This window comes from Aegilops tauschii, chromosome 6 (genome assembly GCF_002575655.3).
Source record: "Aegilops tauschii subsp. strangulata cultivar AL8/78 chromosome 6, Aet v6.0, whole genome shotgun sequence".
NCBI classification, from domain to species: domain Eukaryota; kingdom Viridiplantae; phylum Streptophyta; class Magnoliopsida; order Poales; family Poaceae; genus Aegilops; species Aegilops tauschii.
In genome coordinates, this window is record NC_053040.3 from 486,650,813 (window position 1) to 486,722,368 (window position 71,556).

The 71,556-nt window shown below is 47.9% G+C and overlaps 2 protein-coding genes, 4 non-coding genes and 1 pseudogene across 6 annotated transcripts; 6 read left to right on the forward strand and 1 right to left on the reverse strand.

Annotated features, from left to right (window-relative positions):
- The first annotated feature begins 15,284 nt into the window (after positions 1-15,284).
- LOC109761907 (protein DETOXIFICATION 35-like) lies at positions 15,285-17,291 on the forward strand. The gene is made up of 4 exons (XM_040391493.3): positions 15,285-15,590; positions 15,704-16,744; positions 16,848-16,934; positions 17,021-17,291. The coding sequence occupies exons 1-4, from the start codon at positions 15,285-15,287 to the stop codon at positions 17,102-17,104; spliced, it is 1,518 nt and encodes a 505-aa protein (XP_040247427.1). The 3' UTR covers positions 17,105-17,291.
- Positions 17,292-26,155: 8,864 nt separating this feature from the next.
- TRNAL-CAA (transfer RNA leucine (anticodon CAA)) lies at positions 26,156-26,238 on the reverse strand. The gene has a single exon. It is a non-coding gene; the product is annotated as a tRNA-Leu (tRNA).
- A 185-nt stretch (positions 26,239-26,423) lies between these two features.
- On the forward strand, positions 26,424-29,758 carry LOC109761904 (rRNA 2'-O-methyltransferase fibrillarin 1). The gene is made up of 6 exons (XM_020320714.4): positions 26,424-26,821; positions 27,260-27,355; positions 27,472-27,549; positions 27,633-27,809; positions 29,250-29,318; positions 29,422-29,758. Exons 1-6 carry the CDS (start codon positions 26,480-26,482, stop codon positions 29,587-29,589), a joined length of 930 nt encoding a protein of 309 aa, XP_020176303.1. The 5' UTR covers positions 26,424-26,479; the 3' UTR covers positions 29,590-29,758.
- LOC120967657 (small nucleolar RNA snoR60) lies at positions 27,941-28,015 on the forward strand. The gene has a single exon (XR_005761383.1). It is a non-coding gene; the product is annotated as a small nucleolar RNA snoR60 (small nucleolar RNA).
- LOC120967655 (small nucleolar RNA snoR60) lies at positions 28,216-28,290 on the forward strand. Its single transcript, XR_005761380.1, has one exon. It is a non-coding gene; the product is annotated as a small nucleolar RNA snoR60 (small nucleolar RNA).
- Positions 28,696-28,791, forward strand: LOC120967535 (small nucleolar RNA SNORD25; annotated as a pseudogene).
- On the forward strand, positions 28,863-29,008 carry LOC120967726 (small nucleolar RNA snoR136). The gene has a single exon (XR_005761447.1). It is a non-coding gene; the product is annotated as a small nucleolar RNA snoR136 (small nucleolar RNA).
- Positions 29,759-71,556: the final 41,798 nt, after the last annotated feature.

The window sequence follows — 71,556 nt, forward strand, 5'->3', positions numbered from 1 at the left end:
GCATTTTCCTCTCGAGGAGTCATTCAGACACTCGCTTGGCCCTCCGTATTTTACTTTGGGATTTCGGGAGGACTACCGCCTGACTTCTCTTTTGTTTCCCATGCATCATTATCTTTATGTCTGATTGCACTTGTTAATCTGTTCTCATGCATCGTGTTTACATTTTTTATATCTTATGTTCGAACTATCTTGCGAGTACTTTCATAGTACTCACCCACGTACTGCATGTTCATATTATCTCTGCATGCGAGCAACGCAGACTTTCGTGGCAGACGTTGTGATCATAATTATTTCGGAGCAGGATTGTCCCTCATTATATTATACCCGTGTTCTTAATGTTTGCGAGTACATTCAAACGTACTCACTGGCTTGTCCCTGGCTATTGTCTTGGCCAGATTTTTGCGCATGGAGATAAGCATCGCGGTGACAACCTCGGAGCCTACGTGTTGACGATAGCAGCCTCGCGAAGATAGGAGTTATCCTGGTCAGCTGTTCTTGTGGGAAATGGAGTCCCATAGACGCAGATGTACCCAACCGCTTCCGCCCTCAACCATTAGAAACCAAGTGTTGTACTCCTAGGCCTCAATGGTCTTGTACTACATATTTTTGTACCTTGCTTGGAATTCTTGTATCAAGTTGGTGCCTCATCAGCTAACAGTAATCCTGGGGCTGGTGAGCACAAAGGCCGTTTTTCTGGGAAATTATTATCCCAAAAATCCGGTCGTGACACAGTTTGATTGTCGCAGTTCATAAGGATACCCGGTACAGGTTTCTCAACAACCGGCAAGTCATTCAAGAGCCGACGAAGCCAATCTGCTTCGACCGTAGCTGTATCTAGTGCTATGAGTTCTGCTTCCATTGTTGACTTCGTTAAGATGGTCTGCTTGCAAGACTTCCAAGAAACAGCGCCACCTCCATGAGTGAATACATAACCGCTCGTGGCCTTTATCTCATCAGCATCTGAGATCCCGTTTGAGTCACTATACCCTTCAAGCACCTTTGGGTGCCCGGTGTAGTGAATTCCATAATTCGCAGTGCCTTTCCCAAAACTTTCTCTAGAGCTTTCCAATGCACATCTCCTGGTTTGAGACAAACCGACTCAGATTGCTAACATCAAAAGAGATGTCAGGTCTTGTAGCACTGGCTAAGTACATAAGCGAGCCAATAATCTGAGAATATTTCAATTGATCTCTAGCAATTCTTCGATTCCTTCGAAGTAACACACTCACATCATATGGTGTTGGAGAGGGCTTGCAGTCACTATAGCCAAAGCGACTCAAGATCTTTTCCACATAGTGAGATTGAAGCAATGTAATCCCACCATCATCGTCTCTCAACAACTTGATGTTCAGAATGACATCAGCCACTCCTAAATCCTTCATCTCAAAACAACGAGATAGGAAATCCTTGACCTCCTTAACAACATTCAGATTTGTTCCGAAAATCAGTATGTCGTCAACATACAAGCAAAGGATATATAACTCCCTCGCCCCCACCATGGCGATAGTACACACATTTGTCAGCTTCGTTTACAAAAAAGCCTGCAGTTGTTAAAGTTCTTTCAAACTTCTCATGCCACTGTTTGGGTGCTTGCTTGAGTCCATACAACGACTTCAGCAACTTGCACACTTTTCCTTCCTGGCCGTCTAGTACAAATCCATCTGGTTGTTCCATATAAATTTCCTCGTCTAACTCTTCATTTAGGAAAGCAGACTTAACATTCATTTGATGAACGAGAATACCATGTGAGGCAGCTAGTGAAAGTAGAACTCGAATAGTGGTCAGTCGAGCCACAGGTGAGTAAGTATCAAAGAAGTCTTCACCTTCCTTTTGGGTATAACCCTTAGCCACGAGCCGAGTCTTGTACTTTTCAATAGTATCATCAGGCCTAAGCTTCTTCTTGAATACCCATTTGCATCCTATAGGTTTGCACCCATAAGGACGATCAGTTATCTCCCAAGTTTCATTCGCCAAGATAGAATCCATCTCGCTACGAACCGCTTCCTTCCAGTAGTCAGCATCTTCAGATGCATAGGCTTCTGAAATAGAACTGGGAGTGTCATCTATGAGATATACAAGAAAATGATCACCAAAGGACTTTGCAGTCCTCTGTCTCTTGCTCCTCGTAGGAATTTCATTGTTCTCCTCCACAGGATTTTCAAAGTGTTCCATCGAAATGGCAGGTTCGGTAATTATAACTGGTTCCTGATTCAATGAACTAGGCATCTCCTGATTAGATGAGGTAGTCATATCCTTCATGGGAAAGATATCTTCAAAGAAAGTCACATCATTCGACTCCATGATCGTACCGACATGCATGTCAGGTACCTCAGATTTTACAACCAAGAATCTATAACCAATGCTATGAAAAGCATATCCCAGGAAAACACAATCCACGGTCTTTGGTCCAAGCTTGCGCTTCTTTGGAATTGGCACATTGACTTTCGCCAAACAACCCCAGGTTCGCAGATAAGAGAACTTTACTCTTTTCTTCTCCCATTCCTCGAATGGAGTTATCTCTTTATTCTTTGTGGGAACTCGGTTTAGGACATGACATGCAGTCAATATCGCCTCCCCTCACCATGCCTTGGAGAGACCCGATGTGTCTAACATGGCGTTAACCAAATCAGTTAGAGTATGGTTCTTTCTTTCGGCTACCCCATTTGACTGAGGTGAATAGGGAGGCGTCCTCTCATGGATTATACCATGTTCCGCACAAAAAGCATCAAATTCATTGGAAAAATACTCTCCACCACGGTCGGACCTAAGCCTCTTGATTTTCCGATCAAGTTGGTTTTCCACTTCAGCTTTATAGATTTTGAAAAAGTTCAAAGCCTCATCCTTAGATTTCAGAAGATACACACGGCAATATCTAGTGGAGTCGTCAATTAACGTCATGAAATATTTCTTTCCACTTTTGTTAAAACACCATTCATTTCACATAGATCTGAATGTATGAGCTCTAGTGGTGCAAGATTTCTCGTTTCCGTAGTCGTGTGAGACTTACGAGGTTGCTTAGCTTGCACACAAACTTGACACTTAGATCCCTTGACAGTGGTGAAACTAGGGATTAAGTTCAACTTCGCTAGTTGCGACATGCAACGAAAGTTAACATGACAAAGACGTGAATGCCACACATTTGATTCACTATTGTTGCAAACATGATTAACAACTTTATTCCAAAAGTCTGATAAGGATAAACGAAACAGGCCTCCTGACTCATAGCCTTTACCAACAAAGTTTCCATACTTGGATATTACAAATTTATTCGACTCAAAGACAAGCTTATAGCCATCTCTATACAGAAGAGATCCGCTAACAAGATTTTTATTAACGGAGGGGACATAATGCACGTTTTTCAGCCGCACGATCTTCCCTGAAGTAAACTTCAGATCGATCGTGCCAACACCACGAACAGAAGCACTTGAACCGTTGCCCATCAGCACGGTTGAAGTCCCTGCGGTCTGATAAGACGAAAACATGGAAATATCACCGCATACATGCACATTAGCACCCGTGTCAATCAACCAATCAGGAGAATGGCATACTGAAAGAAGTGAGAAATATACCATACCCAGCATCCTTCATGTCAGTATCTCCAATGACAACATTAGCGGTCTTGCCGCCTTTCCCAGGATGACGCTTGTCATAGCGATTAGGGCAACTAGGAGCCCAATGATCAGGATCCCCACACACATGACAAACACCTTTCTTTTTGTCATTCTTCTTCTTGAAGTTCTTGTGCTGCACATGTTGGGGATCGTAGCAGAAATTTAAAATTTTCTACGCATCACCAAGATCAATCTATGGAGTAATCTAGCACCGAGGGGAAGGGGAGTGCATCTACATACCATTGTAGATCGCTAAGCGGAAGCGTTGCAAGAACGCGGATGAAGGAGTCGTACTCGTAGCGATTCAGATCGCGGTTGATTCCGATCTAAGCGCCGAACCACGGCGCCTCCGCGTTCAACACACGTGCAGCCCGGTGACGTCTCCCACGCCTTGATCCAGCAAGGGGAGAAGGAGAAGTTGGGGAAGACTCCGTCCAGCAGCAGCACGACGGCGTGGTGGTGGTGGAGGAGCGCGGAACTCCAGCAGGGCTTCGCCAAGCACTACGAGAGACGAGGAGGGAGAGAGGTATGGCTGCGCCTGGGAGAGAATAACTCGTGTATTGGGCAGCCCCTAGACCTCAACTATATATAGGGGGAGGGGAGGGGGCTGCGCCCCCTCTAGGTTCCCACCCCAAGGGGTGCGGCAGCCCCAGATCCCATCTAGGGTGGCGGCCAAAGGGGGGAGAGGGGGAGGCACACCTGGGGTGGGCCTTAGGGCCCATCTGCCCTAGGGTTTGCCCCCATCTTCTCTTGAGGCGCCTTGGGCCTTGGTGGGGGGCGCCCCAGCCCACCTAGGGGCTGGTCCCTTCCCACTATTGGCCCACGCAAGCCTCTGGGGCTGGTGGCCCCTCCCGGTGGACCCGCAGGCCCTTCCGGTGGTCCCGGTACATTACCGGTGATGCCCGGAACACTTCCGGTGGCCAAATCCTCACTTCCTATATATCAATCTTTACCTCCGGACCATTCCGGAACTCCTCGTGACGTCCGGGATCTCATCCGGGACTCCGAACAACATTCGGTAACCGCGTACATACTTTCCCTATAACCCTAGCGTCATCGAACCTTAAGTGTGTAGACCCTACGGGCTCGGGAACCATGCAGTCATGACCGAGACATATCTCCGGCCAATAACCAACAGCGGGATCTGGATACCCATGTTGGCTCCCATATGTTCCACGATGATCTCATCGGATGAACCACGATGTCAAGGATTCAATCAATCCCGTATACAATTCCCTTTGTCTACCGGTATAGTACTTGCCCGAGATTCGATCGTCGGTATCCCGATACCTTGTTCAATCTCGTTACCGGCAAGTCTCTTTACTCGTTCCGTAACACATCATCCCGTGATCAACTCCTTGGTCACATTGTGCACATTATGATGATGTCCTACCGAGTGGGCCCAGAGATACCTTTCCGTTTACACGGAGTGACAAATCCCAGTCTCGATTCGTGCCAACCCAACAGACACTTTCGGAGATACCTGTAGTGCACCTTTATAGCCACCCAGTTACGTTGTGACGTTTGGTACACCCAAAGCATTCCTACGGTATTTGGGAGTTGCACAATCTCATGGTCTAAGGAAATGATACTTGACATTAGAAAAGCTCTTAGCAAACAAACTACACGACCTTGTGTTAGGCTTAGGATTGGGTCTTGTCCATCACATCATTCTCCTAATGATGTGATCCCGTTATCAACGACATCCAATGTTCATGGTCAGGAAACCGTAACCATCTATTGATCAACGAGCTAGTCAACTAGAGGCTTACTAGGGACATGGTGTTGTCTATGTATCCACACATGTATCTGAGTTTCCTATCAATACAATTTTAGCATGGATAATAAACGATTACCATGAACAAGGAAATATAATAATAACCAATTTATTATTGCCTCTAGGACATATTTCTAACAGCACAGCCTTGTTCTTCCCATCAAACTTTTCTTTACCATCAAATTTGCCCTTGTTCTTGAACTTGTGGGGCTGGAAATTCTGCTTCTGTACCAGATTGGCACTAGATCCTCCCTCAATACCTCGAGCATGTGTGTCCTTTGCTCTCGCCTTTTCTTCCACATCAAGCGTACCAATGAGATCCGGAACGGAAAACTCCTGTCTCTTATGCTTTAGTAAGGTAGCAAAGTTCCTCCATGAAGGAGGAAGCTTAGTGATGATACCTCCGGCAACAAACTTGTCTGGTAGCATACAATTGAAGTGCTCAAGTTCTCTAGCAAATGACTGTATCTCTTGAGCTTGCTCAACCACGGAGCGCTCTTCAGTCATCCTGTAATCATAGAATTGCTCCATGATGTACAGCTCAGTGCCAGCATCCGAGACCCCAAACTTGGCCTCGAGTGCGTCCCACATATCGTTTCCATTGTCATTTGATGAATACGCATCAACTATGTTCTCACCAAGAACACTCAAGAGAGCAGCCTTAAACAGAGTATCCATTTTCTGAAAAGCTTGTTCCTGTTGGGCATCATGCTCCCCTTCAGGTTTGTCAAGAGTGGCGTCATAGCAACTCATGGTTTGAAACCATAAGACTGCTCTCACACGCCACCTCTTATAGTGGATACCCTCAAACATAGGAGGTCTCATGGAAGCAGCAAAACCACTTGGTGTAAATTGCCTATGATAAGGTTTTTGGATTGTTGGAAATACGAGCAATTTACCGAATGATTTTATTAACAGAAATACTAGATAAAGCACGACTAGTATAGCAGTGATAAAACAAGTCATGCGATTTGACAAAGAGAAGGTAAACAACATGTTCATATATGAACTGTAACTAAACACATCTAGAGCAGACATTATAGCAAGTTGCATATATGAAACAGAGTCTAACATATCTAGGGCAAACACTAGAACAAGGAACTGTAGCAGGGCTTCTAATAGAAAGAAGAAGAACGCGTACGGGACAGCAGCAGCAGAAGCGGGGCGTCCGTGACGAAGAAGTCAGTAGTCGCGCGAAGCGGTCCCCAAAAACCTTATCACCCTTCTCCCGTACAGGACTCAAGAACTTGTGGCCGGGAGCTGAAGAGAACGAGGGAGAAAATTTAGATCTCGTCTCATTCCCGCAACCCGCGGCGTGTCGTGCCGAGGCGTGTCCCTCTTGTTCTCATCCTCATACATGTGGAGAAAGAGCATCCCTTATAAAGAGGTCCAACTCCTTCTAAACTAGCAATGTGGGACTAAACTTTAGTTTCACCTCTTGCCTTGCACGAATGGGCTGCGTGGGCCTTTTGGATTTATTAGGAATTTCTGAAACTGCTATTGGGCTAGGCCCAAAATAGACAAAATTCCAGGAGTACCTTGCAAGGTACCTTAAACAATCAATCGAGGACATGCAGGTTCAGCTTTCATGTGGGTGCGCTAAGGAGCGGGTCAGAATTATGAAGGGCGTGGATGAAAGAGCGGTCATAACAACCAATTGGTCTGACTTTGTGACAACGAAAGAGCTTGCAAAACAGCATCAGATATGTGCCTTTGCCTTCAAGGCTAAAAAAGGCAGACTGTTGCTCACTGTCCACCCGCTTTGAGGTCGGCTACGAAATCATACTCGTACTATTATGCAAATACTTGTGATTTGATTGGTTAAACAATATAATCCTGGCAGGTTCATATAGCATGGCATGTAAGGAGTCGGGCAATAAGACGACCCAGCGAAGCTATAAAATATTAGGCTTTAGCATAACAACTTTGATTTTTTATCTCTCATCGCATGTGCCCCCTCTGTCTATATAATGACTCAACTATTGTATCTGCTTTGGGGCAATCCATCATGTTGGTTTTCTTTTGGAACAAAAATGTTGCCTTGATTTTGGAATGGCTGGTTGCCTTGCTCTTTGATACGTCTCCAACGTATGTATAATTTTTTATTGTTCCATGCTATATTATATTCTGTTTTGGATATTAATGGGCTTTATTATACACTTTTATATTATTTTTGCGACTAACCTATTAACCGGAGGCCCAGCCCAGAATTGTTGTTTTTTGCCTATTTCAGAGTTTCGCAGAAAAAGAATATCAAACAGAGTCCAAATGGATTGAAACCTTCAGGAACGTGATTTTCGGAACGAACGTGATCCAGAGGATTTGGACCCTATGTCAAGACATCAACCAGAAGGGCACGAGGTAGGGGGGGCGCCTACCCCCTGGGCGCGCCCTCCACCCTCGTGGGCCCCACGTTGCTCCACCGACGTACTTCTTCCTCCTATATATACCTACGTACCCACAAACTACCAGACAGGGAGCCAAAACCTAATTCCACCGCCGCAACCTTCTGTACCCGTGAGATCCCATCTTGGGGCCATTTCCGGAGCTCCGCCGGAGGGGGCATCGATCACGGAGGGCTTCTACATCAACACCATAGCCTCCGATGATGTGTGAGTAGTTTACCTCAGACCTTCGGGTCCATAGTTATTAGCTAGATGGTTTCTTCTCTCTTTTTGGATCTCAATACAATGTTCTCCCCCTCTCTTGTGGAGATCTATCCGATGTAATCTTCTTTTGCGGTGTGTTTGTTGAGACCGATGAATTGTGGGTTTATGAGCAAGTTTATCTATGAACAATATTTGAATCTCCTCTAAATTCTTTTCTGTATGATTGGTTATCTTTGCAAGTCTCTTCGAATTATCAGTTTAGTTTGGCCTACTAGATTGATCTTTCTTGCAATGGGAGAAGTGCTTAGCTTTGGGTTCAATCTTGCGGTGTCCTTTCCCAGTGACAGTAGTGGCAGCAAGGCACGTATTGTATTGTTGCCATCGAGGATAACAAGATGGGGTTTATATCATATTGCATGAGTTTATCCCTCTACATCATGTCATCTTGCTTAAAGCTTTACTCTGTTCTTATGAACTTAATACTCTAGATGCATGCTGGATAGCGGTCGATGTGTGGAGTAATAGTAGTAGATGCAGGCAGGAGTCGGTCTACTTGTCTCGGACGTGATGACTATATACATGATCATACCTAGATATTCTCATAACTATGCTCAATTCTGTCAATTGCTCAACAGTAATTTGTTCACCCACCGTAGTACTTATGCTCTCGAGAGAAGCCTCTAGTGAAACCTATGGCCCCCGGGTCTATTTTCCATCATATTAATCTTCCAACACTTAGTTATTTTTATTACCTTTTATTTTACTTTGCATCTTTATCATAAAAATACCAAAAATATTATCTTATCATATCTATCAAATCTCACTCTCGTAAGTGACCGTGAAGGGATTGACAACCCCTTTATTGCGTTGGTTACGAGGATTTATTTGTTTGTGTAGGTGCGAGGGACTCGTGCGTGGTCTCCTACTGGATTGATACCTGGGTTCTCAAAAACTGAGGGAAATACTTACGCTACTTTGCTGCATCACCCTTTCCTCTTCAAGGGAAAACCAACGCAGTGCTCAAGAGGTAGCACTCTTTGGCATTGCTTGGACGAAATCCTCTGTACTGGGCACAGTTATCTTATACTACACAGGCAATACCATACTTCTAATGTATTTTTGATGCATTGGACTGATCGCTTTGTTACCGGGTTGGATATCATTGCACCCGGCAGGGATGCGGCAAGTCGCACTTCTTTTCTTCGTATGTAGTCCCTATTGAAATCTCTAAAAGGTCTTATATTTATGAACAGAGGGAGTACATTCCAATTGCTCATGCGGGAGAGGCTGAATGCTCATGCTGTTTGTTTCTTGGCCTTTATGTTGTTGCTACCTGTATCTGTTGTATTACTATGGTGGACTGTGAGATGTATGTCGTTGGTTGTGTTGAGTTGTTATATGGGATCTGTTTGTGATATGACTGTGTTTATTGTTCTATCTGCATCCAGCTTTGTGGTTGTGATATTAGTGTGGTCTTATGTGCATGCCCCTGAACCAATATCATGATTTTTTTTTTTATATTTGCAATGCTCCAATGACTATATTATCGAATTGGGTATGATTGTACCTGGCGTGGTGGATATGTCTGAACCCGGCAGCGGTGCTGCCGGGTGCGGCAAGCCGCAATTGCTACCTAGTATAAAGATTGTTAGCCTAGAAAGCCACCAAGAAAAAAGAGGAGGAAAGAAGAAACTAAGAGCATCTCCAATCAATGATGTAGATGTAAAAATAAGATTTCTACATTATCAAAGGGCAAAAACAGAGCTCCAACAAATGAGGTAGATGTAAAAAACTTTACTTGGGGAATTGTTCGCGATGTAAAATAGGGCACCACTTGTGCCTCTGCGTCGCCCCAACAGCCGTGTGGAACTTTCCCGAGCCGCGCCCGACACCCCCGCCCTTCCCGTCGTCGCCTCCCCCATGGACGCCTCCTCCGACCCCGCGACCGCCAACGCTCCTCGCGATGGCTGCCTCTGCGTCTGCCGCTGGTCCTGCCGCCATGCCTCCTCCAAATCGGCGCGATATATTTGCAGCCCCTCGTCTCGTAGACACAGCCGGAATGGAACAGCCAGCAAGGAAGAAGGCAGTTGCAACAAACCACGAGGTGGCGGCTCGAAGCGGCCGCCGCGCGACCCCATCGTGGATTCGTCCTGGGTGAAGAAGACGAAGGCGGCCGCGGTGCTGCTGCTGCCACACCACCTTCCCGTCTCGTCGTCGGCCATGGAGGAGGAGTCGTTGCCCCCGCAACCGTCTCCGACTTGTTCGACACAATGGTGCAGCTTTGGAGGAGCAGACTATGGTTTTAATATGTGGATTTGGTGTTAAATTTGATATGTTGTTGATTGTGTGTGATGATTTTGCAAAGTTTAGCTAGTCATATTTCATATTTTGTCAAATACATATGCATTTGGAGACAACAAAATTTTGAAGCGGCTGTCATGTAGCTAATGTATTTTATATCACCTATTGGAGCACTAGCTATTTTACATCATCTATTGAAGTTGGAGGTTTTTGGTGATGTAAAAATGCACTTTTAGGTGATGTATATATTATTCGAACCACAATTTGATGATGTATACATCATCAATTGAAGATGCTCTAATAAAAATAAAAGAAAGGGAACTTTGACTATGCTTTAAAAAGAAGGGTGAAACAAGAGCTATGTCCACTGTTGATTGCAGTGATCCTTGTATGCTCTGTTACATTCCTGAACTAATAGCTGAATTTTCTACCACGGTCAACATGATAACAGTCAAGAACTCCTGTAAATAAACTGATTAGAGCACTAGTATATCAGCTAAATGTTCAACAAACAACGCAGTTTCCTTGCAGTTTTTATAAATGGCAACCGGCGTTCGAGTTCTCTTCTTTGTATTTTTTATTTTTAAGTCGCCGGAAAATGGCAAAGGTATCAGTCGATTTTCAGAGAGAGGAAGACGAAACACACATGGAACTCTGATGTTAAGATGGAGGCAACGCGGCCAGCCGCAACGTCCTCGGGCATGGCCTCGCTAAGAAGGCCAACTCTAGCGCACGGCCCCATCCCATCCGGCCCCGTCCGTTTGAGGCAAAATGGCCGACCCCACGGCCCAGCGCGTGACGGACTGTACCCATCTTGTCCGTTTTGTGTCCAGCCCGACCCATTTCGAGCGCAAACATGCGCTCGATTCGGGCCCAGGCGGACAGCAAACGGACGCACCGCTCGTCCGCATCGGGCCCGCGTGGCAGGCGGCCACCTACCTCCCGTCGCCCAACATAAATGCGCACGCGTAGTCGGCCCTACCTGTCATCCGCCCAGGCGCGCGGTAGGCGTCCTTCTTAAATGGAAAGTTGTGGACCGGTCGCAGTCCACGCTCCTACTCCAGTCGCTCCTGCCTCCTCGAAACCCGACACCCAAACCCTAGCTCTCCCTTCCCCTTCCTCGAGCTCGCCGGCCGCCATGGTGTGGTGGAGCACCGGCCGCAAGGGGGCGCACGACCATGAGGCTGGGTCGTCCTCGGGCCGCCGCCACCGCGACGTCAAAGCAGAGCCTGCATCACCCCCACGGAGGGCCCCCGCGCCTCCCCCGTTCACCATCGCACCTACGGCCGCCGGCGAGCGCGACCGGCACTACATCCACGCGGATTTTTGCCGCCATTATTGGGAGACGAGGACGCCGCTCCCCTGAGCGACGTACACCTGCCCAATAACTGGCACCTGTCCGCGGATCGGGTGTCGATCCCGCCGGTCCCGATGAGCGGTCGTGCCTGCCGCGAGGAGATTGAACGCCGCCGCCTCCTGCCTGACGACCTCTACTACGACCCGAGGTACGCCGTCGACTCCACTCTCTGGGTCACATGGTTTTGGGACGACACTACTAGGGAAAAGCTTATAGGCAGATGCTTACTAGTAGCGTGGGTTTATAACCCTCGCTACTGCTACTTACTAGTAGCGCGGGTTTTTACCCCTCGCTACTACTAAGTTGATACTAGTAGCGCGGGTTTTTAACCCTCGCTACTACTAAGCGGTCTCTACCGTGCCCTCCCGGGACATGCCATAGTAGTAGCGATGGGTACAAACCCGCGCTACTACTAAGTTGATAGTAGTAGCGTGGTTTTATACCCCTCGCTACTACTAAGTACGAGGTAGGTGAAATCTCCATATCCTCAGCCGAATCCCTCCTCTCTCCCTCACTTTCCCCCCCCTCTCACTTTCCTCCTCTCTCCCTCACTTTCCCCCTCTCTCCATGGTGCTCCTGCCCAAGAACATCTCCTCCTCCATGGCACCCAACGTCTTCCTCCTCGCATCGCTGGCGTCCAGGAGCTCGCCCGTCTTCCCCCTCGCCTCCATGCAACCACGGCGGAGCACCTCACCACCAGTGAGCAGCCCCGATGCGCCCTCCATCTCCTTCCTTTCTCCTTTGTTTCTCTTTTTCCTTCTCCCTCTCCCTCGCCCTCGCCCTCTCCCTCTCCCTTTGGTTTTACTCACCTCCCATGCCCATGCCTGCACAGGTCGTCGACATGGCCAACCAGGAGTTCTCCGCCTTGACCGCGAAGAGGATCCTCACACTGTCGTCTTGCTCTACACTGGATCCGGCCCTCTCCAACAGTCGTCACCGGATCTGGTCTGCCACTACCCGTCTACACCTCCGGCGACGCCTGTCGTCGCTGGATCGAACCATTGACACCATTGACAACATGCACGGGGTCGAGATTTTTTTTGGTTTTTGAAATTAATAGTAGTAGCGCGGGTCACAGACAGGCGCTACAGATAGTTAGTAGTAGCGCGTGTGGAATCCGCGCTACTACTCACACACGTACTAGTAGCGCGGGTGGCACCCGCGCTACTACTCACACACGTACTAGTAGCGCGGGTGGCACCCGCGCTACTACTACGAGTTAGCTGTAGCGCCGTAGTAGTAGCGCGGGCACCCGCGCTACTACTAGTCTTTTACCCGCGCTACTACTAGGCTTTTTCCTAGTAGTGCGAGCATGACGTGCGGCGCGCGTCTTTCTTTGCCAGCACCTCAACTTCCCCGCGGCGGCCACGTACAGAGCGTCGAGCGTGTGCTCCGAGCCCTCCCCAGGTGCGCGGGTACGCGGGTGCGCGGCATCACGCCGACGCCTTCGCCCTCTCCGTCGCCACCACCACCTTCTCGCATGACATAGGAGGAGGAGGCCCGGCTCCTTCAACGTGTCATGGAAGACTCCATGAACACGCACGATGAGGGCCAATGGGAGGGCCTGGACACCATGATTGCCCTCTCTGCGGCCGGCGACGTGGACGTGCTGGAGCTGGAGATGAGGGAGGAGGTGCTGGAGGAGGAGCCCGTCGCCGCGTTACACCCGGGCCTGGTGGGCCAGCGGTGGAGCTGGTCGTGCACGACTACAAACATGGCCGACGCCGTGGGGGCCGTGAGCTGGTGCCCTACGCCGCCGCGGTCACCGGAGCGCGAGACGTCGCCACGGGGTGAGGTGGTGCAGGCGTCTCTCACCTTCCAGGAGCCTCCCGCCTTCCAGGGACCGGCCCACCTCTCGACTCCGCCCTACATCGACCTCACTGGCGACGAGGACGACAACGGTGACGCGTGAGGAGACGGCGACGGGCACGGCAGGAGCGCGCGGGCGGCGCTTTTCTTTTGTTTTTTATGTTAATTATGTTTATGTTAAGAACTGTGGAACGGGGCCGTTCTGGGGTCATGATGACTGTTTAATTATGTTTTTATGATTGCGTTTATTTTAATTTTTTAGCCATTTCTTTGAGTTTTTGCGATTTTTTATATCACGTTCACCCGGACATGATATGGGGTGCGGCCGCGCGTTGGGCGCACCGACACAGCAACGGCCCAAAGCGGACATGGGCGACCCCATTGCCGCCCAAACGGACGAAAGCAGGTCAAAACGGACGTCCGTTTGGGGTCGTGCACTGGAGTTGGCCTAAGACCTGGTTGGAGATAGGGACATCGCCGACGAAGGAGAGGCATGGGTTGATTGGTGCGCTGTAGGACATGGTCGTCCGCAGCAAAAGTCGGAGAAGAGCAGAAGCGGAAGGGTGGATAGATCAAAGGGAAGGCCGGGCCGTCATCAACTCGGAGGAGGGGTGGTTCAGGTAGGCCCGGGCAACAAGGTTTTGAACTGTTGTATTCACTTGTCTCTTTTTAACATTATTGGGCACAACAAAGTCATAGCAACATTGATGTAAAAACTCCTGCATTTTTCTCCAGATACTTCCCTGCTCAAAAAATAGCACCATAGAAATTTTGCTGCAAACAACATCAATTCTAATTAGTTTTTATTCACTGGAGCAAGTGTTGGGGAGGAGCTGATGTGCTGAGGTGGGAGGAGCTAGCGGGTGGCCGGTGGCTGCACAACCCTCGTCGTAGAGCAGAAGCAAGTGCCCAGACACCGTCTCTTTTCCTCCTCCACGCCATGCCACAGAGGCACGGGTACACAACGCAATCCTCGGCGCTAGATCCCGCGGCAGCCTCTCGTACGTGGCGTTGCCGAACGTGGCTGCGGTCACCATGACAGGGCCGAAGCCTGGACGAGAGCAACTCCCCCGTCACGGTACTGCACGCCGGCGAGGTACACGATGAGCCCTGTCATTCCAGGCGACGCCGACGCTAGAAGGAAGGCGCCGGACAGGGACAACATCTCAAACAGCCCCTGTAGAACGACGGCAGCCGCCTAGTCCACACGGGCTCTGGCTCCGTATCCAGTCGTGCGTGCGTCTGTTAATTAGTACTACAATACTTGTGTATTACCACGGTCAAAATCATGTCAAAGCCATCAACGAAGCCACCTGAAGCGGTACGAGAGACTAAAGTTATCTGGTTTGACAAGTTATAAAAGACTATGATTTACTAATTTTAAAGTCGAGAGAGTTGAGGGACGAAAAATATATTTTTTCCATAAGGATCAGAAAAACACTAGTCTGCAACAAGGTATAGATAGAAGTGTACTGTATAACACAGCAACAAAACAGACATTTAATAATAAAATTTTAAAAGAGAGGAAGAGATATTATAAAGCAACGGAATCGCAACAAATTAGAGACGAGGCTGCTCAACCATCCGCCCCAAATAGGGTAGAGGAGCTCACCACCGGCCGCCACCACCGTCTACACCACCACCACCACCGGCCGCTGCCTGCCATGGCATACACGGAGCCTCTCCTTTTCACCACGCCACACAACACCCACAGCCCGCGCGCCCTCCACCGGGTCGCCGCCTTCGGTCCCCCCACCCCCGCCTCCACGCCGAGGAAGCCCGGCCAAGACGACGACGAAGCCCTTGCCAGCAGCAGCAGCATGGTAGTGTCGATGCGCGACGACGAGACCGGCGCGCTCGTGGCCACCGTCGGCGGCGAAGGCGACGAGCCGGATGACGACCCGCTGGACGCGCCGCCCGTGCGGACGGTGAAGGCCGGGCTGGCGGTTTTTGCGGACGAGTCGCGGCGGCTGTGGGCCATTGGCGCGCCCATCGCGTTCAACATCCTCTGCCTCTACGGCACCAACTCCACCACGCAGATCTTCGTTGGCCATATCGGCAACCGCGAGCTCTCCGCCGTCGCCATCGGCCTCTCCGTCGTCTCCAACTTCTCCTTCGGCTTCCTCGTGAGTCCCCATGCTCCTTTCATATGATTGTTGTTCCTCCTCCGATCCATCGATCCACCGATCATGGCGATCCAGATCGAACTGACAATGTGACGCATGGAACATGCATGCAGCTGGGCATGGGGAGCGCGCTGGAGACGCTGTGCGGGCAGGCGTTCGGGGCGGGGCAGGTGGCCATGCTGGGCGTGTACATGCAGCGGTCGTGGATCATCCTTACGGCCTCGGCGCTCCTCCTCTCGCCGCTCTACATCTTCGCCGGGTCCATCCTGCGGCTGCTTGGCCAGGAGGAAGCCATCGCGGCCGCCGCCGGCGAGTTCACGCTGCGCATCATTCCGCAGATGTTCGCGCTGGCCATCAACTTCCCCACGCAGAAGTTCCTGCAGGCGCAGAGCAAGGTGATGGCGCTGGCATGGATCGGCTTCGCCGCCCTGATCGCGCACGTCGGCCTGCTGGCCCTCTTCGTGTCCCTGCTCGGCTGGGGCGTCGCCGGCGCCGCGGCGGCCTACGACATCTCCTCCTGGCTAACCGCGCTCGCGCAGGTGGCGTACGTGGTCGGGTGGTGCCGAGACGGGTGGACGGGCCTCTCCCGCGCGGCGTTCAACGAGCTCTGGGCCTTCGTCAAGCTCTCCCTCGCCTCCGCCGTGATGCTCTGCCTCGAGATCTGGTACATGATGGTGCTCGTGGTGCTCACGGGCCACCTCGACGACGCCGAGATCGCCGTGGACTCCATCTCCATCTGCATGAACATCAACGGGTGGGAGGGGATGCTCTTCATCGGCCTCAGCGCGGCCATCAGCGTGCGCGTGTCCAACGAGCTGGGCTCCGGCCGGCCGCGCGCCACGGTGCATGCAGTGGCCGTCGTGCTGGCGCAGTCGCTGGCGCTAGGGCTGGCGGCCATGGTGCTGATCCTGGCGACGCGGAACGAGTTCGCCGTCATCTTCACGGGCGACCGGCACCTGCAGAAGGCCGTGGCCAACATCGCCGGCCTGCTCGCGGTCACCATGGTGCTCAACAGCATCCAGCCCGTCATCTCGGGCATCGCCGTCGGCGGCGGCTGGCAGGCCGCCGTCGCCTACATCAACCTCGGCTGCTACTACGCCTTCGGCCTTCCCCTCGGGTTCATCTTCGGCTACCTCTTCCGATGGGGCGTCAGTGTAATTAAGCTAACCATACCATACACACCAGACACCACCACCTCCGATCAGTTCCAGCATCCACCATGATCACATTGTTGCAATGCTGATCTGATTGTTGCAGGGGATTTGGGCGGGCATGCTGTGCGGGACGGCGTTGCAGACGGGGATCCTCATGTACATGGTCTTCAAGACCGACTGGAAAGCAGAGGTAATTTGATGATGTTCAGTCTGAATTTGTACAAATGGAAGCTTTGTAGGAGTATTGATAATATTAATTTGTCTTGATTTGAGCAGGCATCGAGGGCGCTGGAGAGGGTGAGATTGTGGGGAGGGCAGCACGCAAAGCTTCCCACCACAGACAGCGAAGAGACTAGCTAGCTAGCTGATTAAATTCAGAAACTGTGTACTAGAGCTTAGCTTCAGTTTTCTTTTACAGATAGTGTGTGACATCGGTTAATTAATCAGGCAGGCAATTATCTCAAGATGAGTTAGATACTTAGGCTCCCATTGTAAAAACACCTACGGTTATACGTAGAACTACGTGCTGGATATACGACACACTCAACTGAAATTTTTGAGAACTTCACTGGAATTTTGGGTAATCCTGATGAAGTTTTTTGTCAACTAACCCTAGATTAAATTCAGAAACTGTGTACTAGAGCTTAGTTTCGACGCCGGGAGGCGGGGAACACCATGGATCTTCGCGCTTGTTGGCATTTTGGTGTCCTCGTGTCATTCATATATGAAAATTTTGAACTCATGTTTGACATGGAAAAAATCAAGCTTTTAAGATAGCACGCATACATTCAACACTATTATTAATCTATATTTTTTTAAATTCGAAGTTTCAGGCATAACATGCAAAGCAAAGTGGAGACCATCAAACATTGAACAAAGTGATCTAAAATGCTCAAACATCAAACCCATTAAGCTACGCGGAAGGAGCGAGCAACGAGCGTGTCCACGTGGCTGAGGAGGGCACTGTTTTGTCGGTCGATAATTTTTGGTGGGCGCAGTAAAGAAGGCCTCACACATGCAGCCTTTTCCTCAGGTATTTGACAATGGGCCCAATGAAGACTTCTTCCCCCCGAGGATAACACCAACCAAGTTGGTTGTTGTTACTACATGCTGCGAGCATTTGGGAAAATGACAGAAACATAAAATGGGTTTCTAGCTGCATAAGCACAATTATACAGAAAGCAGTCTCCTTTTTTCGTATATGGGGAAAGGGTTGGTTCTCCAAATTCTCTTTAAAGAATGTTAAAGCTGTACTGTAATTTTCTGGTGAAATGGAAAGTGGTTGCTACCATATTGTTTGTAGTGATTACATCATAATCCTCATCTTCAAAGCAAGGCTATCCACTAGGGCTTCCAATGCTAGGCTAACCTCGGTAAAGAACCCAAGGGATTTGCAAATTCTTGAATCGATAGACTTCCGTACAACGGCAAACAAACAGACGCGATAGAGGGTTTTACGCTACTTCACAGTCAGCAGCAAGAGTGGATGGTATAACTCTAGCCAGCAGGCGGGAGGGAACGAAGCTCTTTCCTGATCTTGAGCTAGAATCCCTGATGTTGGTTGATTTAGTTGTGGTGTAGCTTAGGATCTTAAAGGTATGCAGCTGGGTTGATCCCTATCGATGGAATGGAGCTTATCAACTCATGAATAGCATGGATCGCCTTCTACTATACCGGGCTAAGCTGCAACAATGGAAGCATACCATGGATAATCCGGAGATACATCCTACCTATGCCGAGAGCACAAAGATCAAGCTAAGTAAACAAGTCTAGTTAAAGCCCACTGGAGTAAGGAAAATACAATAGGTTGCTTTTTTTCCCACCATACCTAGCAATGATTGGTATCCCTTGATATGTTAACACAAACTAACCAGTTGTCCCTTCCCCCAGAGGGGTTTCCTATATGGATTCGTTCCCCTGAGCATCTTCCATGAATTGATGTATATGAGCGTAGTTATCAGGTACGCCGGGAGCTGGATTCTATCCCCGGGGATAGTGATTGATGGCATAGAGTTTTGATAGAAAACTCGTATCAAAATCATACCAAAAGAAAGTCTCGATTCGAGGAACGGAATACAGGTCCATGATAGAACACAGACCGGTAAGAGAAAGGAAAGTAAGCATAGTCTTCATTGAACCGGAACTGGAAGATTGACTTGGGGAAACAGGAAATCCTTAATGCCGTGGGAAATCCATTGAGTATCCAAGGAAAAGGCAAGCTCAAGGTATTCTCCCCAATCTTTCCCTTTCAGTCAGACAACACTGGTCAATAGGATCGGGTGGGCTGGGCACATAGCCGGAGATAAGAAATGGCAACAAGGCTCAACAGAGCAGAGAGACAAGAATACCTATATAGAGACATGAGAAAGAATAAGCCAAGGACAAAATGAGAATTCCGCATCCGGTGAAAGCTGAAGTCACATAGGGAAGGGAGTTTCTGCAGATGGAGAAAAGGGAGATATCACACTGTGTGTGATAGGTTATTAGCTGGAGGATTGGGATTGGTATATGGCATTCAGATAGTCCTTCTGAACTGAAATCATGGAAAGACTAGGCTCACCAGGCAGGGAAAGCTAGATATAGCCTAAAAAACCTCCACTTACGGATTCACATACTGGTTGGTATGTTCATCAAGTTCTCGATTCCTACTTACGGTGCCCACTAACTCCCTTTAATGGTACGCCAAGATATCGCTCATAACGACTGCAAAGGCATATTTATTAGCCAGCTGTGGGATACTGCCCTAAAGCTGCTGTTCCGGTGATTAGATCAAAATAGAGTTCTTTCTACAAGAGCATCTCAAGTTGGTCAGGCGTCCCCAGGAGTGTTTCGATATCAGCAAGCACATTCTAACTATCTATAAATGGCATTTCGAGGTGAGAGAGAGTTCCAGCACATTACACAAAAGAGTGGGTAGACACATGCGTTGAGGCATTCCCTACAACAGGTGGATAAAGCCGTTTCTAGGCCATAGAAAAACATAGCATGTGACATTTATTTACATAGGACCAAGCATAATCGTTTTAGATAAGAATCAATCAGCAGGTGAAAGGCAAGCACTTCCTTCCCTGAATCCTACTCTTTCCCTAAAAAAGTACTAACTAAAGCCAAATCGAATGAAATATGCCTCTCTACGCGAATAAGCAGAAGTGAGCCCAATAGAACAGATAGGAAAGAGTTTACTAAGCTATCGCGCGCAGTAAAGAGAATACCATATCTAGTTCCTGGCTAGCTCCCATCTTCGATGCATGGATCTGACTAACCGGAGATCGGACTCGTGTGCTTGAATCAAAAGAAAATACCGGTATTCTGTTCCAAATTAGGCTTGTAATTAGAGTTACCAATGGTAAGGATTGGCGTGGGTTTAGAGTGGGTAGCCCGCTCGCTATCTATGTCTTTCATTCCCATGGATTGGAAAACATCTTACTCGCCATGGGGCGAAACTTCTCATCGTCAGCCTAAGTGATTGTTTCTGTAAGCTAGAGAGAAGTACCCTTGATTGGGTGCTTCGAACGCCCTTCAGGAAGTGAAAGTGAAGGTTGATCAATAGCTTGAATCAGGACGATGCCGCTTAGAAAAGTATTGTATAAGATAACTAGCTTGACAACAGGAATTCTCTAACTTACTTGTAGATAACGAACTTGCTGAAGGAGGTTAAGATAGTTTCCCGTTAATGGGGAGAGAGAAAAAGAGTCCTCGCTTTCATAATCAGTAATCAGAGTCCAGGCTTCCTACACCCATATTTTACGACAACCTATGAACCGACTAACTCAATAGCTGGCCTTAGAGAAACTGTCCTAACTTATCCAAGTAGTCCTAATAAATGGCCATGATGAAATACTCTTCCTTTCCCTGCGGCACTCGCTTGAAGGACTCGAAAGCTGACTAATGCTGATAGGAAAACAGAGCTTCCTTCAAACGCTGATCGATACCATCCACCAGAAGAAAACGTGACCGCAACTACTTCCCGAATCAGCACTGTCTGGAGGCTTTGCATCTGTATTTGGAGCTGGGCATGCATCCATTGATTCTAGCACTTGGAGCTTTGAACGCTGGAAAGAGAAATACAATCTCCGCCCTACAAGTGGATCGATAGGTTCATACATCTTGTAGTCGGTGCAGTTCTGGGAAGGAATGGACTAGTATGAGTTCTGGTTTAGTCAGTAGTTCACTTCTCCCTTCTTGTCCGCAAACAAAGCAAACTAGAAACCTGCTTTTGCTGAAGACAGTGCTCAATGAGAGGAGGTGGGCAAGTATTAGTTAAGGAATATCAGGAAGGAGGTCGAAGAAAGGGGAAAGAGCTTCATCGTCGATTAGAAATTGAAAGTAGGGGAAACTATGATTCTATCGAATGTGCGTATCCATTGGGGCTAGTGAAAGATTACAGTAGGGGAACCCGTTTCACTACTGACTTCGTGTATGAGTGACAAAAAGTCAGGGCAGAATAGCCCCTTCAAAGTAGGGGCTTCACAACCCACTTCTCTTCCTTAATTTAGTGAATGGTGGGTGCGCAAAGTCTTGAGTTTTGGACCTGTTACGGACAAAAGGAGAAGACAACCATTGTACCGATCCACTACTTGAATCTACGAGGACTAGTTTAGTCGGATCTATTGTTTTACCACTCACTAACAGGACTTTCCTGCTTAGGATTGATAAGATGAGAAGATCGTTTTCTTTCTCTGGCTCTGTATAATAGAAATAGTGTACTAAGGTAAGTTCCATTAAGTTAGGGCTGGTTAGTGAAGTTAAGTAAGAGGGAGTTCTAGTTAAGTATGCCCATAGCTCTTGCTTCTAATTGGTTAGTGCAGGATACTACTCTCCCCGTCCAGTTCTGGAGAAGAGAAAGGTTGCGTTCCTTCTTTTCTTTCAGATAGTGGGATGCGTTGATCTGCTGAATCAAGAAGATCAAGTCCTCCCGGGCAAGGCGAACCTAGTGGTTTCTAGTTCAGTGCAGCCTTTTCCTCAGAGCTATTTGACAATGGGCCCAATGAAGACTTCTTCCCCCCCGAGGATAAGTCGATACTAGTTTCTGGTCTGCTTTGGAGAGTAGAAGTCGATATTTGTTTCTGGTCTGCTACTGAGACGCATAATTAAGATTGCACGCATACATTCAACACTATTATTAATCTATATTTTTTAAATTCGAAGTTTCAGGCATAACATGCGAAGCAAAGTGGAGACCATCAAACATTGAACAAAGTGATCTAAAATGCTCAAACATCAAACCCATTAAGCTACGCGGAAGGAGCGAGCAACGAGCGTGTCCACGTGTACATTAGGGGCTGAGGAGGGCACTGTTTTGTCGGTCGATAATTTTTGGTGGGCGCAGTAAAGAAGGCCTCACACACGCGGCCCAGCCCTGCACTGCACGCCCTCTCCCCCACACGCAACCTCTCCTCTTCTCGTCTCTCCTCTCCCTCGCCGCCGCCGCCACTGCTTCCCCTTCACCCCCTCTCTCCCTGATCACCTTGCCAACGAATTCGAGGCCTTATGAAAATCATCCTACAATGGACCGTAGGGACTGAGAACGAAGAAGACATAAAAATAAGGTTAGGGGGGATAAAAAGAAAACCTCCTCCCATTCAAAGTCGTCTTCGAGTACCTTTTTGATTCTTTACCGAGTATGGATGGATCAACTATAGGTTCGAGTTTAGCCAAGATACGTACACGGCTAAGTGTATGAAAATCCAAGAGAGAATCATAAAATCTAAAAGCTAGGAAGGAGAAGACCGGGTGATTGAATATGACTTGCTAACATATCCTACTCTTCCTTAAGCGCTAGTTCTATTCACGATGGTTCAGTTTCGAGAGCAGCTAAAGTAGTTACCTAATAAGATAGATGAATATTCCACGATCGTCTACGATTATAAAAATCCGGAATACTACAGCAGAGGACAAAACTAGGGACTTCGAAAATGAGGATAGTTTGCCAGGTAGGGATACCGTTGTTCGAATTGAAAAAAGATACCTTTCCCCAGAGAGATAGGATTCGAAAACAAACCATTCATGAAACTCATGCAGGAGCATGCGGTGGTCACATTAATGGACATGCGCTAGCTAAGAGAACTTCTTAAGTTAGGGTACTTACTATTGGCTGGCTTACTATGGGTACTCCCTAATTCAGTTTTTTTTGTGGTTTTCTTTCCATCTCACAACTTCCATTTCACCCTGCCTCGTCTCCCCTCCGTCGGTGCGATGCTAGCCACACCGCGGCCACTCGTAAAACGACGACGATGAGGAGGCTCTGCCCTTGGCGTAGACCCGCGCTCCTGAGCAGTGGCAACATCGGATCTCTCTGTCTCGTGGGGCCAAGCCTCCCGTCCGCGCTGCGGTGCCGTCGGTCTATTTTCTCACGCCTTTTCCTCCCTCCTGAAGCAATCTCGATCCTCATCCATCTTCCCTGCCCTCGATTTCGCCTCTCCCATGCACAACATCGGCGTCGAGTGTTTCCAGCGCCGCCGCTGCGAATCCTGCACCTGTGGATGCTAAGAGTGGCCATCCATTGGGGGAACACCATTGTGTGGTCGTGGATCTGTTAGGAGGTAGCTGATAGGGTTCGGTGACCAGACGAGGGCAAGGGCGCCGATCGTCCTCCTCCTGCTCCCAATCGCCTACGCGACCACCATCGACCAAATCTTCTCGACCTCAATCTTTATCGCCGTCCTCGCGCCTCGGCCTGCAGCGCGTGGCGCCGGAGAGACGGACCAGGAGGCCGAGCAGTCCATGGCGCCGCCGCCTTCGTCCTCATCCCTCGTAAGTGGCAACGGAGAGAGACAATCCGTCTGGAGCTCGAGTATAGGTGACCGCATCTCTTTCCTTTCTCTTCTTTGTACGTCTCTTTTTCTGTAGCAATGTGCAATGATTTCTCAGGATAAAAAGAATTCTGTTACGTATCTCACTCAAGAGCAATAAATACACTAATTTTAAAAATGTTCATGATTTCATATATATTCACGAGTTATAAAAAATGTTCATGATTTTTAAAAATTATTCACAATTTAAAGAAAATAAGAGTGATAGTGTATCTCGGTGCTGCAGCAAAATGTGGTCATGGCCATTGAAGATTTTTTTTCTCCCATTACAACGCACAACCCGTTTGGTACTAATAATAAAGGGGATATTGCTTCTAACAATACGTCACGAAATTTTTCTCAAAAGTTACAAAATATTATACACCAATACCATCTATTAGTGATAATAAACGTTTCACACAGAGTTTCCCGCGCTTAGGCCGGCCCATCCAAAAATAGATTTAATTTTTTTAGTAAATCATAAAAGGTTTATTTATTCAAAGATGTTCGTGATTTTATAAAAAAAGTGCTTGCTTATTCAAAAAAAGTTTAAAATTTTGAAAACGAATGTTCGAGAAATCAAAAAATATTCATGATTTTTACTTTTTTATATATTTAGAAATGTTAATAAAATTGAACTAATTTTGCCAATTCAGAAAATTTTCATTAATGGGAAAATATCATAAAAACTCAAAAACTGTTCGTGACTTACAAAATAGTTTATCCATTCATAAAATATTCGATTATTGAAAAAAAATGATAATGCATTTCAAAGAATGTTCGCTAAATCAGAAAAATGTTTGTGAATTTCAAAACTTGTTCCGGCAATTTTCAGGAAAATGTTCGTCCATTCTAAAAATGTTCGTCCATTCTAAAAATGTTCGCCGATTCAAGAAAATTGTTAAAAAATGTTCACGATCTTTAAAGAAACTGGTAGACGGTAGACGGTTCCCTTTCCCCTGGATCAATGAAGAAGGGAGAAGTAAGTTGATTCCTTTGAAGAACCGAAAGCGAAGCGCTATGCCGGGGCGAGGGGACGGGAAAAGAAACTGCTCCGAAGAAAGATATTGGGGTTCCCTATGTTTCTCCACGCTCAACAAGATGCGCCAACCTCGGGCTCGCCCAAAAGACGTACGTGGAACCAATGATACCAAAAAAAGAATCAAATATGAGGAGAACTGGGTGCATTGGTAAACGGCGGATGCTTTACTCCTAACCCCATGGCGGTTCCGAGACAGAGCTTAACGTGAGTCTCAGTTAAGAACAGCGATGATCTACGTTTCACACGGCGCACGATTCCATGGATAGTTTCATTAGAGATCGTGATGGAGGACATAGCTTACAATCATCGGCTTTGACCATGCCACTAGGCATTTGATTAGGACATTGCACAATGATCCGAACACTTTGTCGCATCTCTTCGATACTGATAAAGTAACGATCATAGCTATCTCCTCTGATACATCGTAAGGTGCTGCTCTTCGCGAATCCCAGCATACCCAAGGTTGGGATGGGTAGGCCCACCACTTCACTTTTGCACTTTCACTTAGGCCCGGGCCAAGTCAGTGGGGGGACCCTGTCGGGCTCCTCCCCCCCCCCCCCCCAAAAAAAACAAACTGTACGTTGGAGTTTCCCTTCATACGGCTCGAATCGTTCTCAGATGCCCCGAGAGGAATCTTTCCTTATGATCTGGTGGTTCACACGCGCGCAAACGAGCACCAGCCACAACAGGAAGGAACTATGACCAATAGAGTCAGACACAGAGCGTCATACTTCTTTATCTTGTGATGGTTGAGGAGTTTCTTTCTCAGAGGGTGTGGGATGCTTGTGGAGTCCGTGCCATCTGTACCACCATAGGTCTTGGGCAGATCCCGCTCCTAAACACAAGGGAGGGATAGGGGAAAAGGGGCCCTAAAAATCATATAGATAGGGGTGTAGAAAGACCACTTTCATTCGACGTTCTGGGGCGCCCGATTCGATCGACGAGTTTGCAAATAGTATAAAATGTTCATGAATTCAGAAAATGTTTTTTATTTTAGAAGATGTTCGAAAATTTTGTAAAAGTGTTCATGAATTTGAAATGTTCACGATTACAGGTATGTTCGCGAGTTAAAAAAAATGTTCATGATTGCACGAAATTGAGAGTGGTAATGTATGTCGATAATGCGGTGAAATGTGATCATGACCACCATAGGTCTTGGGCAGATCCCGCTCCTAAACACAAGGGAGGGATAGGGGAAAAGGGGCCCTAAAAATCATATAGATAGGGGTGTAGAAAGACCACTTTCATTCGACGTTCCGGGGCGCCCGATTCGATCGACGAGTTTGCAAATAGTATAAAATGTTCATGAATTCAGAAAATGTTTTTGATTTTAGAAGATGTTCGAAAAATTTGTAAAAGTGTTCATGAATTTGAAATGTTCACGATTTCAGGTGTGTTCGCGAGTTAAAAAAAATGTTCATGATTGCACGAAATTGAGAGTGGTAATGTATGTCGATAATGCGGTGAAATGTGATCATGACCATTGAAGATTATGATTTTTTTTCTTCCGTTACTATGTAGGGGCCTTTTGCTAGTAATAAATAAATAGAAAATATATGAAAATAGCAAAAATGGAAATGTCAGGAGTGGGGTTCGAACCCACGCCCTCAACGAGGACCTGAACTTGAATCAGGCGCCTTAGACCACTCGGCCATCCTGACTAATTTATTATAAAACGCCACGATTAGTAATATAAATCATTCTTTACCAAGTCCTTAATAAAACCGTGCGATCCAGCCGTCCATCCACCATTCACCCCACCAACGGCCCAGATGAAACCCCAACCCTAATTCCCCCTCTATAAGTCCTCCCCCAACCTCCCTCCCAAACCCTCACTCCCTCCCCAAAACCCAAAACCCTCCCGGCGGCGGCGGCTACCAGCAGCACCACACGACCCACACCATGAGGGCACCCATGAGAGGAGGAGGAGGGCGCGGCGGCGGCAGGGGCTTCGGCGACAGCGGCGGCCGCGGGGGCCGTGGGCGCGGCTTCGGCGGGAGGAGCGACGGCGGCGGCCGCAGTGGCGGCCGGGGGTTCGGCGGCCGGAGCGCCGGCAGGGGCGGCCGCGGCGGCGGCAGGGGTGGGGGAAGGGGAGGTCCAGGCATGAAGGGCGGGGCCAAGGTGGTCGTCGTGCCGCACAAGCACGACGGCGTCTTCATCGCCAAGGCCAAGGAGGACGCGCTCTGCACCAAGAACATGGTCGCCGGCGAGTCCGTCTACGGCGAGAAGAGAGTCTCCGTCCAGGTCCGTGCTCCCTCTCGGTTGCCTCTCATGCTTATGCGCGGTTCCACACAAATTCTTAAGACTTTTTACTGCTGCTGTGCGTACGGCGTCGAGTAGCACATGGTAAACCAGCTTCGATTCAGCCGGTTCATCATCTTAGATTCGGCTATTGTTAGTTCCTAGAGGAGCAAATGATACGCTTATGTCGGTAGTTTTTAGATATATCCACTTATGCTCTGGTCTGCTTCTAGAGCATGTGAATGATGTTTACTCTGTTATGCTTCTAGAGCATGTGAATGATGTTCATTGCTGTTTGAAAGATGCGCTTTTTTATGCCTATATGTAAATGATGCAATTGCTGGTTGAGAGATGCACTTATTGGTGCTGTTGTGAAATGATTCATTACTGTTCTACAGATGCATGTAGACTGATGTTCGTTGTTATGTTGGTATTATGCAGAACGAGGACGGATCCAAGGTGGAGTACAGGGTGTGGAACCCCTTCAGGTCCAAGCTGGCTGCTGCTGTGCTCGGTGGTGTGGACAACATCTGGATTGTAAGTCCTTTTCGTGCCTCGGCTTTCGTTCTGGACTGTTTGAATGCCTCGCTTTGTCAAGGATGTAGTTCAGACTAGAACCATTGTAGTAGCTGACTTTGTGGTTGTTGTTTCAGGCTCCTGGAACTCGTGTGCTGTACCTCGGAGCTGCCTCTGGAACAACCGTGTCTCATGTGTCTGACATTGTTGGACCGGTGAGATCTCGTCGCTATTTCCTTTGCGTATTTCAAGTGAATGCTGCTTAATGTAAGTTGTTTTAACGTCCATCACTATGCAGACTGGGTTGGTGTATGCCGTTGAGTTCTCTCACCGGAGTGGTAGGGATCTTGTCAACATGGCCAAGAAGAGGACCAATGTCATCCCCATCATCGAGGATGCTAGGCACCCTGCCAAATACCGGATGCTGGTCGGCATGGTTGATGTTATCTTTTCAGATGTTGCACAGCCTGACCAGGTATGCCTTTTATGAAGAATTTCTAGAGCTCTGCTTCTACAGTCTTGCTTACTATCAACATCAGTTATTGTAGTTTACACTTACTGTTATTGTTTGTCTGTGTGCAACTCTTTCGTGAGTTGTTGGCGGCTTAGCAAAAGATGAGCTTTACTCGGATTCCCCTAAAGGACATCAAATGGATGATGCAAAATCGAGTCTCTGATGCGTTCATGCCTCTCTAATTTTTTGGTTTGCTGCATTTTCTTATGCATTTTGATTACAGCCATAATAAAATCCATTACCATCACATTTGATGGTATATCAAATGATCCCCATACCAGTGGTTAACAATAACTGGTGTCTAACAATCTACTTTTATTAGTGTGCAAAAAATGTTTACTTGATTTTTTGTGGCCATATTTGGGCTTAGCATATGATGAGCTAACTCGGATTCCCCTTCAGGACATCACAATGTATGATGCAAAATCGAGTTTCTGATGCATTTATGCCCATTGCCATATCTTTTTGTTGCCTGCTTCTACATGTCTATGTCATTGGATTTTGGCCATCGCATATTGTATTTCAGTCACTATTTTTTTGCTAATTTGCCTTATTCAGTTTGGATGGTATGTTACAAGTATAGCCTTGCACCCTTCCAGCTGTGACACACAATTGTTTATGATTAGCTAGTGCTGTATTTATTTTGGTTGGAAGTTCCTTGCGCATCAAGCCTTGTTATTTATTCAAGATTCTTCTTTGATAAGTCATCTTCTCACATTATAAGTCATCATTCATCAAGTTTGTTGAATACAGTAAATAAAAACTTTTTCTACCTAATGTTAAAGCAATCCTGAGTCTCTTGCATACATCGATCTCTTGTTGTACCGTTTTCCTCTTTTGTTATTTTGACAACCGTGATGAGCCAATTTTACAGTTACAGACCTGTAATGACTCCTGCGGAAATGATCGCATGGTCAAAGAACATCTAAGGGACTGAGTTGTCTTTGAAATCTTGATTCGTATCTGTTGTCTTTGCTGTGAATAGCTGCTTTGATCGTGCTATGTGTGTTTTGATCTGCTTCTCTTAACAGTATTCGTGCCCGTGAATTAACTTGCATGGTTCCCGGGGAATAAGGAGATTGGTAGCAGAAAACAATGTTCCTCTCGCTATCCAGTGCGGAATTTCTTGTGTTGCGATTGGACGTCGAGGAACTACATTTTTCTTTCTGAATTTGAATTTGCTGGTTCAGTAACTAGTGGTCTTATAATCTGATATCTTTGCTTCACATACTCACCTTGAAGCTTTGATTTTGAATTTGTTATTGCATTGAGGGAATTTTGGTACTCAAAACTTCAGCTTGCTTTTCAATAAAAAAAATCTCAGGTTGAATATTGCAACATACTTAAGTGTGGGTGACTATAATATTGTGATTAAGCATTTCTGCATCTTGTCTCCCACAGGCTAGAATCTTAGCCCTTAACGCATCATACTTCCTGAAGAATGGTGGCCACTTTGTCATTTCCATCAAGGTACTAGTCAGTTTCATACTTGAGGGTGCAAAGACACACATCACATCCCTGATAAATTTTTGAAGTTGCCATTTAAGCTGACATTCCTCTTTCCTTTGATTAGGCGAACTGTATCGATTCCACCCAGGCGGCCGAGGCCGTGTTTGCCAGTGAAGTGGAGAAGCTCAAGGCCGACCAGTTCAAGCCCTCAGAGCAGGTGACCCTGGAGCCCTTTGAGCGCGACCATGCTTGCGTCGTTGGTGGTTACAGGATGCCCAAGAAGCAAAAGTGAAGTTTCTAGGAAGAAAGGAAGTGGCTGTGTTTCTCCAATCTGTTTTGCTCTGATGTACTAGTAGTGGTAGTAATGTTACCCAATGTAAGGGGTTGAGACAATTCCTGCTGTTTTACAGCAGTTATGTTGAACTTGATTTGAGCAGGAAATGGTTATCATTTACACTGAAGATTTTTAGCAAGCCCGTAGATGGTTTTGTTAACCTTTTTGAAGCTATAAGTGTATCTTCACTTCAAGTATATTTCAAAACAACTTTCTGAAAAGTAGAGCTCAAAATGTGAAATTCACAAAGTAGAGCATCACTCAGTTTGATGGCAATTGTTAGGAGAACTGAAGTTGGGGTGTTATTTGACTGGTTTCTGTTGGATTGCAAGCACACAAAATATACACAAACTAGAATAACAAAATCACAATTAATACTACATAAGTTTACAAAGTAAATAAATCATTTTATTTAGATCTGTTGAATGTAATCATGTTTGATGCTTCTGACTATCTATGGTCTTCATGTTTGGTTTGAAGCGCTGCCAAGATTACCTGGAAATGCCAGTACAAGAATACCTTTTACCATGTTATTTGGACTATATGCCAAAATTGTTTGTGTTATATGGACTATATGTGTCATAAAAATTACACCGTACCTCCTTCAAACAGAGAACCAATTGTATGTTGGCGAAGTATCAGGTGAAAACGGAAATTCAGTGAAAATCTGGAAACTTACCACTAGAGCCATCGGATGTTAGATGGACGGATAAGATAAGAGGTGGGATGCCCCATAGCATTGTATGTTTTTTTTAATAGTATACACCTCATATTTTGTTAGTCACTAGCGATCCGTTATGGAGACGATCCAGGTAGATGCACTAGTAGAAAACATGGTACTAGTCTCTCGGTTTCAGAGGGCCTTTAGTCCCGGTTCTGGACTCGGGACAAAACAAATGGGACTAATGCCCAAAATCTTTAGTCCCGATTGGCTTACGAACCGGGACCAAAGGAAGTCCACGTGGCCGCTGTGGGGCGCCCAGGGAGGAGGATCTTTAGTCCCGGTTGGTACACCAACCGGGACCAAAAGATAGGCACGCGTCAGCAGCTCGCAGGCGATGGGTTTTTTTTTTGGGGAGGGGGGGGGGGGGGGGTTTAGTGGTTTTAGAGGGTTAATTTAGGGGTTTCATATTGTGTTAGCTATAGCTACTACATATAGAGAGAAGTGACCTCTCTTTCTTCGTGCTTGGTCGACGCTACCTACTATACATATAGAGAGAACTCGAAACGCTAGCTAGTAAGCAAATGAAGAAACCATTAATTACACAAGATCGTCATGAGCATATACAGAGAGAAGTGACCTCTCTTTCTCCGAGATTGGTCGAACAACAAGTTTTCGTATATCTATCCGACGCTACTACATATATACAATATAACATCTCTTACAATTCGTAACATCTAAAATCCATTTCAATTTCCACATGGTATTCTCCGTTTTTATGTATGATGTGGTCAAGAAAGAATCCCGCCAATTCCTCTTGAATTGCTCGTATGCGATCATGTGGTAGGAGTTCATCCCGCATCTGCCACATCTAATATAAAGAAGGGGGTCAATACATATATATGAAAGAAACTCAACACAATTGATGGTAATAAAATAAAATTGTGAATATTGTTTACGTATTTCATATTGTTCGTCAGAGTAGCCCCGCTGAGAGGTCGAGTTGTAGATGAAATCGCAAACGTAGTATCCACATAAATTATTCCCGCCTTCCTGCCATAAGCACTTTACGAGAAATACAGTTCAATCAAACTGATAATCAAGCATGACAAATGGTATTGATGAAACTAGAATCAATGAAAGATGCGCGGAACTAGCTAGTACTACTTACTTTGGGGTGTCTAAATCGCAGCTCCCTCTGCAGACCAGGAACCATTCCGGTGAACTGTTTCCTGTTGGGGATCGTAGCAGAATTTTTAAAAATTTTCTACGCTCACCAAGATCCATCTATGGAGTATACTAGCAACGAGGGGAAAGGAGTTCATCTACATACCCTTGTAGATCGCGAGCGGAAGCGTTCCAATGAACGAGGTTGATGGAGTCGTACTCGCCGTGATCCAAATCACCGATGACCGAGTGCCGAACGGACGGCACCTCCGCGTTCAACACACGTACGGTGCAGCGACGTCTCCTCCTTCTTGATCCAGCAAGGGGGAAGGAGAGGTTGATGGAGATCCAGCAGCACGACGGCGTGGTGGTGGATGTAGCGGGATCTCGGCAGGGCTTCGCCGAGCTTTTGCGAGAGGGAGAGGTGTAGCAGGGGAGGAGGGAGGCGCCCAAGGCTGTAATACTACTGCCCTCCCTCCCCCCTTTATATAGGCCCCCTGGGAGGGAGGGGGCGCCGGCCAGGAACCCATCTGCATGGGGGGGCGGCGGCCAGGGGGGAGACTTGCCCCCCAAGGCAAGTGGGGCGCCCCCCACCCTAGGGTTTCCAACCCTAGGCGCAGGGGGAAGGCCCATGGGGGGCGCCCCAGCCCACTAAGGGCTGGTTCCCTTCCCACTTCAGCCCATGGGGCCCTCCGGGATAGGTGGCCCCACCCGGTGGACCCCCGGGACCCTTCCGGTGGTCCCGGTACAATACCGATAACCCCCGAAACTTTCCCAGTGGCCGAAACTTGACTTCCTATATATAATTCTTCACCTCCGGACCATTCCGGAACTCCTCGTGATGTCCGGGATCTCATCCGGGACTCCGAACAACTTTCGGGTTTCCGCATACTCATATCTCTACAACCCTAGCGTCACCGAACCTTAAGTGTGTAGACCCTACGGGTTCGGGAGACATGCAGACATGACCGAGACGCCTCTCCGGTCAATAACCAACAGCGGGATCTGGATACCCATGTTGGCTCCCACATGTTCCACGATGATCTCATCGGATGAACCACGATGTCGAGGATTCAATCAATCCCGTATGCAATTCCCTTTGTCAATCGGTATGTTACTTGCCCGAGATTCGATCGTCGGTATCCCAATACCTTGTTCAATCTCGTTACCGGCAAGTCTCTTTACTCGTACCGTAATGCATGATCCCGTGACTAACTCCTTAGTCACATTGAGCTCATTATGGTGATGCATTACCGAGTGGGCCCAGAGATACCTCTCCGTCATACGGAGTGACAAATCCCAGTCTCGATCCGTGCCAACCCAACAGATACTTTCGGAGATACCCGTAGTGTACCTTTATAGTCACCCAGTTACGTTGTGACGTTTGGCACACCCAAAGTACTCCTACGGTATCCGGGAGTTGCACGATCTCATGGTCTAAGGAGAAGATACTTGACATTGGAAAAGCTCTAGCAAACGAACTACACGATCTTTGAGCTATGCTTAGGATTGGGTCTTGTCCATCACATCATTCTCCTAATGATGTGATCCCGTTATCAATGACATCCAATGTCCATAGTCAGGAAACCATGACTATCTGTTGATCAACGAGCTAGTCAACTAGAGGCTTACTAGGGACACGTTGTGGTCTATGTATTCACACATGTATTACGATTTCCGGATAACACAATTATAGCATGAACAATAGACAATTACCGTGAACAAAAAAATATAATAATGACCATTTATTATTGCCTCTAGGGCATATTTCCAACAGTCTCCCACTTGCACTAGAGTCAATAATCTAGTTACATTGTGATGAATCGAACACCCATTGCGTCCTAGTGTTGATCATGTTTTGCTCTAGGGAGAGGTTTAGTCAACGGATCTGCTACACAGGTCCGTATGTACTTTACAAATATCTATGTCTCCATTTTGAACACTTTCACGAATGGAGTTGAAGCGATGCTTGATATGCCTGGTCTTCCTGTGAAACCCGGGCTCCTTCGCAAGGGCAATAGCTCTAGTGTTGTCACAAAAGAGAGTCATCGGGCCCGACGCATTGGGAATCACCACTAGGTCGGTAATGAACTCCTTCATGCAGACTGCTTCCTGTGCTGCCTCCGAGGCTGCCATGTACTCCGCTTCACATGCAGATCCCGCCACGACGCTTTGCTTGCAACTGCACCAGCTTACTACTCCTCCATTCAAAATATACACATATCCGGTTTGTGACTTCGAGTCATCCAGATCTGTGTCGAAGCTAGCATCGACGTAACCCTTTACGACGAGCTCTTCGTCACCTCCATAAACGAGAAACATATCCTTAGTCCTCTTCAGGTACTTCAGGATATTCTTGACCGCTGTCCAGTGTTCCATGCCGGGATTACTTTGGTACCTTCCTACCAAACTTACGGCAAGGTTTACATCAGGTCTGGTACACAGCATGGCATACATAATAGACCCTATGGCTGAGGCATAGGGGATGACACTCATCTTTTCTCTATCTTCTGCCGTGGTCGGGCATTGAGCCGTGCTCAATTGCACACCTAGCAATACAGGCAAGAACCCCTTCTTGGACTGATCCATATTGAACTTCTTCAATATCTTGTCAAGGTACGTACTCTGTGAAAGACCAATGAGGCGTCTTGATCTATCTCTATAGATCTTGATGCCTAATATATAAGCAGCTTCTCCAAGGTCCTTCATTGAAAAACACTTATTCAAATAGGCCTTTATACTTTCCAAGAATTCTATATCATTTCCCATCAATAGTATGTCATCCACATATAATATGAGAAATGCTACAGAGCTCCCACTCACTTTCTTGTAAACACAGGCTTCTCCATAAGTCTGTGTAAACCCAAACGCTTTGATCATCTCATCAAAGCGAATGTTCCAACTCCGAGATGCTTGCACCAACCCATAGATTGAGCGCTGGAGCTTGCATACTTTGTTAGCATTCTTAGGATCGACAAAACCTTCCGGCTGCATCATATACAACTCTTCCTTAAGGAAGCCGTTAAGGAATGCCGTTTTGACGTCCATCTGCCATATCTCATAATCATAGTATGCGGCAATTGCTAACATGATTCGGACGGACTTCAGCTTCGCTACGGGTGAGAAAGTCTCATCGTAGTCAACCCCTTGAAATTGTCGATAACCCTTAGCGACAAGTCGAGCCTTATAGATGGTCACATTACCATCCGCGTCTGTCTTCTTCTTAAAGATCCATTTGTTTTCTATGGCTCGCCGATCATCGGGCAAGTCAGTCAAAGTCCATACTTCATTTTCATACATGGATCCTATCTCGGATTTCATGGCTTCTAGCCATTTGTCAGAATCCGGGCCCGCCATCGCTTCTTCATAGTTCGAAGGTTCACCATTGTCTAACAACATGATTTCCAGGACAGGGTTGCCGTACCACTCTGGTGCGGAACGTGTCCTTGTGGACCTACGAAGTTCAGTAGTAACTTGATCCGAAGCTTCATGATCATCATCATTAACTTCCTCCCCAGTCGGTGTAGGCACCACAGGAACATTTTCCCGCGCTGCGCTACTTTCCGGTTCGGAAGGGGTGACTATCACCTCATCAAGTTCCACTTTCCTCCCACTCAATTCTTTCGAGAGAAACTCCTTCTCCAGAAAGGACCCGTTCTTGGCAACGAAGATCTTGCCTTCGGATCTGAGGTAGAAGGTATACCCAATAGTTTCCTTAGAGTATCCTATGAAGACGCATTTCTCCGACTTGGGTTCGAGCTTTTCAGGTTGAAATTTCTTGACATAAGCATCGCATCCCCAAACTTTTAGAAACGACAGCTTAGGTTTCTTCCCAAACCATAATTCATACGGTGTCGTTTCAACGGATTTCGACGGAGCCCTATTTAAAGTGAATGCGGCAGTCTCTAAAGCATAGCCCCAAAATGAGAGCGGTAAATCGGTAAGAGACATCATAGATCGCACCATACCAATAGAGTGCGATTACGACGTTCGGACACACCGTTTCGCTGAGGTGTTCCAGGCGGCGTGAGTTGTGAAACGATTCCACATTTCCTTAAGTGTGTACCAAACTCGTGACTTAAATATTCTCCACCACGATCTGATCGTAAGAATTTTATTTTCCTGTCACGTTGATTCTCTACCTCACTCTGAAATTCCTTGAACTTTTCAAAGGTTTCAGACTTGTGTTTCATTAGGTAGACATACCCATATCTACTTAAGTCATCAGTTAGAGTGAGAACATAACGATATCCTCCGCGAGCCTCAACACTCATTGGACCGCACACATCGGTATGTATGATTTCCAATAAGTTGGTTGCTCGCTCCATTGTTCCGGAGAACGGAGTCTTGGTCATCTTACCCATGAGGCATGGTTCGCACGTGTCAAATGATTCGTAATCAAGAGACTCCAAAAGTCCATCTGCATGGAGCTTCTTCATGCGCTTGACACCAATGTGACCAAGGTGGCAGTGCCACAAGTATGTGGAACTATCGTTATCAACTTTACATCTTTTGGTATTCACACTATTAATATGTGTAACATCACGTTCGAGATTCATCAAAAATAAACCATTGACTAGCGGGGCATGACCATAAAACATATCTCTCAAATAAATAGAACAACCATTATTCTCGGATTTAAATGAGTAGCCATCTCGAATTAAACGAGATCCAGATACAATGTTCATGCTCAAAGCTGGCACTAAATAACAATTATTGAGGTTTAAAACTAATCCTGTAGGTAGATGCAGAGGTAGCGTGCGGACGGCGATCACATCGACCTTGGAACCATTCCCGACGCGCATCGTCACCTCGTCCTTTGCCAGTCTCCGTTTATTCCGCAGTTCCTGTTTTGAGTTACAAATATGAGCAACCGCACCGGTATCAAATACCCAGGAGCTACTACGAGTACTGGTAAGGTACACATCAATTACATGTATATCACATATACCTTTGGTGTTGCCGGCCTTCTTGTCCGCTAAGTATTTGGGGCAGTTCCGCTTCCAGTGACCACTTCCCTTGCAATAAAAGCACTCAGTCTCAGGCTTGGGTCCATTCCTTGGCTTCTTCCCAGTAACTGGCTTACCGGGCGCGGCAACTCCCTTGCCGTCCTTCTTGAAGTTCTTCTTACCCTTGCCCTTCTTGAACTTAGTGGTTTTATCACCATCAACACTTGATGTTCTTTTTTGATCTCCACCTCCGCTGATTTCAGCATTGAATATACCTCAGGAATGGTCTTTTCCATCCCCTGCATATTGAAGTTCATCACAAAGCTCTTGTAGCTTGGTGGAAGCGACTGAAGGATTCTGTCAATGACCGCGTCATCCGGGAGATTAACTCCCAGCTGGGATAAGCGGTTGTGTAACCCAGACATTCTGAGTATGTGCTCACTAACAGAACTGTTCTCCTCCATTTTACAGCTGAAGAACTTGTCGGAGACTTCATATCTCTCGACCCGGGCATGAGCTTGGAAAACCATTTTCAGCTCCTCGAACATCTCATATGCTCCATGTTTCTCAAAACGCTTTTGAAGACCCGGTTCTAAGCTGTAAAGCATGCCGCACTGAACGAGGGAGTAATCATCAGCACGTGATTGCCAAGCGTTCATAACGTCTTGGTTCTCTGGGATTGGTGCTTCACCTAGCGGTGCTTCTAAGACATAATCTTTCTTGGCAGCTATGAGGATGATCCTCAGGTTCCGGACCCAGTCCGTATAGTTGCTGCCATCATCTTTCAGCTTGGTTTTCTCTAGGAACGCGTTGAAGTTGAGGACAACGTGGGCCATTTGATCTACAAGACATAGTGTAAAGATTTTACACTATGTTCATGATAATAAGTTCATCTAATCAAATTACTCAATGAACTCCCACTCAGATAGACATCCCTCTAGTCATCTAAGTGAAACATGATCCGAGTTAACTAGGCCGTGTCCGATCATCACGTGAGACGGACTAGTCAAGATCGGTGAACATCTCCATGTTGATCGTATCTTCTATACGACTCATGCTCGACCTTTCGGTCCTCCGTGTTCCGAGGCCATGTCTGTACATGCTAGGCTCGTCAAGTCAACCTAAGTGTATTGCGTGTGTTCCGAGGCCATGTCTGTACATGCTAGGCTCGTCAACACCCATTGTATGCGAACGTTAGAATCTATCACACCCGATCATCACGTGGTGCTTCGAAACAACGATCCTTCGCAATGGTGCACAGTTAGGGGGAACACTTTCTTGAAATTATAATAAGGGATCATCTTACTTACTACCGTCATTCTAAGCAAATAAGATGTAAAACATGATAAACATCACATGCAATCAAACAGTGACATGATATGGCCAATATCATTTTGCTCCTTTGATCTCCATCTTCGGGGCACCATGATCATCTTCGTCACCGGCATGACACCATGATCTCCATCATTTTGTCTTCATGAAGTTGTCACGCCAACGATTACTTCTACTTCTATGGCTAACGCGTTTAGCAATAAAGTAAAGTAATTTACATGGCGTTATTCAATGACACGCAGGTCATACAAAATTATAAAGACAACTCCTATGGCTCCTGCCGGTTGTCATACTCATCGACATGCAAGTCGTGATTCCTATTACAAGAATATGATCAATCTCATACATCACATATATCATTCATCACATCTTCTGGCCATATCACATCACATAGCACATGCTGCAAAAACAAGTTAGACGTCCTCTAATTGTTGTTGCAAGTTTTTACGTGGCTTGTATAGGTTTCTAGCAAGAACGTTTCTTACCTACGTAAGCCACAACGTGATATGCCAATTTATATTTACCCTTCATAAGGACCCTTTTCATCAAATCCGTTCCGACTAAAGTGGGAGAGACAGACACCCGCTAGCCACCTTATGCAACTAGTGCATGTCAGTCGGTGGAACCTGTCTCACGTAAGCGTACGTGTAAGGTCGGTCCGGGCCGCTTCATCCCACAATACCGCCGAAACAAGATAAGACTAGTAGCGGCAAGAAGAATTGGCAACATCTACGCCCACAACTGCTTTGTGTTCTACTCGTGCATAGTAACTACGCATAGGCCTGACTCTGATACCACTGTTGGGGATCGTAGCAGAATTTTTAAAAATTTTCTACGCTCACCAAGATCCATCTATGGAGTATACTAGCAACGAGGGGAAAGGAGTTCATCTACATACCCTTGTAGATCGCGAGCGGAAGCATTCCAATGAACGAGGTTGATGGAGTCGTACTCGCCGTGATCCAAATCACCGATGACCGAGTGCCGAACGGACGGCACCTCCGCGTTCAACACACGTACAATGCAGCGACGTCTCCTCTTTCTTGATCCAGCAAGGGGGAAGGAGAGGTTGATGGAGATCTAGCAGCACGACGGCGTGGTGGTGGATGTAGCGGGATCTCGGCAGGGCTTCGCCGAGCTTCCGCGAGAGGGAGAGGTGTAGCAGGGGAGGAGGGAGGCGCCCAAGGCTGTAATACTACTGCCCTCCCTCCCCCCTTTATATAGGCCCCCTGGGAGGGGGGGGGGGGGGGCGCCGGCCAGGGTGCGCTTCGCTTTCACCAGATCTACCGTTTCGTTCGGAGGTGGAGGTTTCCGTTCAAAATGGGCCCTCACTTCGGCAGCACAGATGTCCGTGTTTTCCTCGTCGGTCCTCTCATATGGTAGCTTTGGAAGAGGCTTCAGGCTTGGACCAAATATGTATTTCTTCCCGCCTCTTGTACTGCTAGCCACGACATCTCTCTTTCGCTGTTGCTGACGCGGCGGAGTCTGCTAACACGCCGGAGGAGGCAGAGGAGGAGGCGGAGTGCTCCGACACGACGGAGGAGGCGGAGTGCCCTAATCACTTGCCGGAGGAGGAGGAGGCGGAGTGCCCTGACGTGACGGCGGCGGAGGAGGAGGCGTCCAGTTTGGAAGCTTGATGTACTCCTTTCTCCATAGAGAGGTACTCGTTATAACATTTTCCATATGAATCTCCCCTTCACCTGTAGGGTAGTCAAGCTCCAGCTCCTCAAATACCTCCATTATTTCATCCACCGTCACAACAGCATAGCCATGTGTAATCGGACGACAATGAAAAGTTCCTTCAGCTTGAGGAGGTACAACAGAGCCGACCGCCGCCTTCAAGGTCAGGTTCTGGCATTTCGTCATTAGCTCGCAATGTTCAGCCTTCGTGATACTATCCACGGGGTTGCGAGGAGCCGTGAAATCAGGCTGAACGAGCTCCGTGGAAGCCACGCTGCTTCTCTGTTGAGATGGCGGGGCAACTTCTGGGGCAGCGTCGAAGCAAGGATCTCATCCTGCCGCCGACGAGAAAACCAGCGCATCGTCGGCGATGGCCTACCACCGCGGGAGCAGCAGTGCCCGCGGCGACGACGACGCCCCGAGCGCCTGGCAGTCCAGCCTCGGCAATCCGGAGACGACAGAGCTATGCCGGTACGGCCTCCTCGTGTCGCCGGGCTGCCATCTTCCCCGGTAGTGGAAGATCAGCGCGGACGGCTATCCGACACTCGGCCCGATGCGATGGCGGAGGAGCTCTAGACCCACATGAGCGGCTGCCACAACATCATAGGCCATCATGCCTTCTGGAAAGGCAAGATCTACGACGAGGTTATCGCCGCCTTCCTACTGGCGGCGGCCGGCGTCACCCCCGACTGCACTGGCGCGAGTGGCCGCCTTTGCGCCCCAGCACTGGTGCATGGCCCGGCCCCGCGGGAGCGCCATCGTGGAGCTGCCCGCCACCAGCCAGCACCCCCGGCGGCTGCGCCCGCACGCACACCGGCCGTTCCCCCCGCCGTGGAGCTACCGTCAGAACAAGTGGTCCTCCGCGAGGACGGCGATCCGGACGACACTCCGGGTTGGCACGTCGCCCTACGGGCGTTGGAAGCGGCGGCTGCGGCTGCGGCTGCGAGGGAAGCCGCTGAGGTAGCGGCCGCAATCGAAGCCGTCGCGGCCATGGCGGCAGAGGAGGCCGCGATGGCGCCGACGGAGGACTTGGAGGATAAGATTGAAGAATTCATTCTTTCAAGCAGGATTTCTTATAACTTCAACAAAATCGGGGTGAATACTAATCATCTTAAGATCTTCTTTACTAGAAGTTGCACCCTTGTTCTTAGTGACTTGAGTAATTTTGCCAATTTTTACGGGAGTTTTTTCAACGGTTTTGAAGGTCGTGCTTATCTTACTAAAAATTTCTTCCAACTTATCAATCCGAGAAGGACTCTCTCCAATTCTTTCGTTAATTACGGTTTCCTTTTCCTTTAGCAACTTAAAAACTTCCCCCGCTTTTGACCCAATTTTGTTGGCAAGATTATGCATTTTTTATCTAAGTTTTCAATATGTTCTTCAGTGAGCCTTTTATTTTCAATAGCATCAAGCCTTTGCATAACATGCTCAAGGGTTAGAGCAATTTCATTGATAATGATAGGTGGCGAACCCACTAATTCTCCCATAGCATTGAAAGCATCCAAAGATGGGCACATCAAGAAATTTCCACCGGTAATCGTATCAAGGATGAATCTATACCAAGTGGTTATGCCCACAAAAAAACAGCGAAGAACAACAACGGTAGATTGCTTGCAAATAGGTCTATTATGAGCATTGCAAATCCTATACCAAGCATCCTTTAGGTTCTCCCCTCCCCTTTGCTTAAAATTGAAAACTTCCTTCTCGGGGGTGCATGCAAGAGAGGTGGAACTAGCCACGGCAACAAGGTAGGCAAACAAGAGATCTGATGAGAAAAAGCGAACAAAAAAGAGGGCAAATAAAACGGCAAATTTTTGTGAAGTGGGGGAGATGAAAACGAGAGGAAAATGGCAAATAATGTCAGTTGCAAGGAGATGAGATTTGCGATTAGGAACCTGATAGATGTTGATGATGTCTTCCCGGCAACGGCGCCAGAAATTCCTTTTGATGTCGCTTGAACTACGTCGGTATTTCCCCAAACAGGAAGGGATGATGCCGTACAACTATGGTAGGTATTTCCCTCAGTTATGAAACCAAGGTATCAATCCAATAGGAGAACCAAACAACACTATGTAAACAGTACCTACACACAAAGAACAAATACTTGCAACCTGACGCTTATGAGGGGTTGTCAATCCCTCAACGGGTAACAGTGCCAGAAATTGTCAAGTTGACGGGATAAAATTTGTGATAGATTGGATAAATAGATCTCGATAAAACGCGAAATAAAATAAGTAACAAAAAAGTGCAGCAAGGTATTTTTGGGTTTTTGAGAATATAGATATGAAAATAAAAGATGCAAATAAAGGAAAAAAGCAAATAGCAATGCAGATCTGAAAATATATGATGAGAAAGTAGACCCGGGGGCCCTAGATTTCACTAGTGGCTTCTCTCGAGAAAATAGCCTACAGTGGGTAAACAAATTACTGTTGGGCAATTGATAGAACCACAAATAATTATGAAGATATCCAGGCAATGATCATTATATATGCATCACGTCCAAGATTAGTAGACCGACTCCTATATGCATCTACTACTATTACTCCACACATCGACCACTATCCAGCATGCATCTAGTGTATTAAGTTCATGGAGAAACGGAGTAATGCAATAAGAATGATGACATGATGTAGGCGAGATCTATTCATGTAGGAATAGCCCCCATCTTGTTATCCTTAATAGCAACGATACATGTGTGTCTTGCTGCCCCTTCTATCACTGGGAAAGAACACTGACCGCTCTCTGACTATAGTGCCAGAAAAGCTCTTGTCTGCTAGGACTACGTCGGTATTTCCCCAAACAGGAAGAGATGATGCAGCACATCGATGGTAGGTATTTCCCTCAGTGAAGAAACCAAGGTTATCGAAGTAGTAGGAGAACCAAGCAACACAACGTAAATAGCACCTGCACACAAATAACAACACCTCGCAACCCGACGTGTTAAAAGGGTTGTCAATCCCTTTCGGGTAATGATGCCAGAAATTTATAGTAGATTGAAATAATAGATTGCAAATAAAATAAAGTGCAGCAAAGTATTTTTGTATTTTTGGTTTAATAGATCTGAATAAAAATGCAAAGGAAAAGTAGACCGCAAAGGCAAAAGAAGACCCGGGGGCCGTAGGTTTCACTAGTGGCTTCTCTCGAGAAAGATAGCAAACGGTGGGTAAACAAATTACTGTTGGGAAATTGATAGAACCTCAAATAATTATGACGATATCCAGGCAATGATCATTACATAGGCATCACGTCCAAGATTAGCAGACCGACTCCTGCCTGCATCTACTACTATTACTCCACACATCGACCGCTATCCAGCATGCATCTAATGTATTAAGTTCATGGAAAAACGGAGTAATGTGATACGTCTCCAACGTATCTACTTTTCCAAACACTTTTGCCCTTGCTTTGGACTCTAACTTGCATGATTTGAATGGAACTAACCCAGACTGACGCTGTTTTCAGCAGAACTGCCATGGTGTTATTTTTGTGCAGAAATAAAAGTTCTCGGAATGACCTGAAAATCCACGGAGACACGTTTTGGAAATAAGAAAAAATACAGACGAAATAATCAACATCAGGGGGCCCACACCCTGTCCACGAGGGTGCAGGGTGCGCCCACCCCCTGGGGCGCGCCCCCTGCCTCGTGGGCCCCCTGAGACTCCACCGACCTCAACTCCAACTCCATATATTCATGTTCGGGGAGAAAGAAAATCAGAGAGAAGGATTCATCGCATTTTATGATACTGAGCCACCGCCAAGCCCTAATCTTCCTCGGGAGGGCTGATCTGGAGTCCGTTCGGGGCTCCGGAGAGGGGAATCCGTCGCCATCGTCATCATCAACCATCCTCCATCACCAATTTCATGATGCTCACCGCCGTGCGTGAGTAATCTCATCGTAGGCTTGCTGGACGGTGATGGGTTGGATGAGATTTACCATGTAATCGAGTTAGTTTTGTTAGGGTTTGATCCCTAGTATCCATTATGTTCTAAGATTGATGTTGCTATGACATTCCTATGCTTAATGCTTGTCACTGGACCTGAGTGCCATGATTTCTGATCTGAACCTATTATGTTTTCATGAATATATGTGAGTTCTTGATCCTATCTTGCAAGTCAATAGTCACCTACTATGTGTTATGATCCGGCAACCCCGAAGTGACAATAATCGGGACCACTCCCGGTGCTGACCGTAGTTTGAGGAGTTCATGTATTCACTAAGTGTTAATGCTTTGGTCCGGTACTCTATTAAAAGGAGGCCTTAATATCCCTTAGTTTCCAATAGGACCCCGCTACCACGGGAGGGTAGGAAAAAAGATGTCATGCAAGTTCTTTTCCATAAGCACGTATGACTATATTCGGAATACATGCCTACATTACATTGATGAACTGGAGCTAGTTCTGTGTCACCCTATGTTATAACTGTTGCATGAGGAATCACATCCGACATAATTATCCATCATTGATCCATTGCCTACGAGCTTTTCACATATTGATCTTTGCTTAGTTACTTTTCCGTTGCCACTGTTACGATTGCTACAAAACTACTACTGTTACTTTTGCCACCGTTACCGTTACTTCCATACTACTTTGCTACTAAATATTTTGCTGCAGATATTAAGTCTTTCAGGTGTGGTTGAATTGACAACTCAACTGCTAATACTTGAGAATATTCTTTGGCTCCCCTTGTGTCGAATCAATAAATTTGTGTTGAATACTCTACCGTCAAAAACTGTTGCGATACCCTATACTTGTGGGTTATCATAATGCAATAAGAACGATGACATGATGTAGACAAGATCCGTTTATCTATTGCATAGATATAGACCCCATCTTTTTATCCTTAGTAGCAACGATACATACGTGTCGGTTCCCTTTCTGTCACTGGGATCAAGCACCGTAAGATCGAACCCACTACCGGGCACCTCTTCCCATTGCAAGATAAATAGATCAAGTTGGCCAAACAAAACCCAAATATCGGAGAAGAAATACGAGGCTATAAGAGATCATGCATATAAGAGATCAAAGAAAATAAAATCAAATTCATGGATATAAAAAGATATGACTGATCATAAACTCAAAGTTCATCAGATTCCAACAAACACAGTGCAAAAAGAGTTACATCATATGGATCTCCAAGAGACCATTGTATTGAGAATTCAGCGAGAGAGAGAAAGCCATCTAGCTACTAACTATGGACCCGAAGGTCTACAAAGAACTACTCATGGATCATCAGAGAGGCACCAATGGAGGTGGTGAACCCCATCCGAGATGGTGTCTAGATTGGATCTGGTGATAAGAGAGATTTAAGAATATCTGGCACTGAGAACACACCAGGGGGGCCCACCATTTGGCCACGAGGGCACAGGGCACACCCCTGCCTCGTGGACCCCCTCCACTTATTCCAGCACCCACTCACTTCGTCTTCCTCCAGAAAAATCCTCCCATAGCTCAAACCCGTGTTCTAGCTCATCTTGCTGCCATTTTCGATCTCCTTGCTCAAAGCTCCATTCACAATACTGTTTGGGGAGATTTTTCTTCGGTATGTGACTCCTCCAATGGTCCAATTAGTTTTTGTTCTAGTGCTTTATTTATTGCTAATTTTTGTTGCTGAGGTGACCCTGTTCTTGAGCTTGCATGTCAAATTTTATGGTCAAAAGTAGTTTTAATGCATGATTTAGCCTCTAGGCACTTGTGGGAGTAGTTGCTATCAATCTTGTTGAGTTTGGTTCACTTTTATTTTGAGTCACTAAAAATTTCAGAAATTTTTCAGAGGAAGAAAAATGTTTAGGAAAATGTACCAAGGTGGCTCCTCAAGGAAGCAAGGGCCAAGGCTCGCGATACGTGAGCCAGACAATGAACCACCAAGGGAAGCTCAAGTGCGGCCTTGTGAATGGCCGTCAGAGGAGTTTATGGTCCAGGCAGGCATCAAGGATGAATTTGACGCGTATGTGCGTAATGCTGATCTCGAGGACTTCGTGTCAGATAAGTGCCTTCAGTACCACTATTTAACTAATTCCTTTGTGAGGAGGTTTAAATTTACATCATCACGCAATTCTCACACTGTTTTATTTGATCTTTATGATAAATCATATACCATGGACCTAGAAGATTTTAATACTGCATGTAAACTCCCGCAGTGGGGCAATGTTAGTGAACCTCGCAAATCTGAATATAAAGACTTTCTTGCTAGTATCACTGTGGGGGAATCTAGGGAGATCACACAAGCTACCATAGAGAGCATTCATTTCCCTTCCATACATTATTTTGCGCTCTTTATAGGTAGTTGCATTAACGGTAAAGATGAGGCTTGTCACATGTGCGCTCCAGATCTTTGTGTCCTCAAGAGTGCGGTATTAGGTGATAAACAATATAACTTGGGGGCCATTGTTGCACGAAGGTTGCATCTTAATGGTACAAGTGGAGATTTGTTTGGTGGAATTTATGCAACTCGTGTAGCTAATTATCTTGATGTACCCATACATGAAAATGATATGAGGTTGCCTCTTGCTTATCTAGATTATAATGCTATGGTTCGCCATCAGTTTCTTGAGAGGAATTAACAGTTCCTTCAGTACCGACTAATCTTTGACAGACGACACACTGTCCATGTTGCCCTCCCTGCTCCTACTTTCTTTAACTTTCAGGCAAAAAAGAGATATGTTATAACCAGTGAGGAGGCGAACGAGTACGAGAGGAGGACGGAGGCAACTCGCCTCCAAGCTGCAGCTCATCAGTTAGTAGCTGCTGCATCTCAGTACGACCCCAGCTACGACTTTGGATATCCGCCAGGCCAGCCGTGGGCATAGACCAACTTAGGCCAAAATCCTAAGCTTGGGGGAGTACGTATTTCTCACCGACATTACATTCATGTTCACACACTCATTCTAGTTGTCGGTGCTCATACTTTTTTTTATTGTACTATCCATGCTAGTTTATTTTATTTCTAAGCCTTCATCTTGTGTGTTTGAAAAACCTTAAGAAAAAAGGAAAAAAATTAGTTGTAGCTTTTAGCTAGTTTACTTTCCATGTCGTAGTAGTAGTAATTAGAAAGAAAACCCAAAAAGATTTCTCGTTCTTCTTTTGCTTGTTGGGAGCTTTCCTGTGTAAATAGTTTTATTTCTTTTCTTATTTTTTTGGGGTCGAGAGGAGAAGACCATGATGAAAATGTTGAGTGGCTCTCATATGCATTATTGTTGATTTAACCAAGAGCCCATATTACCTTGTCTTCTCCCTTGTATTGAATGCTTGCAGATTCCAGCTTAGTCCAATGCACGTGCACTATTATTATTATCCACACCGGTCGGTCGTACGAGTGAAAGGCAATAATGACGATATATGATGGACTGATTGAGATGAGAGAAACTGGTATGAACTCGACCTATCTTGTTTTTGTAAATATGATTAGTTCATCGTTCCTGATTCAACCTATTATGAATGAAACATGTTTTCAATGACAATTAGAGAATATAGTTGCTCATGTCATGCTTAATTTGCTAGGAGTTTATAATGGTTTACCCTGCATGCCAACATGCTATTAAAATGGTTGTGGTGTGGTATGATAGGGTGGTATCCTCCTTTGAATGATTCGAGTGGCTCGACTTGGCACATGTTCACGCATGTAGTTGAAACAAAATCAACATAGCCTCCACGATATTTATGTTCATGGTGATTTATATCCTACTCATGCTTGCACTCATTGTTGATTAATCTTAATGCATGTTCATGACTGTTTTCGCTCTCTAGTTGGTCGCTTCCCAGTCTCTTTCTAGCCTTCACTTGTATTAAGCGGGAATACTGCTTGTGCATCCACTTCCATAAACCCCAAAGTTATTCCATATGAGTCCACCATACCTTCCTATATGCGGTAATTACTTGTCATTCCAAGTAAATTTGTATGTGCCAAACTCTAAACCTTCAAATGAAATTCTTTTTTGTATGCTCGAATAGCTCATGTATCAACTAGGGCTGTCTATATCTTCCATGCTAGGTGGGTTATTCTCACGATGAGTGGACTCCGCTCCTCATTCACGAGAAAATGGCCGGTAACCGGGATGTCCAGTCCCATGCTCAAATCAAAATAATTGCAAACAAAACTCCCCCAGGATTGTTGTTAGTTGGAGGCACCTGTTGTTTCGGACAAGCCATTGATGGATGTTTGTTGGTGGTGGGGGAGTATAAACTTTACCATTCTGTTTGGGAACTGCCTATAATGTGTGTAGCATGCAAGATATCGAGATCTCTTGGTTGTTATGTTGACAATGAAAGTATGCCACTCAAAATATTATTTATCTCTGTTTCAAAACTCGAGCTCTGGCACCTCTGCAAATCCCTGCTTCCCTCTGTGAAGGGCCTATCTATTTACTTTTATGTTGAGTCATCATCCTCTTATTAAAAAGCACCAGTTGGAGAGCACCGCTGTCACTTGCATGCATTACTATTAATTTACATTAAGTATGACTGTGACTGGATCTCTTTTACCATGAATTACAATGTCTAGTCAGTACTTGATCTTCAGAGGTGCTCTGCATTTATGTTTTGCGGTCTCAGAAAGGGCTAGCGAGATGCCATCTTGTTATATCATATTATGATTGTTTTGAGAAAATGTTGTCATCCGAGATTTATTATTATTTCTCGCTAGTTGATTATGCCAGAGTAAACATGAGACCTAAATGTTATTGTGAATATGGTTAGTTCATAATCTTTGCTGAAAACTTGAATGCTGGCTTTACATATTTGCAACAACAAGATCAAACAGAGTTTGTAAAAGTTTTTCTTTATCACTTTCAGTTTGTCAACTGAATTGCTTGAGGACAAGCAAAGGTTTAAGCTTGGGGGAGTTGATACGTCTCCAACGTATCTACTTTCCAAACACTTTTGCCCTTGTTTTGGACTCTAACTTGCATGATTTGAATGGAACTAACCCGGTCTGACGCTGTTTTCAGCAGAACCGCCATGGTGTTATTTTTATGCAGAAATAAAAGTTCTCGGAATGACCTGAAAATCCACAGAGACACGTTTTGGAAATAATAGAAAATAATGGCGAAGAATCAACATCAGGGGGCCTACACCCTGTCCACGAGGGTGCAGGGCGCCCCCCTGCCTTGTGGGCCCCCTGAGACTCCACCGACCTCAACTCCAACTCCATATATTCACGTTTGGGGAGAAAAAAATCAGAGAGAATGATTCATCGCGTTTTACGATACGGAGCCGCCGCCAAGCTCTAATCTTCCTCGGGAGGGCTGATCTGGAGTCCGTTCGGGGCTCCGGAGAGGGGAATCCGTCGCCATCGTCATCATCAACCATCCTCCATCACCAATTTCATGATGCTCACCGCCGTGCGTGAGTAATCTCATCGTAGGCTTGCTGTACGGTGATGGGTTGGATGAGATTTACCATGTAATCGAGTTAGTTTTGTTAGGGTTTGATCCCTAGTATCCATTATGTTCTAAGATTGATGTTGCTATGACATTCCTATGCTTAATGCTTGTCACTAGGGCCCGAGTGCCATGATTTCAGATCTGAACCTATTATGTTTTCATGAATATATGTGAGTTCTTGATCCTATCTTGCAAGTCAATAGTCACCTACTATGTGTTATGATCCGGCAACCCCGAAGTGACAATAACCGGGACCACTCCCGGTGATGACCGTAGTTTGAGGAGTTCATGTATTCACTAAGTGTTAATGCTTTGGTCCGGTACTCTATTAAAAGGAGGCCTTAATATCCCTTAGTTTCCAATAGGACCCCGCTGCCACGGGAGGATAGGACAAAAGATGTCATGCAAGTTCTTTTCCATAAGCACGTATGACTATATTCAGAATACATGCCTACATTACATTGATGAACTGGAGCTAGTTCTGTGTCACCCTATGTTATAACTTTTGCATGAGGAATCACATCCGACATAATTATCCATCATTGATCCATTGCCTACGAGCTTTTCACATATTGATCCACCGTTACGATTGCTACAAAACTACTACTGTTACTTTTGCCACCGTTACCGTTACTTCCATACTACTTTGCTACTAAATATTTTTTTGCAGATATTAAGTCTTTCTGGTGTGGTTGAATTGACAACTCAACTACTAATACTTGAGAATATTCTTTGGCTCCCCTTGTGTCGAATCAATAAATTTGGGTTGAATACTCTACCCTCGAAAACTGTTGCGATACCCTATACTTGTGGGTTATCATAATGCAATAAGAATGATGACATGATGTAGACAAGATCCGTTTATCTATTGCGTAGATATAGATCCCATCTTTTTGTCCTTAGTAGCAACGATACATACGTGTCGGTTCCCTTTCTGTCACTGTGATCAAGTACCGTAAGATCAACCCACTACCGGGCACCTCTTCCCATTGCAAGATAAATAGATCAAGTTGGCCAAACAAAACCCAAATATCGGAGAAGAAATACGAGGCTATAAAAGATCATGCATATAAGAGATCAAAGAAAATCAAATAAAATTCAAGGATATAAAAAGATATGACTGATCATAAACTCAAAGTTCATCAGATCCCAACACACTGTCGGATCTCGGGTTCCGGCAAAACCCTTAAGGTTCGAACTCTGGGGTGCGCGCGAAGTCTTACCCTCCTACCGATCTAAGCCCTAGCTCGCTAAGATCTCGTGGACGAACTCTACGAGATGACAACACAGAAAGACACGAGATTTATACTGGTTCGGGCCACCGTTGTGGTGTAATACCCTACTCCAGTGTGGTGGTGGTGGATTGCCTCTTGGGCTGATGATGAACAGTACAAGGGGAAGAACAGCCTCCTGAGGTTGAGGTGTTCTTGTGCTCTGCCAACTTGTGCGTGTGAGGATGGAGTGGATCCAGTCCAAGATGAGATGATCCCTACTACTACGGTGGCTGGACCTATTTATAAAGGCCCTTGTCCTCTTCCCAAATATTGAGCGGGAAGGGAGCCAACAACGGCGGGTGATTTGAAAGGGGACAGCTAGTACAAGCTATCCTAAAAAGGTGGTCTTCGCCTGCAAAAGGCTCTGATGATGACGCTGCCTTGGGCTCCATGGTGACCTCCGCCTCACCGTCCTGCTGGTCTTGATCTCGTTGCACTGATATGGAAATCTTTGCTTGATGCCTCGGTACTCCGCGCCTGCGCCTGTCTCTTTAGCACCAAAGAGGAAACAAGGACGCTGCGCGCGCTGGCGCCCGCCTGGCGCCCACCTGGTGTCGATCGTCACGGCTCACGTCATGAAAGCCTCGTGAGGTTTGCCCCGCCTTGATATCTCCGCTCCTCGTGAGCCTGCCTGGCTAGGCCACTCCTGAGTAGGTCTTGCACCGTCCCCCTCGCGAGGCTTGGCCCCTTGCGAAGGTCTTGGATGGTTTGTTGATGAAGATGGGCCGTACGGCCTGCTAACTTAGCCACGCCGTGGGCCGCAGGCAGGCAAGTCTGGGGACCCCCATTCCCAGAACGCCGACAGTAGCCCCCGGGCCCAAGGCACGCTCGGGCTTGGCTTCGAGGCGAAGCCAAGGGTCAAGTACGGAGCTCCGCGGGCCCCAAATTCCTGCGGCCTCGGTCAACGCGTGGTGGTTGATTGGACGTGGGCGTCTCCACTTCCCCACGCCGCCTCGGCAACTGCTAGATTGGACAAAAGGCTGACGCAGACAACGCTTGCCTTCGTTGCTTCTTCCTCGCCTCGCTCCAGATCCCCTTTCTCGCTTCTCGCCACCGATACCTCCAGATCTGCTCCGATCTCGCTTCGCATCTGCGACCCATGGCGCCGCGCAAGGTCTGGACTTCCTCGGCGCCGGCTTGGTATGAGCCGTCTCAAAGGGCTGACAACATCCGATCCAAATGGGTCAGGATTGACGCCAAGCGCGCCCATCCGCACCTGGTGTTACCGACAGAGGCGCCCCAGCTCAACAAGGGGTGGCCCAGGGCGAAGCTTGCCGACGAGCGGGCGTTGTCTGTGCTGGGGCAGATGACGACTGACTTGAAGCCGGCAACGTGAAGGCAACCAAGGTGATGGGGGCAATGCTCCTGAGGGAGTTCTTGATGCTGCGAGTTGCCCCACTCCAGGCGTGCACGCACCCCTTGTGGGAACTTGAAGAAGAGGGGAACAAGGCCCGCCTGAGGCCTGGGGCCCTTCCTGGCGACGAGTTGGATGCTGTCCTGCGCCTCATAGTTGGAGACAACCAGGAGTACCCGCCTAGCGCCTTCGTTCCTTTGTTCCTTCACAAGGACTGGGAGGAGCTTGTCGCCTCCAGGCCGAGCTTTGACGCGCACGGGCTGGTGCCGCCGACGCTCACAGGAGCTCCTGCAGCACCGAAGCCGGTGGAGGTGTCCTCTGACGAGTCCCGTGGAGGGGATGAGGAGGAGATGGACTCGGAGAAAACTCTTGAAGAGGTGGGGGAGACCTCCCCTCTAAGCAAGGCCGAGATCCTCCGCGCCCTGCCTGACGACGCCGAGGCCGACGCTCGCCGGGAGGAGAGGGGGCAGCCCCTCATCCTGACAAAGGGTAGACCGTCGCTGGTTCCTCGCGTCGCCACCTCCATCTTGACGACCCCTGAGGCCGGCTCTGGCCCTTCTGCTGCCAAGGCCTGCGCACCTACTACTCAGGTCCCGATGCTGTCAGGCTTGAAGCTCCCCAAGCGGAAGTATGTCGCGGTAGATCGGTAAGTGCGTCGAGCTTCGTCTTGTCCTTGCTTGTACTCGTCGTCTCCTGACGTTCACCCTAGGTTGATCAGGCCGACGTCCTCGGCGAAGAAGAGGAAGTAGGATACGGCGGTCGTACCTCCCTCCGCAGAGAAAGGAGGCAGCAGCACCCGCATCTCCCCAGCCCAGTCGTCCTCGCGAGGCCAAGAGGAACATCACCGTGTGGCAGCCCCACGGCCCCACTGGCTCCAGAAGTGCCGGCGTCTGGCGCGGCTGGTGAGGTCACAGCTGCTCCGGAACCCGCAATTTCCCAGGCCCTGGTGACGACGTCGTCTCCTCCTACTGCTGCACCTTCACTCCCAGGTTCTTCTGCCCCTGCTACTGTCCTGGAGCGTGCTCTTTTGGAGATGACCCAGTTGCAGGCAGATCTCTGGGGCGCGGACCCGCGCCTGGTGGCCGGGCGCCTGGAGCTGGCCTCCGACTGGCTTCACTCCGACTTGGCGGTTCGCGCGACGCTGAGTCAGGCCGCAGCGTCCTCCGAAAAGGAGAAGCAGAGTGCTGCCACTGCTGCAGCCGATCATGAGGCGGCACTGAAGGACGCCGAGGCCGCCCGCGACCGCTGCCGAGAGCTGGAGGACGAGCTGAAGAGCCTGCGCGACAAGCACACCAAGGAAGCACGCTGCCGCCAAGCGAAGGAGGAGGAGATGAAGGCCCGGAAGGACGCCGTCAAGAACCATGATGCTGAGCTGGCGGAGTTGGGGAAGACGCAGGCCGCCGACCGCAACCGGTTGGAAGAGCTGGAGCGGAAGGTGGAGGTGAGGGAGGCCGATCTTGACGCCAAGGCGCGAGTCCTGGCCGAAGACCGCACGGCCTTTGCCGACCTCTAGAAGAGATCTCGCAAGGCACTGAAGACGCTCTACGAGCACGGCCTGGAGAAGTCGCTGGCCATCGATGAGGATGGCCCCGCCCGGCTGCTTCCTCTCTTGGTGAAGGCGCTCGAGGAAGTCGTTGATGGCGTCGGTCCCATGGCAGAGGCAGAAGCTCGCGTCCTGTCTTCAGCTGCATTGACTCGCGTCTTCAGCCATCTGCACCTTTGCGACCCCAATGCTTGTCTTGACGAGCTGCTGGAGCTTGTGGCCGACGATCAATGCGCAGCCGCCGCCGAAGCTGTACAAGGTCAAGTGGAGGCTCTGCTGAAGAAGTTCCGCGGCTTTGTCTCCGCCCCCTTGTCCGGCGATCCTGCGGCTGATGGTGCAGGTGAAGACGACGTTACCCACGGAGGGGCGCCTTCTGCCGATGATGGCGATGTTCAGGGGTGACCTGCGGCTAGTTTCCTGTTTCGTTCCTACACCTGCAACATGCATCAGGCCTCGTGGAGGCGTTTAGACTTTTCATTTGATATTGTGAGGACAATATGTTTGTAATATTTGCTTCAAGATTTTGTGCTTTCCTTCCTATTTGCTTTGTGTTCTGCGTCGGCAGAGCCCGGCCCCGCGCATACCTCAACCGCCATTGGTCCGACCGGAGACTAGGACGGACCAAGGAGTGAGGGGCTACGTGACCAGTTAGGCTCCCGAGTCGTGATGCTCAGGAGTCCCCCTTGACGTGCAAATAGCTTATAGCGATAGTTCGCGAGGATAGATTGATGTTCTACGTCGGCAGAGCCCGGCCCCGCGCATACCTCAACCGCCATTGGGCCGACCGGAGACCAGGACGGACCAAGGAGTGAGGGGCTACGTGACCAGTTAGACTCCTGAGTCGCGATGCTCAGGAGTCCCCCTTGACGCACAAACAATTTTCATACCTGCCCTCGCCGAGGCCTTGGGAGGGGCGTGCGATGACCAGGTCCAGGGAACCTGGTTAGGTGGCGTGCGCCTGGGCGTGGCCCGCGCGCATCCTCCGTGCCCAGCCCCCTCGCGCGGCTCTCCTGATGGGAGGCGTTGCGGTGAGGCCAGATGCTGAGCTCTGGGGCTCCCTGAGGTTGGTACGATCATGGGGCCGCCCTCAGTTGTTTATCACCAACGCGGAGCATAGTGCTTCCGCTTGTGCATGGGCATAGCCGCTCCTTGGCAGTGTCGACGGCCAGCGCGGAGCATGGTGCTTCCACTTGTGCGTGGGAGGGGGGACCCCTCCGGGAGGAGTCCCCGGGGCGTGTACAGCCCCGCCCTGACATGTGGCTTGCACGGCAGGGCTGCGAGGTGTATCTGGGCACTCGTGAGCCAGCGCGGGACTCACGAGGCCCTACCTCAAGGCGGGTTGCGCCTGGTCTTGAGTCTTGATTGCTGTGTGTTCTTGCAATGTGGTTAGGTGCAAGCACTCTACGTCCTCAGGTCCCGGCCCTCGAGCGAGCTCAGCCACCGCTGGTATGCCAGATCGCAATGCCGTGGTCAAGGCCAGGGGGTGAGGGCTGGAGAGCTAGTAAGAGCTCCTGAGTCGCGATGCTCAGGAGCCCCCCTTTTAACGCGCAAGTGATTTTCATGGGCTGAATGGACCCGTGGCGGGTGGCGATCGAGCAGGTGATAACCAGGCAGATTAAACATGAAGGCGACTAGCTTAGGTAAATGCGGAAGGATACATGCCACTAGGCCAGGCCCGAGCGGCTTGGGGATGATGCAGCCCGAGGGGCGCCCCCAACAGGATAAACTGAAGGCATATGCAAAAGGGATACATGCCACGGGGACGGACCCACGCAGCCTGGGAATGATGCAGCCCGAGGGGCGCTCCCAGCTAAATGAACTTGGAAAATGTCACCTGGTTCTGTCGACGAAGAAAGGTTGGTGCAGCTGAAGTCGTGCAGCAAGAGGTGGCTCCTCACGAGCCACCGGAGCCATCGGAGCCCTGAGCCTCGGGAGGCTCTGGGGGCTCAGGTGGTTCCCTGAGGACCGTCTCCATCTCCTCCAGGACGGTGCGGTGCCTGGCCTCCTGAGCCGCCAGGGCGCGCCGCAAGTTGCGTTGGTAGACGAACGACACGCTCGGCAGGCCGAAAGGCATGCGAACGTAGCTGTGCGGTGGACCCTCGCAGCGTCCCACGCGCGAAGGCCAGAAGAGCTTCTGAGATGCAGCCCTGTTGAGCCCTGGGACGTCGATGCACACGCGCAGCCTGGCATCCTCGCCTGGATGGGGAGCTGCGCCTCGTGAGCGGCTGTCGCCGCGCATGGCCCTTGCATCTTGCAGTTCCTGTGTGGTCTTGGTGATGAACTCCTGAGCGGTGGACACTCCTTGCCCTGTGTTCTCCTGGGGGAAACGTGCCGCGAAGCACGCCTCCAAGTGGTGCCCAAGCGCCTCCCTTGTGACGTGGGCAAGGTCTGTGGTCTTCCAGAGGAAAGCCCCCGAGCCCTGCTAGACGAGGGCGCTGGGCGCGCCTTCCTATGCGATGGAGGGAGGCACCCCTGGAGCGGACGCTGATCCTGATGAGGTTCCAGCTGCGATGCCGCCCTCCTGAGGCCCGACACGGCGCAACTGCTTTTTCTTGGGGATGGCCTCCGGAGGGCCTCCACTTCTGCTATCGGGGTCATCGATTGCTGCAGCTTGGAAGGCGCGCTCGAGGGAGCACACCGCATCTCTCTCTTCGCATGGGACCGTGATGATCCCGCCGCTTCCCGGCATCTTGAGGACGTTGTAGCCGTGGTGGGTGACGGCCATGAACTTGGCCAGGGCTGGATACCCGAGGATGGAGTTGTATGACAAACGGATGTGGGAGACATCGAAGTCGATGAGCTCGGTGCGGTAGTTCTTGCGTTCCCCAAAGGTGACAGGGAGGCGGACCTGCCCAATCGGTGTGGTGGAACCATCGGTCACTCCTGAGAAAGGCTTGGTAGGCTGAAGCTGCTCATATGGCACTTGGAGGTCGTCGAACGTGTCGACGGACAGGACGTTGAGCCCTGCGCCGCCGTCGATGAGGGTCTTGGTAACCTGCACATTGCTGATGACTGGGGAACAGAGCATCGGGAGGGCGCCAGCAGTGGCTGCGCACTTGAGCTGATCCGCCGAGCTGAAAGTGATGGCGCACTGGGACCACTTGAGCGGGCGCGTGGCCTCGAGCTTGGGGAGGACTGCGTTCACTTCACGAGCAAACTGTTTGAAGATGCGCTGTGAGGCTGGGGCCTGAGCTCTGACCAAGATGCAGGCGATTGCACGCGGCTTCTAGAAGCCCCCAGCCCCCTCGTCTTGGTGGTGGTCCTCGTTCCTCCTTGGCGGTGGCGACAGCGGGGGAAGACCGGCGTTGCCCTGAGGACGGTCCTCACGAGGCTGGTCTCTCCAGGCGCCCTCGTGAGGATGGTCCTGCCAGCGGTCCTCGCGAGGACGGTCGCGCCACTCCTGGCGCGGGCCTCGGTCGTCCCAGCGTCCGCCACCACGTCCTCCTCCACGGCCGTAGCCACGGTCGTTGCGTTCGGGGCGTCGGCCGAAACGTCCCTCTCGTATGGCTCTGAGCTCTTGTCAATCGCTGGTGTTGTGGGTGTTCAGGTTGTGGAAGGCACAGAATGGCCGGCTGTTCTTGGATGACTCGGGCTGATCTCTACCCCGCTTGGTGTCGGGCTCCGCTGCAAGCACAGCCGCTTCCTTGCGCTTCACGTCCTTGGCCTTGGCCTTCTTCTCCTCTGTGCCCGCAGCTGGCAGCCCGAGGAGGGAGAGGCACCCCTCCTCAGCTCTTGCGCACTTGGTCGCCAGGTTGAACAACTCCTGAGACGTGCACAACTCCTCGTGGATGGTGAGCTCCTCCTTCATCTTGACGTCATGGACGCCATCGGAGAACGCAGAGATGATGGCCTCGTCCGTGACCTTGGGGATCTTGAGGCGAGTGTTGTTGAAGCGCTGGATGTACTTCTGGAGGGTCTCTCCTGGTTGCTGCTTGATGCGGCGCAGGTCGCCCGCGGCCGGCAGGCGGTCACGGGTGCCTTGGAAGTTGGCGACGAAGCGGTCGCGCATCTCGTCCCAGGAGGAGACCGAGCCGTGTGGCAGGTTCAGGAGCCAGGAGCAGGCTCCATCCTTGAGAGCCATGGGAAACCAGTTTGCCATGACTTTCTCGTCGCCGTTGGCTGCTTCGATGCTCAGCTCGTAGAGCTGCAGGAACTCAGCGGGGTCGGCGGTGCCATCGTAGCGAGGGGGCAGATCCGGCTTGAACTTGCCCGGCCAGGCGACGCTACGCAGCTCGGGGGTGAAGGCGCGGCAGCCGGCCGTGGTTGCCGGGGCCCGCCTCGGAGGTGGAGCTTGGTCTTGATGAGGCCCGCGCGCCGCCACCGCAGGTAACACACGGTCTTGACGAGGTGGCGCGGGGAGCGCGGGTGCAGCTTCTCGCGGCCGAGGGCTTTCTTGGCAGCTCCTTTCTTCGCGCGCGGGCACCAGGCGTGGTGGATCGCGCCGTGGGGCCGCGCGCCTTGGCGCCAAGGTGCAGTCTCAGGGCAGAGGCGCGCCCTGAGCCACGTTGCCTGTGGCTGGCGGAGGGTGAGGCAGAGAAAGGGACGGCACCGGGGAGCCCCCTGCGGCGCGGACGAGCTCGGCACGGTCGAGCCACTCCTCGTAGAGGTCGTCGACCGGACGGTAACACAGGAGCTCGTTTGCGGCGAGGAGTGCGGCCCGCGCCTCCATGGGAGCGCGGCGCGCGTGAGATGAAGTACCAGCCGAGGTCAGCGATGGAGTGGCGGTGCGGCCGTCCTGCCGCACCGATGGATGCAGCGAGGACGCTTGCTGCTCGTTTCCTGCCAGGCCGGTAGCGGCGTTGGCGGTGGGAGACGGCGAGCGACGAGGTGGCCCGCCGATGGGAGCCGTCTGAGCAACGCGAGCGGTGAGGGCAGCCCGGCGCTCAGCTCGAGCGCGGCGAGCGTCCGCCATGGAGACGGCGGAGCGACGGAGCGACGAACCGACGAAAGGGAAGCTACGGCGCACCCCTACCTGGCGCGCCAAATGTCGGATCTCGGGTTCCGGCAAAACCCTTAAGGTTCGAACTCTAGGGTGCGCGCGAAGTCTTTCCCTCCTACCGATCTACGCCCTAGCTCGCTAAGATCTTGCGGACGAACTCGACGGGATCACAACACAGAAAGACATGAGATTTATACTGGTTCAGACCACCGTTGTGGTGTAATACTCTACTCCAGTGTGGTGGTGGTGGATTGCCTCTTGGGCTGATGATGAACAGTACAAGGGGAAGAACAGCCTCCTGAGGTTGAGGTGTTCTTGTGCTCTGCCAAATTGTGCATGTGACGATGGAGTGGATCCAGTCCAAGATGAGATGATCCCTACTACTACGGTGGCTGGACCTATTTATAGAGGCCCTGGTCCTCTTCCCAAATATTGAGCGGGAAGGGAGCCAACAACAGCGGGCGATTTGAAAGGGGACAACTAGTACAAGCTATCCTGACAAAGGTGGTCTTCGCCTGCAAAAGGCTCTGATGATGACGCCGCCTTGGGCTCCATGGTGACCTCCGCCTCGCCGTCCTGCTGGTCTTGGTCTCGTTGCACTGATATGGAAACCTTTGCTTGATGCCTCGGTACTCCGCGCCTGCGTCTGTCTCTTTAGCACCAAAGAGGAAACAAGGACGCTGCGCACGCTGGCGCCCGCTTGGTGTCGATCGTCACGGCTCACGTCACGAAAGCCTCGTGAGGTTTGCCCCGCCTTGATATCTCCGCTCCTCGTGAGCCTGCCTGGCTAGGCCACTCCTGAGGAGGTCTTGCGCCGTCCCCCTCGCGAGGCTTGGCCCCTCGTGAAGGTCTTGGATGGTTTGTTGATGAAGATGGGCCGTATGGCCTGCTAACTTAGCCACGCCGTGGGCCGCAGGCAGGCAAGTCTGGGGACCCCCGTTCCCAGAACGCCGACACACACCGCAAAAAGAGTTACATCATATGTGTATTAAGTTCATGGAAAAACGGAGTAATGCAATAAGAACGATGACATGATGTGTAGACAAGATCCGTTTATCTATTGCATAGATATAGATCCATCTTTTTATCCTTAGTAGCAACGACACATACGTGTCGGTTCTCTTTCTGTCACTGGGATCAAGCACCGTAAGATCGAACCCACTACCGGGCACCTCTTCCCATTGCAAGATAAATAGATCAAGTTGGCCAAACAAAACCCAAATATCGGAGAAGAGATACGAGGCTATAAGAGATCAAAGAAACTCAAATAACTTTCATGGATATAAAAAGATATGACTGATCATAAACTCAAAGTTCATCAGATCCCAACAAACACACCGCAAAAAGAGTTACATCATATGGATCTCTAAGAGACCATTGTATTGAGAATTCAGCGAGAGAGATAAAGCTATCTAGCTACTAACTATGGATCCGAAGGTCTACAAAGAACTACTCACGCATCATCGGAGAGGCACCAATGGAGGTGGTGAACCCCATCCGAGATGGTGTCTAGATTGGATCTGGTCATTCTGGACTCTGCGGCGACTGGATGAATATTTCGTCGACTCTTCTAGGGTTTCTGGAATGTTGGGGTATTTATAGAGCAAAGAGGCGGTCCGGGGGGCACCCGAGGTGGGCACAACCCACGAGGGCGCGCCTGGGCCACCTGGCGCGCCCTGGTGGGTTGTCCCCTCCTCGGGACTCCCCTAGTTGCAACCAGGGCCCAATATCTTCCTTCTGGTCCATAAAAAATCTCCGTAAAGTTTCGTAGCATTTGGACTCCGTGTGATAAGGATTTTCTGCGATGTAAAAAACATGGAAAAAATAGCAACTGGCACTTGGCACTATGTCAATAGGTTAGTACCAAAAAATGATATAAAATGATTATAAAACATCCAAGATTGATAATAAAACAACATGGAACAATCAAAATTATAGATACGTTGGAGACGTATCAAACACCGCATGATTGAACCCATCACAAAGCACCTCTTCCCGTGGCAAGAAAAATCGATCTAGTTGGCCTAACCAAACCAAAGATTCAAAGAAGAAATACGAGGCTATAAGTAATCATGCATATAAGAGATCAAAGAAACTCAAATAACTTTCATGGATATAGATTTGATCATAAACTCAAAGTTCATCGGATCCCAACAAACACACCTCAAAAGAGTTACAACAAATAGATCTCCAAGATACCATTGTATTGAGAATCAAAAGAGAGAGATGAAGCCATCTAACTACTGCCTAGGACCCTGAAAGGATCGATATAGTTGACTAGAGGGGGGGGGGGTGAATAGGCAACTAACAATTTTTAGCTTTTGTTTACCAATTTAAACTTTGCATCAAAGTAGGTTGTCTAGATATGCAACTAGGTGAACAACCTATATGATGCAACAACAACAAGTATACAAGCAAGCAAGGAATGCAACGCAAAGTAAGCTTGCATGAGTAAAGGTACGAGATAACCAAGAGTGGAGCCGGTGAAGACGAGGATGTGTTACCGAAGTTCCTTCCCTTGAGAGGAAATACGTCTCCGTTGGAGCGGTGTGGAGGCACAATGCTCCCCAAGAAGCCACTAGGGCCACCGTATTCTCCTCACGCCCTCACACAATGCGAGATGCCGTGATTCCACTATTGGTGCCCTTGGAGGCGGCGACCGAACCTTTACAAACAAGGTTGGGGCAATCTCCACAACTTAATTGGAGGCTCCCAACGACACCACGAAGCTTCACCACAATGGAATATGGCTCCACGGTGACCTCAACCGTCTAGGGTGCTCAAACACCCAAGAGTAACAAGATCCGCAAGGGATTAGTGGGGGGAATCAAATTTCTCTTGGTGGAAGTGTAGATCGGGCCTTCTCAACCAATCCCTAGAAAATCAACAAGTTTGATTGGCTAGGGAGAGAGATCGGGCAAAAATGGAGCTTAGAGCAACAATGGAGCTTAGGGATGGAAGAGGTAGTCAACTCGGAGAAGAAGACTCCCCTTTTATAGTGATAGAACAAATCCAACCGTTATCCACTAACTCAGCCTGCGACGAGCGGTACTACCGCACCAGACAAGCGGTACTACCGCAAGGGCCTGCGGTACTACTGCATGGCTCTGCGGTACTACCGCTGGTGCGTGATACGTCTCCAACGTATCTATAATTTTTTATTGTTCCATGCTATTATATTATGTGTTTTGGATGTTTATGGGCTTTATTATCCACTTTTATATTACTTTTGGGACTAACCTATTGACCGAGAGCCCAGTGCCAGTTCCTGTTTTTCCCTTGTTTCAGTATTTCGAAGAAAAGGAATATCAAACGGAGTCGAAACGGAATGAAACCAACTGGAGAAGTTATTTTTGGAAGGAAAGCAACCGGAAAAACTTGGAGTGCACGTCAGGAAAGAAACGAGGGAGCCACGAGGCAGGGGGCGCGCCCTCCCCCCCAGGCGCGCCCTCCACCCTCATGGGCCCCTCGTGGCTCCCCTGACGTACTTCTTTCGCCTATATATATCCATATACCCTAAAAACTTCAGAGAACAGAATAGATCGGGAGTTCCGCCGCCGCAAGCCTCTGAGTCCACCAAAAACCAATCTAGACCCATTCCGGCACCCTGCCGGAGGGGGGATCCCTCACCGGTGGCCATCTTCATCATCCCGGCGGTCTCCATGACGAGGAGGGAGTAGTTCACCCTCGGGGCTGAGGGTATGTACCAGTAGCTATGTGTTTGATCTCTCTCTCTCTCTCTCTCTCTCTCTCTCTCTCTCTCTCGTGTTCTTGATTTGGCACGATCTTGATGTATCGCGAGCTTTTCTATTATAGTTGGATCTTATGTTGCTTCTCCCCCTCTAGTCTCTTGTAATGGATTGAGTTTTCCCTTCGAAGTTATCTTATTGGATTGAGTCTTTAAAGATTTGAGAACACTTGATGTATGTCTTACCGTGCGTATCTGTGGTGACAATGGGATATCACGTGGTTCACTTGATGTATGTTTTGGTGATCAACTTGCGGGTTCCGCCCATGAACCTATGCATAGGGGTTGGCACACGTTTTTGTCGTGATTCTCCGGTAGAAACTTTGGGGCACTCTTTGAGGTTCTATGTGCTGGTTGAATAGATGAATCTGAGATTGTGTGATGCATATCGTATAATCATACCCACAGATACTTGAGGTGACATTGGAGTATCTAGGTGACATTAGGGTTTTGGTTGATTTGTGTCTTAAGGTGTTATTCTAGTACGAACTCTAGGGCTGTTTGTGACACTTATAGGAATAGCCCAATGGATTGATTGGAAACAATAACTTTGAGGTGGTTTCGTACCCTACCATAATCTCTTCGTTTGTTCTCCGCTATTAGTGACTTTGGAGTGACTCTTTGTTGCATGTTGAGGGATAGTTATATGATCCAACTATGTTATTATTGTTGAGAGAACTTGCACTAGTGAAAGTATGAACCCTAGGCCTTGTTTCCTAGCATTGCAATACCGTTTACGCTCACTTTTATCATTAGTTACCTTGCTGTTTTTATAAATTCAGATTACAAATACCTTTATCTATCATCTATATTGCACTTGTATCATCATCTCTTCGCCGAACTAGTGCACCTATACAATTTACCATTGTATTGGGTGTGTTGGGGACACAAGAGATCTTTGCTATTTGGTTGCAGGGTTGCTTGAGAGAGACCGTCTTCATCCTACGCCTCCCACGGATTGATAAACCTTAGGTCATCCACTTGAGGGAAATTTGCTACTGTCCTACAAACCTCTGCACTTGGAGGCCCAACAACGTCTACAAGAAGAAGGTTGCGTAGTAGACATCAAGCTCTTTTCTGGCGTGGTTGCCGGGGAGGTGAGTGCTTGAAGGTATATCTTTAGATCTTGCAATCGAATCTTTTTGTTTCTTGTTTTAGCACTAGTTTACTTTATAAAAGAAAATAAAAAAAGGAATTGAGTTTGTCTCATACGCTTCATCTTTTTAATATCTTTCGTGAGTATGATTGAAAGGAAAATTGTGCCAAAGTGTTAGAAGAAGAATGCACTAGAATGCTTGGCATAAAATATGTGAATGATGAGCTTGATTGCAATGTTGTTAGTATGAATTCTTTGAATACCCATGATGCTAATGATATGCAAAGCCACAAGCTTGGGGATGCTATGTTTGATGAAGATGATATTTTTTGTCCCCCAAGCTTTGATGAGCAAATTTACTATGATGAAAGCATGCCTCCTATCTATGATGATTATTGTGATGACACGTATGCTATAAAGAATAATGATAACCATGAAACTTGTCATCTTGATCTTAATTTTCAATCACATGATAGTTATTTTGTTGAGTTTGCTCCCACTACTATTCATGAGAAGAATTTTGCTTATGTGGAGAGTAGTAAATTTTCTATGCTTGTAGATCATGAAAAGAATGCTTTAGGTGCTGGTTATATTGTTGAATTCATTCATGATTCTACTGAAAATTATTATGAGGGAGGAATATATGCTTGTAGGAATTGCAATAATATCAAGTTTCCTCTCTATGTGCTTAAAGTTTTGAAGTTATGCTTGTTTTGCCTTCCTATGCTAGTTGATTATTGTTCCCATAAGTTGTTTGCTCACAAAATCCCTATGCATAGGAAGTGGGTTAGACTTAAATGTGCTAGTCATATTCTTCATGATGCTCTCTTTATGTTTCAATTCTTATGTCTTATGCGAGCATCATTGAAATCATCATGCCTAGCTAGGGGCTTTAAACGATAGCGCTTGTTGGGAGGCAACCCAATTTTATTTTACTTTCTTGTTTTTTGGTTCTGTTTAGTAATAAATAATCCATCTAGACTCTGTTTAGATGTGGTTTTATGTTTTAATTAGTGTTTGTGCCAAGTAAGACCTATAGGATCTTCTTGGATGATAGTTATTTGATCTTGCTGAAAATTCCAGAAACTTTCTGTTCACGAAAACAATTGTTTAAAATCACCAGAACGTGATAAAATATTTATTCCAATTGCAGAAGATCAATAATCAAATTATCTAGGTCGTCCTATTTTGGTAGAACTTTCTGAGTTCCAGAAGTTTGCGTTAGTTGCAGATTACTACAGACTGTTCTGTTTTTGACAGATTCTGTTTTTCGTGTGTTGTTTGCTTATTTTGATGAACCTATGGCTAGTAAAATATTTTATAAACCATAGAGAAGTTGGAATACAGTAGGTTTAATACCAATATAAATAAAGAATGATTTCATTACAGCAACTTGAAGTGGTCTTTTGTTTTCTTTCGCTAACGGAGCTTACGAGTTTTCTATTAAGTTTTGTGTTGTGAAGTTTTCAAGTTTTGGGTAAAGATTCGATGGACTATGGAATAAAGAGTGGCAAGAGCCTAAGCTTGGGGATTCCCAAGGCACCCCAAGGTAATATTCAAGGATAACCAAGCGTCTAAGCTTGGGGATGCCCCGGAAGGCATCCCCTCTTTCGTCTTCGTTCATCGGTAACTTTACTTGGAGCTATATTTTTATTCACCACATGATATGTGTTTTGCTTGGAGCGTCATTTTATTTTCTTTAGCTTTGCTTGCTGTTTGAATAAAATACTAAGATCTTAAATTCTTAAATGAGAGTGAGTCTTCACATAGTTGCATAATTATTCGACTATTCATTGATCTTCACTTATATCTTTCGGAGTAGTTTGTCATTTGCTCTAGTGCTTCACTTAGATTATTTTGAGAGTCTTAAATAGCATGGTAATTTGCTTAAATAATCCTAATATGCTTGGTATTCAAGATTTGTAAAACTTTCTTTTGAGTGTGTTGAATACTATGAGAAGTTTGATGCTTGATAATTGTTTTGAGATATGAAGATGGTGATATTAGAGTCATGCTAGTTGAGTAGTTGTGAATTTGAGAAATACTTGTGTTAAAGTTTGTGATTCCCGTAGCATGCACGTATGGTGAACCGTTATGTGACGAAGTCGGAGCATGATTTATTTATTGATTGTCTTCCTTATGAGTGGCGGTCGGGGACGGGCGATGGTCTTTTCCTACCAATCTATCCCCCTAGGAGCATGCGCGTAATACTTTGCTTTGATAACATGTAGATTTTTGCAATAAGTATATGAGTTCTTTATGACTAATGTTGAGTCCATGGATTATACGCACTTTCTTCCTTCCACCATTGCTAGCCTCTCTAATACCGCGCACCTTTCGCCGGTATCATACACCCACCATATACCTTCCTCAAAACAGCCACCATACCTACCTATCATGGTATTTCCATAGCCATTCCGAGATATATTGCCGTGCAACTTTCCACCATTCCGTTTATTATGACACGCTCTATCATTGTCATATTGCTTAGCATGATCATGTAGTTGACATCGTATTTTTGGCAAAGCCACCGTTCATAATTCTTTCATACATGTCACTCTTGATTCGTTGCATATCCCGGTACACCGCCGGAGGCATTCATATAGAGTCATAATTTGTTCTAAGTATTGAGTTGTAAGAAAATAAAAGTGTGATGATCTTCATTTTTAGAGCATTGTCCCAAGTGAGGAAAGGATGATGGAGACTATGATTTCCCCACAAGTCGGGATGAGACTCCGCACGAAAAATAAAAAAAAGGAGAAAAGAAAAAGAGGCCATAAAAAAAGAGAAAAGGCCCAAAGAAAAAAAATGAGAGAAAAAGAGCGAAGGCACAATGTTACTATCCTTCTACCACACTTGTGCTTCAAAGTAGCATCATGATCTTCATGATAGAGAGTCTCTCATTTTGTCACTTTCATATACTAGTGGGAATTTTTCATTATAGAACTTGGCTTGTATATTCCAATGATGGGCTTCCTCAAATGCCCTAGGTCTTCGTGAGCAAGTGAGTTGGATGCACACCCACTTAGTTTCTTTTTGAGCTTTCATATACTTATAGCTCCAGTGCTGTTGTGCCTGGCCTGGGGCCACGGTACTACCGCGCCCATGGAGCGGTACTACCATGAGCACCTGCGGTACTACCGCGCCCGTGGCCGGTACTACCGCGCCTGTGGCCGGTACTACCGCAAGGGTCTATGGTACTACCGCTCCGATGGGCAGTACTACCGCACGCCCCAGTATAGCAACACTAGGAGTCCTTCATTTTGCAGAGACATGGAGAAACGAAGGATGCTCCAAAGAGACAAAAGAAAGGTGGTGCAAAAAGGAGCAGACGTGTACGTGATGATTCCACCCAAACCTTTCCAACGTGGGCCCCCTCTTAATAGTACGGCTTTCCTACGACTCAAATCCATCGAAAAGAAACGTAGAGAAACGCCGTCTTCAATAGGCTTCGAGGGGCACCAAATCGTTTTGTGCCTAGGCATGATATATCTGAAATGCTCAATGCACACGATTAGTCCGCAAAAGTATTGTCTTCAATCACCAAAACTAGTAAGGGATAAATATGCCCTTACAATCTCCCCCTTTTTGGTGGATTGATGACAATACGGTATTTGCACATAGGGATATAAAATGAAACATAGGCAAACCCAACATCTATAAAATATAGACGGGCTCCCCCTAGATGTGTGCCCTCTAGATAAGTGCTTTGGACTGCACGACACACATACCAGGATCAACACTCCCCCTATATTTCATAGACGGGGCATATCTTGCAATAAAATAAATAATACTAGTCAAGGAGGCAAGATAATAAATATGAGCATAAAGAAACTGGCACAAGATAGCATAAGCTCACGGGCTACTAAGCATGCACGACAATAAGATACGCTAGAGTGCATATGTCTTACACCATATAAAAGGGAAATACGACTCACGAGCACAAGCCAAAGCAAAGCAAACGAGGTTCAACGGAACGAAAGCAAAGCGACAAAGCGAAACAACACGACACAAGACTCGCAAATCCTACACTCTCTCCCCCTTTGGCATCGAGACACCAAAAAGGCGGAGAGGACACAACAGAGGTGGTGGCCCAAGATGAAGTGATCACTCGTCACGCTCCTCGTCAGACTCGGCAGCGGGGATGGTCTCCTCCTCAGATTCAGTCCACTGATAGCCCTGCTTCGCCATCCATTCTGCCTCTGGGGTGATGTGCTTCTCGGACCCGCTTGATATCTCCTCGCCAAACGTCCTCAAGATCCTCTTGTCGCGACGGCGACTCTCCTTCTGAGCAACATGAGACCTGTACTGTCCCTTGGCCTGCATGTAGAACAAAGCCTTCATCTTGTTCTTCAGCTTCTTAGCCCAAGAGGGTTCAGAAGATGAAGGCGAGTAGCCAGCAGAACTGTCCTCATCCGCTTCCTCCTCCTCAATCTCATCCTCATCCACATCCATCTGAGCAGCCGCTGCCTCAGCACATGTAGTGGTATTAGCCCACTGGCTCTTGATGCAGAGCTTGATGGGCTGGCAAATCCAGCCGGGGGCAACAAACTCATCATTGGGATAGAGCTTCTCCCAAGTCCTCGAGATCAAGTGAAACAGGTAAGGTCCATAGATGGGTACGTTACAGTTGAACACCGCAAACTGTAGCTCACACCACATGGTATGTGAGACATCAAGTGGTTGCGTCTGAGCACGACGCGCCTCCTCACAGATGAGCATCATATATATCCACGAGATAAGCATGCACCTTATCCTTGTCACCAATGAGCGGAAATAGGGAGTTGCGGAAGATCCAATGCATGATGTCAAGGAATGAGTTCAGCACCCACGCCTTCTTGCCACTAGGAAGCGTCTTCTCAACATAGTAAGGCTGAAGCTTGTTCTTGTTGGCTGACTCGGGGTTGGCATGAGGGCGAACACCAACGGGCTTGTTGAGCCCCTCATCACGAACGTGTAGCATATCCATGAACTCCTTCCACTTAGCAGTCATCTGTTGTCCATTGGTCATCCATGTCATGGTCCGTTCCTCATCAGTATGGAAGTGGACCGAAGCAAAGAACTGGGCCACAATCTCAGGGTCAAAGTCCAGGTGGAAAGTGAGCAAGTGCTCAATGCCAAACTGCTCCACCCGGTCCAAAGCCTCACCAAAATATGCCCGGTGTTGATCCTTCCTCATATGATCCATGTCAATCCAGTGCACGTCCACGTAGATGTTCTCCTTGGCCTTGATCACATCCAGAAAGATAAGATTCTGCTGCTTGGTCCAGAACAAATCATTCCCTTTGAAATTCGCGCGGGGATTCACATAGGGGTTGATCTTCCTGCGAGTAACAAACTCAGCTAGTGGTATCTCATCCATGCCCATTGATGGCTCCCTGGTCTTGGTGGCGGTGGTCTTGGTTCTGCGTTGGGGAGCATTGGAGCCCTATGGAGCCTCCTCTTGGTTGCGCAGACGCTTCGAGCCTGTGTCACGGCTAGGATTCGAACGATGGACATTGGAACCGGAGCCACCACCTATGACACACAACACAAGAACACGCAAGAGAAGCGAGAAGGATCAATGCAAAGACCACAGCAAAAACAAACGAAACATGTAGAAATAGCATTGGGTAGTTGCCACAAGGAAGATTTGAAGTCAAAGGTGGTACTGCACCATGAAGAGGAACTACAATTCTACTGCTGCTCTAGCCGCAGTAGTACCGCGCCGGAATGGCATGGTAGTACCGCGCCTAGAGCGGAATTAGAATTCTACTTCCGCGCCGTGCGCGATAGTACCGCTCCAGAGGAGAGGTAGTACCGTACGAGGCGAATGCGGCCAGAGCGGTAGTACCGTATGGGAGGTGCGGTAGTACCGCTCGAGGTCAGATCTGAGACGAATTAGATCTAGGGACATCCGCGACAATTGTCCTACAACCTACTCTTGCAAAGATTTGGCCTAAAATCTCAAGAACAACATGCATCTCCCCAAAACCTAGAGACAAAACAACGAGGCAAATAGAGGGGCAAAAGGAGAGGGATTTGGGAGAAACCTTGTTCCATGGCAAGAGGGCGAGGTGGGGAACGATCCCACCGGATGGAATGCGAGGAGAGCGGCCGGAGACAGAGATCCGGCGAGGTCCTCCGGCGCCATTCTTGGGTAGGAGAGAGAGAGAGATGCTACCTCTTGAGCACTGCGTTGGATTTCCTTGAAGAGGAAAGGGTGATGCGGCACAGTAGCATAAGTATTTCCCTCAGTTTTTGAGAACCAAGGTATCAATCCAGTAGGAGGCTACGCGCGAGTCCCTCGTACCTGCACAAAACAAATAACTCCTCGCAACCAACGCGATAAGGGGTTGTCAATCCCTTCACGGTCACTTACGATAGTGAGATCTGATAGATATGATAGGATAATATTTTTGGTATTTTTGTGATAAGATGCAAAGTAAAATAAAAGCAAAGTAAAAAGCAAAGGAAATAAATAAGTGTTGGAAGATTAATATGATGAAGATAGACCCGGGGGCAATAGGTTTCACTAGTGGCTTCTCTCAAGAGCATAAATATTTTACGGTGGGTGAACGAATTACTGTTGAGCAATTGACAGAATTGAGCATAGTTATGAGAATATCTAGGTATGATCATGTATATAGGCATCACGTCCGAGACAAGTAGACCGACTCCTGCCTGCATCTACTACTATTACTCCACTCATCGACCGCTATCCAGCATGCATCTAGAGTATTAAGTTCATGAAAACAGAGTAACGCCTTAAGCAAGATGACATGATGTAGAGGGATAAATTCATGCAATATGATAAAAACCCCATCTTGTTATCCTCGATGGCAACAATACAATACGTGCCTTGCTGCCCCTACTGTCACTGGGAAAGGACACCGCAAGATTGAACCCAAAGCTAAGCACTTCTCCCATTGCAAGAAAAACCAATCTAGTAGGCCAAAACAAACTGATAATTCGAAGAGACTTGCAAAGATAACCAATCATACATAAAAGAATTCAGAGAAGATTCAAATATTGTTCATAGATAATCTAGATCATAAACCCACAATTCATCGATCTCAACAAACACACCGCAAAAAGAAGATTACACATTGAATAGATCTCCACGAGAGAGGGGGGGAACTTTGTATTGAGATCCAAAAAGAGAGAAGAAGCCATCTAGCTACTAACTATGGACCCGAAGGTCTGAGGTAAACTACTCACACTTCATCGGAGAGGCTATGGTGTTGATGTAGAAGCCCTCCGTGATGGATACCCCTTTCAGCGGAGCTCCGGAACAGGCCCCAAGATGGGATCTCGTGGATACAGAAAGTTGCGGCGGTGGAATTAGGTTTTTGGCTCCGTATCTGATCGTTTGGGGGTACGTAGGTATATATAGGAGGAAGAAGTACGTCGGTGGAGCAACAAGGGGCCCACGAGGGTGGAGGGCGCGCCCCCTACCTCGTGGCCTCCCTGTTGGTTGCTTAACGTAGGGTCCAAGTCTCCTGGATCTTGTTCGTTGAGAAAATCACGTTCCCGAAGGTTTCATTCCGTTTGGACTCCGTTTGATATTCCTTTTCTGCGAAACTCAGAAATAGGCAAAAAAACAGCAATTCTGGGCTGGGCCTCCGGTTAATAGGTTAGTCCCAAAAGTAATATAAAAGTGAATAATAAAGCCCAATAATGTCCAAAATAGTAGATAATATAGTATGGAGCAATCAAAAATTATAGATACGTTGGAGACGTATCAAGAGACGACGTGGGCAAAAGGAGTTGAATGGGTATGGGGGAGATGGAACTCCCCCTGCCCGTTCTTGACCCCTTGTAAGTGCATCTAGTGCCACCCCTAGTTGGTTTTGGAGTATTGACGACAAACCTGGTTGAGGGACTAATGTGTTTGTGAGAATTGCAGGATAACACATGTAGTAGTCCCTCATTGATTCGGTTTACCTACCGGAGATGACCCCCAAAAATGCATGAAGACATTGAAGACAATGGTGGTATGTGAAGATATTCACATTGAAGACTATGACATGAGAAGACATTGCGTGAAGACTATGGAGCGCGAAGACTTAGATGTTTCGTTGTTTCCTTTTCTTCTTTGTTGAGTCATAGGAACCACCGCACTGTTAAGTGGGGTCCAAGTGAACAAAGTCAGAGTGACTGAAGTGATGCTCAACCAAATCCTATGTCTTCGAGCGAAGACAATGAGAGCAAATCTTATCCAGAGCTGGATAAGTCAGCTTTGCTTGTAGCCCAAGTAAAGTTGCCGTGTGTGTTTGAAATCTGACCATTGGAACACGTGTCAGTTCCTTAGTGACCCAGGGTCATTTCGGACATATCAGGTCGGGTTGCCCAGTGGCTATAAATAGCCCACCCCCTACACCATAAATTGGTGGCTGCTCAGAGTTAGTACACAGCTTTTGTCGTTTCAGAGCAACCCACCTCGAAGCCTTTGAGAGAGAGAAATCCTTGCGAGGACAAAGCCCTACACACCCAGAGCCAAAGAGTGTTAGGCATCACTGAAGTCTTTCTGTCTGCGTGACCTGAAGACTTGTTACACTTGAGGACTGTGAATCCTCCAGCCGGCTAGGTGTCGCGTTCTGAGCGTCCAAGAGTCATTGTGGATCGCCGGTGAACGAAGTCTGTGAAGGTTTGGAAGTCTACCTTGAAGACTTACCAGAGTGATTGGGCGAGGACTGGGTGTCCTTAGCTCACACTACAAAAAAAAGACACATCCGTGACATTTTGGGCCGAATGAAATTTTTTTCTGTCATACATATGACACTTCTATGATGATAATTGTGACAAAACCCGGTATCATCATAG

What these genes read in the sequence shown, in the direction of transcription:
- LOC109761904 (XM_020320714.4), top strand. Translation starts at nt 26,480, where the DNA reads ATGAGGGCACCCATGAGAGGAGGAGGAGGGCGCGGCGGCGGCAGGGGC. An exon ending in GTGTGGACAACATCTGGATT is followed by an intron (nt 27,356 to 27,471) that starts GTAAGTCCTTTT and finishes TTGTTGTTTCAG; the next exon opens with GCTCCTGGAACTCGTGTGCT. An exon ending in ACTTTGTCATTTCCATCAAG is followed by an intron (nt 29,319 to 29,421) that starts GTACTAGTCAGT and finishes TCCTTTGATTAG; the next exon opens with GCGAACTGTATCGATTCCAC.
- LOC109761907 (XM_040391493.3), top strand. Translation starts at nt 15,285, where the DNA reads ATGGTAGTGTCGATGCGCGACGACGAGACCGGCGCGCTCGTGGCCACC. An exon ending in TCTTCCGATGGGGCGTCAGT is followed by an intron (nt 16,745 to 16,847) that starts GTAATTAAGCTA and finishes TGATTGTTGCAG; the next exon opens with GGGATTTGGGCGGGCATGCT. An exon ending in AGACCGACTGGAAAGCAGAG is followed by an intron (nt 16,935 to 17,020) that starts GTAATTTGATGA and finishes TGATTTGAGCAG; the next exon opens with GCATCGAGGGCGCTGGAGAG.